At 30.1% G+C, this 69,179-nt stretch overlaps 2 protein-coding genes and 2 pseudogenes across 3 annotated transcripts; 1 reads left to right on the top strand and 3 right to left on the bottom strand.

Annotated features, from left to right (window-relative positions):
* The first annotated feature begins 11,097 nt into the window (after positions 1 to 11,097).
* LOC148554739 (uncharacterized) lies at positions 11,098 to 12,569 on the top strand (annotated as a pseudogene).
* Positions 12,570 to 13,681: 1,112 nt separating this feature from the next.
* Positions 13,682 to 15,639, bottom strand: LOC107645776 (pentatricopeptide repeat-containing protein At1g03560, mitochondrial-like; annotated as a pseudogene).
* Positions 15,640 to 19,926: 4,287 nt separating this feature from the next.
* On the bottom strand, positions 19,927 to 22,094 carry LOC107645778 (transcription factor MYB4-like). Its single transcript, XM_088489723.1, has 3 exons — positions 21,733 to 22,094; positions 21,408 to 21,537; positions 19,927 to 21,118 (listed from the first exon to the last, which is right to left on the bottom strand). Exons 1-3 carry the CDS (start codon positions 21,863 to 21,865, stop codon positions 20,692 to 20,694), a joined length of 690 nt encoding a protein of 229 aa, XP_088345849.1. The 5' UTR covers positions 21,866 to 22,094; the 3' UTR covers positions 19,927 to 20,691.
* Positions 22,095 to 27,429: 5,335 nt separating this feature from the next.
* Positions 27,430 to 31,711, bottom strand: LOC107645781 (uncharacterized protein At5g08430). Of its 2 annotated transcripts, none has more exons than XM_016349887.3 (9): positions 31,507 to 31,711; positions 31,264 to 31,334; positions 30,749 to 30,936; positions 29,355 to 30,204; positions 29,118 to 29,218; positions 28,929 to 28,988; positions 28,662 to 28,712; positions 27,838 to 27,908; positions 27,430 to 27,681 (listed from the first exon to the last, which is right to left on the bottom strand). In XM_016349887.3, the coding sequence occupies exons 1-9, from the start codon at positions 31,620 to 31,622 to the stop codon at positions 27,552 to 27,554; spliced, it is 1,638 nt and encodes a 545-aa protein (XP_016205373.2). In that variant the 5' UTR covers positions 31,623 to 31,711; the 3' UTR covers positions 27,430 to 27,551. The 2 variants fall into 2 exon arrangements, with proteins under 2 accessions (XP_016205373.2, XP_088345848.1); XM_088489722.1 differs by having other exon boundaries at positions 27,430 to 27,664; positions 27,830 to 27,908; positions 31,507 to 31,708.
* Between the last annotated feature and the right edge of the window lie 37,468 nt (positions 31,712 to 69,179).

Below are 69,179 nucleotides of genomic sequence, written 5' to 3'. Positions count from 1 at the left end.
AAAGTTAATTATTTGCACTTTATTTCATTACTTTTATGACATTCTCATTCCTTACTGAGAACGTGCGGTTTGTTCTCACCCCAAAATCTTCCACCCTTTCAGTCACACAAGTTCGAAGACTCAGCTTGAAGCTGCGGACGGTTATTAGTTTTATTTGAGTTAAGTTATGAGTTGAGTTGCTTTCATAGAATTTCCTCGCCTTTGTTATTTAGATTTTATTTTATACAGAGGGATAGGTATTGTCTTCAAGTTTTATATTGAATTCATTTGTATAGCATTTATTATTATTAATAATTGTGTGATTTTAATTACTAAAAATAATTTTCTGGTATTTTCTTATAAACTGAAACGTGATATCGACGTAAAGGCTCAATATTAAATAGATAATAAAGGAAATCAGGTCTGTAACGCCTTATTTTTGGTACGATCATGACGTGCTAAAAGTTAGGATGTTACATAACTCGTTAGTATATAAAAAACGAAATGCATGAATTATATAATTATATAAATTTTAAAAAATATCAAAATCTGTTATAGGGTGTAGATGTTTCAAAATTTATACATAAATCACTATATAGTGTAGAAATGTATGTGAAAATTAATTACTATCATAAATTCCTATAATGTGTAAATATTTATATAAAAATTGAATACCATTATAGACGGTTAGAGGATATAATATTTTATGTGTTTTATTTTATTTTTTTTTGCTCCACTATCTTATTGTATCTCGTTGATTTAATATCTATGTATTATTTTATGATATTTTTATTAAAATAAATAGACTAAAAAAGTTTTAATCAGTTAAATTGAATTAATTAAATTTTCGGAATGATAAGAATTTAATTTGAATTTATGAACCATCATTATATATTATTATATTATTATACTAAATGATAGAGGAGTGCATAATAATATTTTATAATTATTTTTATAATTTAAGTATTTTATATTTTAAAATTAAAATAAATATGTATATAAATTTTTTAATACATTAAAATTTCATTGCACAATAATTAATGTTATAAAATATTTTTTTGGTATGTATTTATATGATTTTTTATTTAAAAGCAAAAGTCTAAACTTGCCTTTTTCTTTTAAATTTTAGAATGATTTTTTTAAATTATATTTTTAAGTTCACTAATATTTTAATCCGTTAATAAACTTGTCATGTTTTTTTATTCCATTATTTTACTACCAAAGTAAATTGAGCCCCACTAGTTTTTTTTAGTCATTCCAAAAATTTAAAAATTTCAACAAAACTAGGCCTAACTTTATCTCACACTAATTAACTACCGTTGGTCTTATGTCCAAAAAAAACTACTATTAATGTAATTAGTAATTACAGAAGTTAACAACAATTTTATGTCACATCATATTAGCAGCAGACTTAAATATAAGAGGAGACTAATACTGCAATATATCACATCTATCTCTCAACTTATACACTTGTCACAAGCTGCTAACAACCACGCTATGTCTACACATATAAAAAGCAGAGCACCTTCTACACCATAAGGTTCATTTTTTTCATTATGGGTTTGTTATTAGTGTTGTCCAATAAAATGGATGCATGACCAATATTTCCACTACTATAAAAGTTACTCAAAACGTGAGTTACGTTTAGCTTTGTTTTTATTTATTTTATTTTTTTTAGAGAAAAAGACAAACGCAGTATGCGTTTTGTTTTTTCAAAATGTTTTAATTTTTTTTTAAATTCCCTTTTAACCCAATTGTAGACTACGTTTTGATGTAGGCATAAAAAAATTTTTTTGAAGTAACAAAATGCATCTTGCATTTTATTTTTTGGTGTCAGCTTTTTCATAAACGCATGTTGCGTTTTATGGGTTGTCAGCCTTTTTTTTTTTTTTGAAAAACTAAAAACGCATGTTGCGTTTTGTTTTTAAAAAAATATTTTAAACAAGGGTCCGGCCTATAAATACGAACCAACACTCTCATTCAGCTTGCCTTACTCCATTTCTACTCATTGTATTCTTCTTTCTTACACATATGTCATAGTGCTGAGTTTTTTTGGCAGTCAAGTGTGTCAAAAAAATCGGATTAGGTGAGATTGCAGTTATGGAAAATATTGCAAATTTGTGAGTATATTATAACGGTGAGGTTATACCAAACACACATGAGGGAGTAACTTTTGTTTGTGAATGTCCGTTGTCATTTGCTATTCCATGTACCATGAATTTTGTAGAGTTGCAAAATGGACTTTGTAATAACATTCAAAGCCACATTTCAAAAATGGTGAGCAATATTTTATACAGGAATCATGTACAAGTATTTGGTGGGCTGATACAGTTTGAAATGATGCCCATCACTGACGATGCCAATATGCAGCAGATGTTATGTATTTATCAACAAACCCGATTTCATGTGCCGATGATAGAGCTGTATGTTGAGTTCGAACAGCAGTCAGAGTTGGGCGCGATCGGAGAGGAGGTCAATGTTGATGAGCTTGGGGATATAGATTGGGAAGAAGATAATAATGACAGTGAAGAGGAATTCGAAGCTAACTATGAAGTCGATGACGAAAACGATGATGGAGACTTGGCAGGCAATCCGGCGGTGCAAAATGAAGCAAATGCGATTGTAAGCCAGCACCCGTTTGGTGTTCCGTCTTTTATGCGAACTCTAGATTTCGAATCCATACATGCCCCGAAATTTTCTGAGTATACGAATACGGGTATGTTATGATTATTAACTCAAGTTTTCTATAGTGCTTATTTTATTTCCCTTGTCTGACTGCTGGTGGTGCACATGTCGTAGGTGAAGACAACGTTGTAAATCTGTCCCCAGTCATGGTTCTGTGCTCCTATCAACCGCTTGCAGTGATCACGACCAAGGTCGAACGCCAGGCCTGGTGGAAGCTGTTGCATCCCGAACTGTCGTCTAACCCGGTCTGTCGGGTGCCATTCTATGCACTCGAATGACACTGAAGACGATTGGGTGGAGCACATAACCCTCTGGGCAGAGAGGACATCCGGAATCACCACTCCCATATATGGCCGCCATATAAACTACACAATAGTTCCGAGCATGCAGAAAATGTGTGCTCGGACGTACCGCTCAACCGACTCCTGAGTATCACACGGCTCGCTGTCTCTGCACCACCGGACCCATGCAATATTAACCTTTTCCAACACGTGATCTTGCGGACCAGGCTCCCGACCAAAACACGCAATGCAGTTCTCCACCAAAAACTGGTGACTGCTGTCTGATCTACCCGTAACGGCTTCCCCATTAATCAGGAGACCAATAATATAGGTCACATCTTCCAGTATCACCGTGACTTCACCGACCGGAAGATAAAATGTGTGAGTTACTGGCCGCCAGCGTTCCACCAAGGCACTCAGTAGTGCAGAATGACTTCTCATTTCGCCTATTTGTGAAATGTGTTGAAACCCAATAAACTCCAGTGCCGCTGCAGCTACCTCGTTAAAGGCATCGAGCGGATCGAATTTTCTAGATAACAAATTTCTGTTAGCCTGCAAAAAAATAATAATTATTAAATTTTAAATAATATCGGTTAATAATAATAATAATAATAATATCAAAACGGCAACTAAACAATATTTATTTATCATTTATTAAATAATAATAAATTATTAAAAAATAATAAATATTTATTTACTATTTATTATCACAACGTAATAACAAATAGTATACAGTTCTATAATAGCTAACAATCATAATAATAAACCTAATAATAATAATAAGGAAAATTCTACCGTGTTGAACCAAAGATCCTTCAACACCCGCGGATGTTACATGTCTTGGCCATAGTTGAAACGCGTGTACAGAGAAAAGTAATGTCGTTCTCAATATAGTGGATGGTGATCTTAAGAAAAGTCACGGTGGGCCCCACCGTTGGCAGGGTCTGTGACAGTTATCCGTGCTTAGCAGAAGATTTATTGACGATAATGAATGTAGTTAACAATAATATAATTGGAGTAATTAATTTTTTTTATTAAATGGGCGGGCCATTAAATAATTACCTAAATGGGCCTTGGATATTGAACATGTAGATGTGTTAGTCTGGGGAAAAAGATCCAATGGTGTGAAGGAAAAAAAAGGATTGGGCATATGGATAAACGTAATGCATGCCTAATTAACTTTTATGTTTGAGTCCAGTGTTAGAAATAGTCTGTTTTCCTGTATGTCATATTTTTTATGTTTTAAAATGTCTAAATCGGTGCAAGGGGTTGTTTTTTGCATTTTAACTTTTATTTTTAACAAAAGATAAAGTAATCTTACAGTTAGTTAGTTGATTGTGTGTTTTAATTAAGAAGGGTTAAAAAAAATGTTAGATATAAACAGTATCCTGAAATTCAAATAGTCGAATGAGTTTTAAAATAATAAATCATCGAAAAAGTTGTTTCCAATATTATACATGATTAAGAAAAATGCAATTTAGTATTTGTGGACATCTATAAACAATAATATTAAAATAATTATTTAATATCTTAATAATATATTAAGGGGAGAATAAAATTATGAATACTTTTTGTAATCATATTATAGCAGTTGGCATTTTCATACATTAGATTAATTATTTGAGATTTATTTGATATATTTTATAACAATATATGTAATTAAACTAAATTGTTTATGTATTTTAAAAATTCATATTATATTGCATAGGGCAAATCATAAGTGACGGAGAATGTGGATGAAGCTGACGGGTTGAGTCCTCTTTTTTTTTTTGGTATAATATTTTCTCAAGCCCATTTAAATGTCCTTTTTTTTTTTTGGTATAATATTTTCCCAAACCTATTTAAAATTTTTAACCAAACTGAGGTCCGAGCGTTAAAAACCAAAAACTTACATTACATTATATTTAATCTACAATTAATTAGTTTACTGTTACTTCTAATTTATTTGATTAGAAACTTCGATTTTCGCACCCCTATTGAATTGTGGGATTTTCTACTGCCTTCGACTGCAAGTCTGCAACACATGCAGAAGCAGTAAATGTTTCAACGGAACACGTGTTTCCACGTGAGACAAACAAGAACAACACCTGCTGAAGAATCTTTCTTTCAGCATAGTAGCATAATAATAATAATAATAATAATAATAATAACAACGAACATTATTACCATTATTATCTTAAAAAATAATAATAAATTATTAAAAAATAATAAATAAATAATTATTTATTATTCATTTCTTTAAAATAATAATAAACATTATACACTCTTCTATAATGACTAATAATAATAATAATTATAATAATAAAACGGTAACTAAACAATATTATTATTATTATTATCTTAAAAATTAATTATAAAATATTAAAAAATATTTATTTATTTTTTATTATTAAAAATTAATTATAAATACTATACAGTATTTTATAATAATAATAATAATAATAATAATAATAATAATAATATTTATTTTTTATTACAAAAACATAACGTTAAACATTATTCTTATTAAACAGTATTATATGATCCAATACTCATAAAATTTAAACAGTATTATATGATCAAGTACTCATAAACATTATTCTTATTAAACATTATTCTCATAAAATTAAAAAAAAAAAACTTACCCATTGAGGATGATCCAAGTACTCAATAATGTGATTTTTATATTTAGTAAAATTTTGAACCATTTTTTATTTAATAACCAAATGGAGTTACGCTTTTTACTCTTCTTCCTCCCACAACCTTCTTCAGACAACAACACTCTTCACTCTTCACTCCAGTAACTCTCTCACATAACACTTACTCTTCAATAACTCTCTCCTCTGCGTTTTGCATTTTAAACACCCCACCAACAGTCTTTTCCAACACGTGACGCGCATGCAGCTAGGAACGGCTGCAAAACGCAACTCACGTTTAACTGTGCAAGGCTGACAAACGTAATCTGCGTTTTGTTTATCCCTATGCTGGTCAACACTACCCCTCTCAGCGTACAGGCACGTTTCGCACCCTGGTTTCGTTACTCAATCCAATTGCAGCCTGCGTTTTGCAGGTCTGCAGATTTTTGTTTTTTTGCCACTGCAAAACGTTACCTACATTTTGCAGGTCTCTGAATAACTCAGATCCACATTAATGAAAACTCACCATGCATTCATATTCTAAGGTATCACCATTATTCTCTCCATAACCAAATTTTTGCCACTTGGCCATATATTAATTATCATCAAGTCACATAAAGAAAAATAATAATAACAATAAAAAAAGTTCAAAACCAATTGATTGATGAATCGTCGCCGAGGCAATAATTAAGGAGGCCACTCAGATAAAGATGTCTAAAACTCTCTTTTTAAAGATGTTTTCATGTTGTATTTTAATTGGTTTCTGTATAATTTATTCGGTGTTTCTCATCACATATTATTAAATTTCTCAAAAGATTTTCTTTTCAAAAACAATAAAAAACATTTAATTTAGACTAAAACAAAAAAGGTAATAGATTACCTATTAGATTTTTTTTAAAAGATTATTTACATGAAAAAATATATCACATTCATCAAAATATATATATATATATAACAAGCTCTTAAAATTTTTATAAATAAAAAAATAATTAATTTTTATTCGTATAATATATAAAACAATTACTATATTATTATTATACTATAGATTAAAATTTACTAATTTAAATTTTTTATTTTTAGTATAAGCATTAGAAATAAATAAATTTTTTATAACAAGATGTAATGTAACAAAATATATATAATATTAATTAATTTTTAAAAAATTCTGAAAATATGATTTTTTTCTAATAAAGTGTTATTAAAAAATTAACATTATAAAAACTAATTTCAACCAATATGATATAATAGGTTATTAAATATATTTAATACAAAACACATTGAATATAAATTTTTATTGAGTTTAAATTTTAAATAATTTTTAATTGAATTTCGAATATTTTTATTTTAAAGAGTTAGAATATTTTAACATAATTTTTTTCGTATCTTTTAATTTGTTGGTTCAATTTCTGAATACTTGATCCACGTGCAATTTCTCTATTATCAGTTCCTTCCAATTTCCAGTATCTACTCTAGAATGTCCTGAGCAGTATTTTTATATAGTAAGAGTTTTCCTCGTTAATTTTCTATTCTACTTTTAAGCACAGTACCAGTTGCTTTCTTATTACAAATGGAACTTTGTTATAATGTTCATATGGCAATTCAAGTCTTGAGATGAAATTTATCTGTAAACTGCAGCAAAACGTCCCAAACATGGTTTATCTTATAAGTTCCATGGTATTATTTTTTCTTAGAAGATAAGTTCTGTGTGTGGGGTTACACCAAGTGGATTTGAATTTAATCATGTTTGTAATTAGACCACTTACATCCAAATCTTTTTCAATTTTTTCACATAAAGTTTTCTGAGTTTTTATCTTTTGCTATTTAACTTTTCTAATGTATTTGTTCATCACCCGATTGTCCAGTATGTAGACACATCCAATGTAAAATTATCATCTATGCAAATACAATATTAAGCTTTTTTATTTTGTTGGTTCTATTACTGACCAATATTCACGTTCATACTTAGTTCAATTTCAATTGCACGTGTATCAAGTATTCAGAAACACAATAAAACATAGCACCAAAAGAGTTAAAATGATGCTAAACCTCTGTTATATGCAGAAGTTGTTGTGTTCTATTTTTTTGTTAAGAAAATTTGCTCATAGTGTTCTGTTTGAATTAAGGAAATATGCTGTTATATGCAGAAGTTGTGTTCTGTTTTCTTTGTTAATGAAATATGTTCATGGTGATCTGTTTTAATTAAGGAAATATGATGTTATATGCAGAAGTTGTTTTGGCTCATGGTGTTATGTTTCCTTTGTTAAGAAAATATGCTCATGGTGTTTTGTTTTAATTTTGATTTTCAGTTTTAAATCTTGATTTGCAAACTTTTACTGATGATGAAGATATTGAGAGTGATCAAGATTAAAGGTTGAAGCTCCTTTTATATCTAATATTGTAATTTTTTTTATTATGGTGTTAAATCTGTAGTGATCTAACAATATTTTTTTTTTTAAATTTCAAGTTATTTTAGCTAATTACATTGTATGAATTTTATGTTTGTATTTTAAATTGTCTATGAATTTTAAATTTTTGTCTTAATTTAAATATGAATAGGTAAAAATTAAAATATTTAATTTTTAGAGGGGCGGGTCGGGGTGGGGCGGGTACCCGCAGGGGCGGGTTCGGGTTCTGTAATTTACTACCCGCGGGTACTAATGGGGCGGGTAGTATACACATAACAGGACGGCGGGGCGGGGTAGGGTAGGGCAAAAACCCGCCCCTACCCGCCCCACTGCCACCCCTATCCATAGTTGTAAAAATCGAACTGGATCGGCTGGTTCGACCGGAAAACTAGTGAACCAGACTAGAACCGAACTCTAGTTCGGTTCGGTTTACTCTTTAGACCGTTTAAGGAATAAAACTGGTGTGAACCGGTAAGAATCGGTCTAACCGAACTGGTCTGCTTGAAAAATTTTTTAAAATGTCTTTACAAGGTCTCGAACCAAGAACCTTGGAGCAAAAACATCCTCTACTTGCCACTTAGCCATTACACTTCTAACTATTATATTTGACAAATATTAATTATATAGTATACATAAATATCTAATTTAATTTAATTTTTGTTTTTTCTATTTTTAAAATTAATTATATTTTAATTATATACCATTATTAATATAAATATAAATTTTACTAAAAATTTATTAATTTACTTGATCTATTTTATTGCTAGTATTGTGATTAAGGTTATTTGTTTTTATGTTAGTGTTAAAATCTACTGATATTATAGTTAGATGATAGGCTTTGTGAATTAATTATTTTTTTATTGTGTCAAAATAAGATACTATTGTAGTATTAAAATTTTATAATTTTTTATATTAGTTATTTTTAGAAGTTGAGACTTGATTCTTCATAAAATGTTAGTGAAGATATGTATTTCAAATTTTAATTTTAAGTTTTTAACTATTTTATATTTTATATTTACGTGAGACCGGTTTTATCGGTTCAACTAGTGATTTATCGGTTGAACCAATAAACCAGTAAACCAGTAGCTTGACCAGTTCGATCACTGGTTCGGTTCTAACAACTATGTTTCAATCTAATTTCAAAAATTTCGATTTACTCAATTTAGTCTCCCAACTTAATAGTTATGACTTACATTGGTTCCTAATATTATTTTTGTCACTGTCTCACAAAATCGTTAACGACATGCTGAGATGGACTAACGACTGTTACTTTATACATTCTAGCGACTGTTTGATGTGACAATTGAAATTTTTTTTTTATCTTTTTTTTTTTCAACTAAACACTTAAAACCCTAATATGAGTCACGGATACCTAAGTTAAAAAATCAAACTAAGTAAATTGAAACTTTAAAAATCAGATTAAAGCTCGAATATAACTTCAAAACAGAACTTTAACTTATGTAGTGATTAATTTAAATGAGAATCAAATAAATCCAAATTCAACATCATTTTTATCAATGTTTTCAAATTTGAAATTTCTATACCAAAAGTAACTAGGATTTTTCTTTAAATTAAAAATTTAATGAAATAGTGACTTTAATTATCTTAACTAATGTCCTAATTAATTACTTTTATGTCTTAAAAAAACTGTATATGAGAAGAAAATAATTAATTTGTCTACTTTAATAAATAGTTATTTTACTAAAATGAAAGAAACTATTTTTTTAGAATTTTTTAGGAACTAATTAATATTATATATATTTTGTTACACTACATTTAGTTATAAAAAATTTATTTATTTCTAATGCTTATATTAAAAATAAAAAGAAATTTTAAATTAGTGAATCTTAATATATAATATAATAATAATATAATAATTATTTTATATATTGTACGAATATAAATTAATTATTTTTTTATTTAAAAAAATTTTAATAGCTTATTTTATATATATATATTGATGAACGTGATATATTTTTTTATGTAAATAATCTTTAAAAAAATCTAATAGTTAATTTATTATCTTTTTTGTTTTAGTCCAAATTAAATGTTTTTTATTGTTTCTGGAAAGAAAATCTTTTGAGAAATTTAATAATATGTGATAAGAAACACCGAATAAATTATACAGAAACCAATTAAAACACAACATGAAAGCATCTTTAAAAAAAGACGTTTTAGGCGTATTTATCTGAGTGACCTCCAATAATTAATCAAAGGGAAAGTATGAGGAGCCAATGGTATTAAATTAAAAATTAAAAATAATATATTTGAATATTATATTATTTATGTATATTAAAATTTTTTATATAATAATGTTAAAATTATTTTTATAAGTAAATAAGTAATATAAATTTTCAGATATCATTTTATTAATCACTGAAAAAATAATAAAATAAAATAAAATATAGCAAGTGTGAATGTGTGAACATATGAGGCGTACATTAGCGGCAATTATTTTCTATCTATAATTCTATATAGTATCTATAGTTCTATACTCTGCACCTGCTTCTTCTTTTTTCAGTTCATGTATTTTCTCTGAATTCTCTCTACCCATTTTCTTGTCATTTCTTTTCTTCAATATTCGATTTTGCTCTTCATTCTCTTTAAAATTTACAAACTTTGCATCATTTGCAATCACTTCAGAAGGTAAAGTTTGTGAATTTGAATTCTGTTTTCCTTCTTTTCTTTTCTGTTTATGGAAAAATTGCCCTTCTTTTAGGTAAGAGTCATGTCTCCTCATTTTCTTTTAATTTGATTTGAGCTTCTGAATTATTTGTCTCTTTAAAATATTTCTACTTTCCTTTTCAGTTCAATTAATTTGTTTTTTACTCTCTGGGTATCATCCCTATTTATTTTTATGATAATTTAAGTTGTGAAATGAAAGATGAAAAATAATTGGGAATTGAGAGGTTGAAGCATTTTTCTTTTCTTCCTGCATTACTGATTTGTGCCAATGAAGCTTCACAGTTTCCATATTAGAAACAAAGGATAAGTTTATTTCATTGTAGATTTTTTATTCTCTTTTTCAAAAAATTATTGAACCTTAGTTGAATCTGGAATAAGAATCTATTTACCTGGAGGAATTGGATTTTGGGAATAAAACCTGGGATATGTAACATATGTTTAAATGTTGTGTCCAAATATGAGTTGTAAGTTGTTAACTGTCAATTTTATTGTTCAAAGTTTGGAATTTTTTCCTTTAAAAAAAAAGTAATAATTGAGAAAAATATTTGTTCTCTTGTTTTTATTTCCTTGCAATTGGAGGTTATTGTTTTCTAAATGGATGGAACTGAGGATGATGATCTAAGGTATCCCTCTAACCTATATGGTGTTAATCACCAGGGTTATGGCTATCTGAGTCATAGGAGACTTCTGGTTCGGACTTCGCAGTATCTTTAGCCAGTTACAAATGATTTTGTGGAACATAATGACAATGCCAATGATAATGAGGAGGAGAAGGAGGATGAAGAAGATGAAGATGAAGAACAGATAATAGAAGAAGATCATGATGATGGTGATGATGTTGATTCCCAAAGGAATGCTGTCCCCAACAATGTTGAGGAAGGTCATGATGAAGACAGGGATGGGGATGAAATTGATGGTAACAATGATGATGACGAGGAGGAGGATGAGGAAGATTATGATGATGCTAAGCCGAAAATATATAGTATGAAGGTTGATGATGATATGGAGTGGCACTCGAAAAAGCGAAAGCTGAAGAGTTTGATTTCAAGTTATGAATTTGCACCCCGGGTACCAGCGCCATCGGCTGCGGCTCCTTCAACCCCTAAACCATCTTCTGGTGGTAGGAACTCCCTTACTGATTGAACCGAGCGCGAGACTTTCATTCTTCTTGATGCTTGGGGTGATAAGTTTCTTCAACATAGGAGGAAGAGTCTTCGGTTTGAGGAATGCAAGAAGTTGCAGAGAAGGTATCAAAAGTTTCCAATATTGAAAGGAAAGATGCTCAGTGTCGAAACCGGTTAGATACCTTGAAGAAGTAGTACACGAAGGAGAAAGCTAAATCAGAGAAAATGGGTAGTGAAACTTGCAAGTGGATTTATTTTCAGAGGATGGATAAGCTGATGTCCTCTCCAGCGCAGCAATCAAGTCTCTCATGCGGTTTGGACTCCGGAGAATATGTGTTTACGAATCCTCGAGTTTATTTGAACCGCGCAAATGGGTTTGATCAGATGAGGGATAGTCCTGGGAATTCTGAATCCTTTGGCGAACAAGGTTCAAATGGACATAAACATAAGAAAAGAAGGTATGCGAGGTACAGCGACGATGATGCATCCTCATTCAGATTGCTTGCTAATTCCATTCAGAAATTCGGTGAGATATATGAGAAGATTGAGAACAGTAGAAGGCAACAGATGGTGGAACTGGAAAAGATGAGGATGGAGTTCCATAAGGATCTTGAAACACAAAAGAGCCAGATCCTAGAGAGAGTTCAGAGTGAAATTTCAAAACTACATCAGAGAGATGATGATGAGGAGGAGAATGATGAGTAGTGTAAGGGTGGCATTTGATGTTCTGTAACATTGTTATGTGACATACTCTGCTACATTAACATTATATTTGAAATATTTTTCCCCTTCCAATTTTTCTTGTGATTTATGATCCAAGCTTTTTGCCATTATTGTTGCAATATCTTTGAAACTGGAACAGGATGGATGGATGTTCTGTTTGCTCAGTAGCTGTCTAATCTATATCAACTACTTATTTGTTCTTATAATTATGCATTATTATGAGTTTGGATCAAAGTACACCTAATTCATGTATTATTACTTTTTTATATAAACTTGTGTCAATTTTATGCAATATTGATGACAATAACTTTTCTTTGTTCTTGTTCACCATAAAAAACTACCCCCTCTACCCTTTTTTTATGTTGAAACTTTCCTCTTCTAGTTAGTCACGTGAAAAGGGAGTCAACTTTGTTAATTTGAATGTTACAAGGTGCACTTACAATTTAGGATTTCAAAATTTGGAGTGCCAAAGAAATTAGTTTTATTCTGTACAATTTTTTTTTTTCAGTGTATTTGATTTCTTGCGCCATTTGCATTTTGGTCCCATATTATAGTGTCATTATAAAAATCTAACAATGATGAAGTTAGTTAAGAGACTGAAGAGCAATATGAAAAAAATGTAAGAAATATGTTTATTGAATAAGATATTAGTCAACATGATTCAAGAATCTGAATTAAATATAGGGATGAGAGGGTCATTCATGAGCTTCTCTCCTTTTTCTCCTCAAACTCACCAAAATTCCGCTAGTTTCTCAACTGATTTTCTCTCACCTTATATACAACTAACTAACTAATGGCATTCTATCATATAACCAATGATTTAGTGCACATATTATCAATGCATTAATGAGAAAATGCAGGTAAAGAATGCTGCCAGCAAAAGCTTTCACCTTCCACGAAACTTAATTATGTATAATACAATAAATATGATGCAGCAAAACCTGCAGCAGTGGTGACAAATAGGTTGCCGATCGCCACAACTATCGATATTCTAATCTTGTAAAGTTACTAACCAAGGTTCTTGTACATGAAGAGATGTAACCAAGACTCATGTTACATGAATTGCCTCGGTTGAACATGAAATATTAGATCCTGAATTTAACCATCTCAACCCAGTCAATTAATAATAGTTTCCGGTATCAACAAACGGTTAAGTTCACTAACAACACAACAATCAGGCATGGCTATACTTCCATACATATACAAGCTTTGACCATTGTCAATTTTGAAAGTGCAATACCTGGCGAAAAATAAAGTAAGTTGTCAATAAGGGTTTGGAACTTCACTCTCTTTTTAACACTACGCATTCGGTCATACCCAATACCAATCTTGCTATGCATTAGCCATATAGCCAAATCTGCATTACCAACCTTACTCAACGCATTGATCATCAATGTTCTAACTTTTCCAGAAATTTCTCTACATCTGTCCACAATTCCATCGGCTAACTTACAGGCTTCCTTCACCCGGCCGGCTTTGCACAACACGTTAATCATGTCTTCATAAGCTGTTTCAAGAACAATCCTCATGGGTGCCAGCTCATCCAAAATCTTACAAGCTCTTGCTACCTTGCCTGAAAGACAGAGTCCGATTGAAAGAGCCCTAAAGCAAGCAACATTTGGTGTTATGCCCTTATCTATCATCATGTCCCATAACTTCAATGCCTCTTCATTCCTGTGCACTTTAAAAAGCTCACTGATAAGTACAGTGTATGTATACACAGTCTGCTCGCAACCTTCCTCCTCCATCCATTTAAACAGTACCAATGCTTCATCAATCCTCCCACATTTACACCATCCATCAATAAGTGCATTATAGCAATAAGAATCCAGGCCCCTTATCAACCATCTCCTAAAACAATTTCTCGGCTTCATCAACTCTCCCAGCCTTCCCAAGCCCATCAATCAAACTCGAGTAAAATACCGCATTCACCACGACACCATTCTCTTTACAAAACTCTAAATAACCCAAAGCTTCCTCCACTCTCCCACCCTTACACAAACCATTAACAATCGCCCCATAAGTAACTTCATCTGGTTTAATCCCCTCCTGTCTCATCCTCTCAAACAACCTTATCGCCCCGTCAACATTCCTAGTCTTCGCATAACCATCGATGAATGCCGTGTACACCGCCTTATTGGCTCCGCAACTATCCCTTCTCATCTCTTCAAACACATTGAGACCCTCAACAACCTTCCCTTGCCTGCAAAGCTCACACACCACGAAACTATAAGCATATGGAGGAACCACCAACCCCTTCTCCTTCATCTCATGGTAAAGCCTCACACAACAATCCACATCCCCTTCGCCATAACACGCCTGCATAACCGTCATGTAACTAACCTGGCCCCACATTACCACCATCATCCCCAGCCTTTATCTCCCTAATCATTTCCAAGGCCTTACTAGTTTTTCTAACCTTACAATACCCTTTAACAACCATATTGTAACAAACCAAATCCGGCCTCACATTAAACTCCCTCATCGCCTCAAAAACCCTAACCGTCGATTCCACCATACCGGCATTAACCAATCCGTTCATCAACGAATTGAAATTATACAAACTTGGCTCAAGGCCATCCTCTTTCATCTTCCGCCCCATCCACAACAGCTCCTCCACCATGCCAACCGCGGCAAAGCTCCTGAGCAAGGAGTTAACGGCAACGGCAATTACTTTAAACTTCCGACACTCTAATATTTCTAGAATGTTCTGGAAAATAGTAGAATCGAACGATGAAAAAAAGGAGAGGGTTTCGATGAGTGAGACATAGGAATGGAGGGAGTGGGAATAGTTAGGTTGAGAGTGATCCTAGTAGAAGAAGTGCGTGGCGAGGTGGGGTTGGTTGGTGAGGGAGCGGACGGTGTGGGAGACGAAGTTGGGGGAGAAAGTGATAAGGAATTTGTTGCAGAAGGAGGTGAGGTTGGATTCCATGGAAGGGGATTCTTCGAGGAGGGAGAGGATTTGGGGGAGCCATGGGAATGGGGAAGCAGGGTCACGGGAGGTTGAAACGATGACGTATGAGAGGTCGTAGAAGGTTTCGACGACTTCGTGGGTAGGGGGAGTGGAGAATCGTGATAATGAGATGGCAGTGTGTGAATGTCGCTTGAAGAGCTTTACAAGTTTTCTGCTGCTGCTTTTCATCTGGGGATTCAAAGAAGAAACGCATGGTTGGCTAGTTAGAGTTGATGTTTCTCAACTCTCAATTGCGTCTGGCGTCTATACTGTATTCTCTCTCTTGTTTAGGGAATTCTATTTTGTTTGGAGCATATCAATATTTTTTGAGTAAAGTACCAATTCTAACCTATTTTCAACCATCCAAGGTTGTTTAATTATTCCATCATAAAATATTTCAAAGTTAATTATTCTAACCAATGAAAAAATGAAAAACTAATTCACTTAATAATTATTAATATATTAACAAAAATATTTGATTCCACTTTCACCAACCATTACTATTACTTTTAATTTTTCATAATAGAATATATTAATTATTAATATATTAACAAAAATACAAAAATAAGACAAGTTTAGATTGTTTGGACTGATTTTTTTATTAAAATTTTAGCATTATCGTTTAAACAAATACAAAGGCCCACACGCTGCTCTTGGCTCATTTTTTTGGTTATGAAAACCTCGTTTGTGTTGTGCATGATTATGGGTTCCTGGGGTGCACTAATGTGTGGGACAACTTTTGCTCAGTTTTAATGTGAAGAACTCGGACCATGCGAGTTCTTTGTATGGAAAAGGTGATGATCAAATCGGAGGGTCCGATTTCAACATTAAAAATATTTTTATTTTCTAAACCACAAATCGGACGTCCGATTTGTGATTGTTTGTTTAAAAAAACAAAACAATACAAAGAAATCGGAGGCACCGATTTGTATAATCCATAGCTACGTAAAACACTTCTCTTCTCACACCATCCTATGATACACGTCTCCCTTTCTCACACGAAAAAGAATTTGCGGCTGCTCTTCATGCTGGATCGGGAGTGGAGCGGATTGGAGGCAAGTTGGAGCTGCTGGGTTATACGGCGCGACCAGAGGACTCTGCGGGTGGGAGGATGAGCTGTGATGATGGATGCTAGATCAATGACGGCGCCAACATTACCGTTAAGGGGAGGGACCAGCCTTTCCATGGGAGCTCTAATGCAAGCAAAGATGACGCTCTATATAGCTCGATTAGGTGCGAATTGACGACCCCCACGATGGCGAATGGTGAGGAAGGGAGGGCGAGCCAGGGAGCGGCTGGTAATGGAGGCCAGCGTTGGTTGACGAAGCCTGCAGTGGGCGCTGTGGGAGACATGTATCGTTGGCAAAGACGAAACTGGCCTATGATAGAGGGGGTCCGGGTTTGTTAAGATGAGGCGAGATCTGAGTGGAGGTGAGGGAGGGGTGAACGACACTGGTGATTTGGCTGTGGCGAGGACACGGCGGGTAAGTGGAGGCTTGGTGGCAGACCGGTCTGGAAGGGGAACTGGTTCAGACCTTGGTTGTTACGGTGATGTTGTTGCAGGGCATAACGGAGTATGGTGTGGTGGTCCGGTCTGGAATGAGGTTGGATTTCCCAAATGAGAAGGAAGGAGAGGAAGCAAGATGCGAAAGTGGCTGCCAGGGAGACACAAAGGGTACGGCAGATGACATCCCAGGTGAAGTTGAGATACAAGACCTAGTGGCAGCGTCGGATCTAGGTAATGACGACGCATGGGAGGCTTCAGATGGCTTGGGGAATGCTTGTTGTGATGATGGTAGCGAAGCTGGAACTGAAACGTAAAAAAAAATGTGCAAATGAAATGCAAGAAAATAGGAAGGCTTGGGAGCTTGCAATAGAGTCTGAAGCAGTGCAATACAATGAGAAAGATGAAATTATGGCGATACTCCAAGCACAGAATGATGCAATAAGGCTAATGCATAGCAAGATTGGTATTGGGTATGACTGGATGCGTAGTGTTAAAAAGAGAGTGAAGTTTCAAACCCTTATTGACAGCTAACTCTATTTTTCGCCAGGTATTGCACTTTTAAAATTGACAAAGGTCAAAACTTGTATATGTATGGAAGTATAGTCATGCCTGGTTGTTGTGTTGTTAGTGAACTTAACCGTTTGTTGATACGGGAAACTATTATTAATTGACTGGGTTGAGATGGTTAAATTTAGGATCTAATATTTCATGTTCAACCGAGGCGATTCATGTAACAATGAGTCTTGGTTACATCTCTTCATGTACAAGAACCTTGGTTAGTGACTTTACAATATTAGAATGTCGACAGTTGTGGTGACCGACAACCTATTTGTCACCATTGCTGCAGGTTTTGCTGCATCATATTTATTTGTATTATATAGAATCAAGTTTCGTGGAAGGTGAAAGCTTTTGCCGGCAGCATTCTTTGTCTACATTTTTCCATTTAAATGCATTGATAACATGTACATTAAATCATTGGTTATGTGATAGAATGTCATTAGTTAGTTAGTTGTATATAAGGTGAGAGAAAATCAGTTGAGAAACTAGCGGAGTTTTGCTGAGTTTTGACTTTTGAGGAGAAAAAGGAGAGAAGCTCTTGAATGAGCCTCTCATCCCTGTATTTAATTTAGGTTCTTGAATTATGTTGACTAATATCTTATTCAATAAACATTTCTACATTTTTTTCATACTGCTCTTTGAACTAACTTCATCATTGTTAGATTCTTATAATGGCACTACAATATGGGACCAAAATGCAAATAGCACAAGTGATGCGTGAGCATCTTCTCTCTTTTTCTTGTGAATTTGTACTTGAATTGCTAAATTTAATCAAAATTTAATACATTTTAGCCACTATGAATACTACTTTGAGTTGTGTGCAATTCTGTTTATTTCAGGTAGTATTTTGGATGAATTTCACGGAGTTTAAGGCAACGCTAGAGAATAGAAAGAATGAAGAATTGATGCTGTCCACTCCACGCTGAACTTGAAATTTTTTCAAGTTCAGCACCAGCACCAACCCTCCAGGGAAATCCAATTCGGCCTCCTCCACGCTGAACTTGGGAATTTTCAAGTTCAACGTGGAGTCCAACGCACAAAAGAAGAATCACACATCATCCACGCTGAACTTGAGAATTTTCAAGTTCAGCGTGGACTCAAGGGATGCACCAAAGGAGACATACTGCCTCATCCATGCTGAACTTGAGAAATGTCAAGTTCAGCGTGGATCCTAATAACCCAAGTGATCCCCAGGCACTCATACAAAGCTGCGCATGAAGCTTAATTAATTTTGATTTAATTTTTATTTTATTTTAAAATAGGAAATGATATTATTTAATTTTAGGAATTATAATTTACATTAATTAGGATTAGATATAAAAGGGAAAAGAATTAGCCCTTTGGCTTTTTTCTCTTCTCTTCTACCTGATTCCGCAATTTACAGTTTACCGGAATCCTAGTTTTCTTTCTGAACCATGAGCAACTAAACCTCCACTGTTAAGGTTAGGAGCTCTGTCTATTGTATAGATTGATACTATTATTTTTCTATTTTAATTTATGTACTGATTTATAATTCAAGAATTGTTTTCGTTCTTTATTTTATGAATCTGGGTGGAACGGAAGTATGACCTTGGTTCTAATTAAGTTCTTGTATAACTTGGAAAATCTCTTCACTTGAACAACAGCTTGAAAATAATTTCTCCTAAGTTTCTGATTATTTGGACTTAACGGGATACGTGACATATAATCCTCTTATATTTGGGTAATTAGGATTTCTGTGACATATAACTAGAATTGAACTTCACCCTCTAATTGAAATTAAGTGACCAAGGAATTGACGGTTGATGAGAGTTAGAAGAGACTAAAGATCTAAGGAATTAAGGTTTAGTCACATATAGTTGCCATGAATTAAATCTTGCATAATTAAAATAGTTATTAAGAAAAGTCAATTCGAAAAATAGATAACTCTAAAGTCTTAACTGTTTCTCCATATATTATTCACCACTTGTTTATTGCTTGCTTTCTAATATTCTGAATTTAATGTTAATGCTTTTGAACCTTCAAACACCATTTTCTGTTTGCCTAACTAAGTAAATCACTTGACTATTGTTGTTTAGTCCATCAATCCTCGTGGAATCGATCATCACTCACCTGAGGTATTACTTGGTACGATTCGGTGCACTTACTAGTTAGTTTGTGAACTTTAAATTCCACACTGAGGAAAGAAATCAAATACACTGAAAAAAATTGTACAGAATAAAACTAATTTCTTTGGCACTCCAAATTTCGAAATCCTAACTTGCAAGTACACCTTGTAGCATTTAAATTAACAAAGTTGACCCCCTTTTCACATGACTAACTAGAAGAGGAAAGGTTCAACATAAAAAAAGGGTAGAGGGGGTAGTTTTTTATGGTGAACAAAAACAAAGAAAAGTTATTGTCATCAACATTGCATAAAATTGACACACAAGTTTATATAAAAGAGTAATAATACATGAATTAGGTGTTCTTTGATCCAAACTCATAATAATGCATAATTATAAGAACAAATAAGTAGTTGATATAGATTAGACAGCTACTGAGCACAACGGAACATCCATCCATCCTGTTCCAGTTTCAAAGATATTGCAACAATAATGACAAAAAGCATGGATCATAAATCACAAAAAAAATTGGAAGGGAAAAAATGTTTCAAATATAATGTTAATGTAGCAGAGTATGTCACATAACAATGTTACAAAACATCAAATGCCACCCTTATACTAGTCATCATTCTCCTCCTCATCATCATCTATCTGATGTGAGTTTTAAAATTTCACTCTGAACTCTCTCTAAGATCTGCCTCTTGTGTTTCAATATCTTTATGGAACTCCATCCTCATCTTTTCCAGTTCCACCGTCTGCTGCCTTCTACTGTTCTCAATCTTCTCATATATCTCGCCGAATTTCTGAATGGAATTAGCAAGCAATCTGAATGAGGATGCATCATGGTCGCTGTAACTTTGGCTAAATAATCACCACAGTTAGTAAGTATTTAGACAAGGCAAAAGTTGTTACAAATTCCTTTCTTTTCATCCATTCATATTTATTTTGCCTCTGCCAATTTGCATTAGCAAAGTGGATATAAATTTTGTACACAAAGACGGCTTAAACCAAGTTTATCATCTAAGAAAAATTTAGGAATAAGACACAAACATATCATGTAGTAATCTATCCTACATTAAATCCACGTGCCCTTTAAGATAGCTGTCCTGATTTGATGAATATATTGTACCAAAATTCCATCTCTTCACTGAGCTGAATGGAACCATCGTTATGATTTCCCATGGTTTCACCTGAAGTATCATCAGAAGAGGATGTTGTTGCACTGCAAAATCCTGGTCCTGCAATAATATTTGGTGATGAACTTGATCTATTCCTTGAGGTTGAGGATAAACCATCATTGAAGCTAGAAGCAGCACTACCACTACCACTACTTGGTGCAATTGCTGGTACTACTCTTGGCATGGTGATGATTTGTGAGGAACACGAGGAATATTTACTACTATTGATGCCATTATTGTGCACTTCACTTTTCTCAATCCTTTTCTTCAAATGAGTGTGCCAAAAGTTCTTTATTTCATTATCTGTACGACCCGGTAATCTTGCTGCAATCGCAGACCACCTGATGATCATGATGAACACCATGGTTAATTAATACTACTAATTATATGACTTTACGAAATTCAATCACATTTGTGATCGAAAACATTTGGTAACAAAAAATATTAGCCAAAAACTGCCAAAACTTACTACTTTTAGCTTTATTTAATACATCTTGTAATACATAAATATTAAATAAGACAAGTTCAGACTGTTTGGGCGGATTGTTTTTTGTCGATATGATACATGTAATACATGTGATATCAACTACCATGCACGTAGATTTGTCATCAAGTTATTAATATTGTTACCTATTTCCAAGAACTGCATGTAGTTTGAGAATGGCCTCTTCCTCTTCCTTGCTGAATTTCCCTCTTTTAATATCTGGCCTCAGGTAATTTATCCAACGAAGCCTACAACTCTTGCCACACCTTAACAAACCTAGTAAGTACACATTATTAGATATTCCTTTAGCATTTGTTCTGTTTCTTTATTAGTATATTATTGTAAATATTATACTAAGCTTGTGAATGATCAATGATATATATATATATATATATATATATATATATATATATATATATATATATATATATATATATATAATAGCAACATAATTTATTTATTTAGACTCACCAGCTTGTTTAGGAAGTGCACGCCAGTTTCCATGGCCATATCTATGAATGAAAGATGTCAATATCTGATCTTCTTCAGCAGTCCAGGGTCCCTTCTTCAAACCCATTCTCTCACAACAAGGAGTTTTTGCCATTTTTCACTGCTTAAATAGAAACTTCAATTCAATTCTCCTTTGTTTCTTTGTTAGCTTAAACTCTTTCAAGGTAGCTTCACCTCTTAGCTATAAATAGTTAAATACTACATAGCTTTGTGTTTCAATGCTAAAGTGCTTGACAGTGATATCATTATTATTCCATTTGTGTTTTTTTTTTTTTTCCAATAACACTAGTTTTCCTTCAAAGCACGCCCAGTTGAAATTGAGCAAAACAAATGGTCATGTGATAACAAATTTATAATAGTGATGGGCCATGTGAATATGAATGTCATAGTTATTTTTATATATAAATATTAAATACAATGACTTTTGAAACGTTTTAATTTAATTTAATACATAGTATATAACACAATACTAATTTGTTGTAGGCTCCAACCTTAGCTTCGAGGTTGCTTCTCTTCGAAACATGGGATTCCTGTAGAGCCTTTAAAGTAATGATTTTAATGGACAAAGAGGTCAAAAGTAGTATGCGCCTTCAATCCTCTTACCACTGTTCTCTGCCGCCCCCTTCCATTATCTTCTTCAACCTTCAAATGGTTTTCGGCTAACCCGTTTACAATAAAATTAAAATCTTCAAGGACTTCAGTGTAATTTAAGCAAAATATGAACGAATGGATAAAGAATTTAATTTTGACGCGTTAGTGTAAAGTATAAAACATGTACATCTAATGCATAATATTATATTAGTAAAAATAATTAATCTTTTACATTAATTACATAAATGAATGATGATAAAAAAATAGATATAATAATATGATAATATAAAATATTTTATATTATGAGTATATTAAAATTAAATTCATAAATAAATAATAAATTTTGTAAAAAAAATTAAAATTTTAAGTAAAATCAGAAGAATAAATTATATAAATAAAACATGAAATCGCAATAATATATAAATAATAAAATCATTCATTTTGTAAAAATTGTATAGAATTGATTCACTTATTTAAAATTATAATATCAAAATATTTTAAATCAAAATTCTTATCACGTCTTTACTATATGTATATATTACTAACAAGGAGTTTACATATGCTTTTGGTTGTCAGTTTTCACCTAACCGAGGCACACTTAGACATTAGACATACAGATACAAAATATTAATAGAGTGTATTTAGTTTGTATTTTTTTATTTTTATTTTTTAATCATTTTTGTTTTCGAAAAATTTGTAAAGAAAAATAATTCAATCATATCTTTTTGTTTTTTTACCTTCTCTTTTAAAATCATTTTTATAAAATCTTAAAAATAAAAATAAAAAATAAAAATCTAAACTAAATCAATCTTTAAGAGGCTAGAATTTTTTTTTTCGAAATAAAAATCTTTAAGTATATTCCGTGTTCTTGGCCAGTGATAATGTTTGCATGTAAATATGAGGATCATTGTATTTTGTCACTTTTTTTTTTTTTTTGACGATAAGAGATGTATATGTTCCATTAATAACCGAACCCGAATTGAGTGTAGGGTATAACATATTTCAATTGGCCACTCTTTAGTATTTTATATTCCACAATATTCTTAATGTTATACATCTTAACTGATATAGGAATGTCAACGGGGTAGGGCGGGGGCAGGGGATGCCTCCCTGTTCCCCATCTCCACCCTCAGAATTACTTCCCATCCCCGTCTCCATTCTCCATCGTGGAGGAATATTGTTCTCTATTCTCATTTTTCACAGGGCCCATTCTCCGCGGGGACTCCATTCCCTATCTCTCTAATAGTTTTGACTAATCATTAATTTCTATAGAAATAGAGTTGAAAGTATCCATCCTATAAAAAAAATAGCAAGATTTTATACAAAAAGTCCAAAGTCCAAACGTCAAGATGATGATGACTTTCAAAATAACGCAGTGGGAGACGTCATGGCGAGGTGGGGGACACGACATCAAAGAGGAGAATGGACAGAATGACAGAATTGTGGAAAGGAACGCCACGAATATAGAAAACGACACGGTAAGGGGTGACAATGTGGGGAGACGGGAGAGTGGCGAGGGGGTGGCTACAGAGAGGTTGGATGGAGTGTGGATGACGTTGGAGATCTATGAACTAAAGAAGGGTTATACAAATAATGATTAGGATTTTGAGTCTATATATATATATATATATATATATATGACATGTGAAATGACTAAAAAATATATATGAGAAATAAACTATTAAAGACATAAGCAAATTTAGAATTTCGGGGATTAGCGGAAACGGGACGGGGATCCCCGCTCCAGTCCGCCCCAGTCCCCGCGCCTGCCTCGGGGAAATTTCGTCCCTCATCCCCATCCCCATCCCCGCAAAAAAAATTTCCCACAGTCGGATCTCCATTCGGAGCAGTCCCCGCAAGGATCTCCGCATCTGACATGATAATTTTCCTCCTTGTTTTCAAATTGTTGCTCAATTTCAAATTCATTGATGGGATCATTCTCAGAGCTTCCTTGACCAAACAAACAATCTGGATTCATTACCTTGAGATTCAATGTGAAAAAGTGATTTGGTCGATTGTACGGTCAAAAAATGGCAAGCATGTAAGTGTGAGTTGTGCATTTGTTAAGCAGTTCAGCTCTTCCTCTTTCTCATCAAGAATTTTCATGGGTTCAACCTTTATATCTTCACCATCATCAGAGTTAACTTGATACGAATCCATCATTGAATCTCTTATTGTAGGACCTTCATGACTTTTCAAAATCTTGCATCATCCCATTAGAATACTCCGTATTTGATCTCTCTTGACTATCCTCAAGTGGTATGTTTAGATCAACCATCAATTATCTAATGTTTATTCTAGCTGCCCCACTTGAGTGAGTATCATAATCCATATCCATAGAAGTTCATCCACACAAGTCGACCAAAAAAACAAATAACTCCAAAAGATGAGCATTTGTCCAATAGTTTTGCCAACCCCTTATTAAACGTATATCCACGTCATCACGTAATCAATACCTAAGTCACACAAAATCTTATTAGAATTGATAATAACATAATAAAATAAATGTTATCTATGAAACATAAAATAATAAAAATAATTAAGTAAACGCTACGAATAATAAACCTTTTGTAAAACAAAATACCATCTACTTCCGTCGGATATCTATAATAAATTTTTTTCACTTTTTTTATGTGTTGTTGACCAATGGCATGAACTATAAAATTCTTCAATGTCGTTAGACATTCCACTTTGTGTGAATGTATACAAAGGTTGACTGAGCAGAATTAAATACAATACATCCATCTTGATCATATACTATTTCATCGTCATAATGAATAGATAACAATAGAATTCTAGATATTTTAGAGAGTAAAAATCAGATGAAAAAATAATAAAATGTGAAAAGAATGAATAAGAGATAACTAATTTTTGTTCTAAACAACTTCGGTGGAATATATAAAGATGGAGGAAGGTTCGTCGAGGTTGGGAGTCGCACGAAGTTGTTAACAGAACTTCAAGTATTTATGTGGAGTTCGCTGAGGAGTTAGGCGAACTTTGTCAAAATGCTGAAGTTCGTCAAAGAGTTTGGCGAACTTGCCTTCAACGTAAAAAAAAAAATTAAATCTCTAAAAATAAAATAAAATTATTTTTTTAAAATTAAATTTTTTTATTTTATTTCAAAAAAAAATCCTAAGAGTTTAATCTTATGATTATTTTATGACTTAAAATTTTTTAATTGGAGACGTGTAAAGGTTTTTAGTAGGGATGACAACGGAATAGGGCGGAGGTGGGGGATACTTTTCCGCTCTCCGTCCCAACTCCTAAATTTGCTCCCCATCTCCATTTTCCGCGAATCTCTATTTCTTGTGGACCCCATTCTCCATCTTCCTATATTGATCATTTATATGAAAGTTCTAATGAAAAATTAAAAAAAATCAGAAAATATTATTACAACATATAAGGACACAATTACACAGTGATACAATTACGCAGTGATGAAAAGAGAAAAGGACGCCACGATCAGAGACAATGAGACGGTGAGGGGGTGACGACACGATGAGCACCAAGTAGGAGTGGCTAGGGGTATAGTTGTAACGCTATGGGAGACTGGGATTTGCGAGTTCTAGCCTTTTGGGTTGACTGATGGGTGAGACGACGCAATGTTAGTGTTATGGAGATTGGAGAGAAGGGAAGACAGTTTTTTTTTTTTTGGTGACTGAAGGGAAGACAGTTTTAAAATTAGGATTAGATTTTTCAATATATATATACGACATGTGAAATGACAAAAAATTTATATTAAAAATAAATTATTAAAAATATTTAAGTAAATTTAATAATTCAGAAGATTAGCGGTAATGGAACGGAGATCTCCACTCGAATTTCCACATCTGCCTCAAAAGAATTTTAGCCTCCATCTTTATTTCCACATAAAAAATTTTCTGTTTTTAGATCCTATTTAAAATAGTTCCCACAAAAATTTCTGCAGTTTCAAAAAAATTTGTCACCCCTAAGTTTTGTCATCCTAAGTTTTAGGCTACCTCTTTGAAGCATAGCATGCCCAATTTCGAACCTATGGGAGAGAAATTTTGCCAGATAAAATAAGAATTTTACGCAAAAGGACTTGTGGCAAAGGGTGCAATAAGAAAAAGTCACAAATGGACTATACGCAAATTTTCTAAACCATGTGGTTGACTCTTAAATCTGAAAAAATCACAATTTTTTTTTCACATTATTTTTTATCCTTACAAATCAAGGATTAATATGTCACAAATTAAAACTCTATTTAAGAATTTGTTGATGTCCAATAAATTATTACATGCACAAAACAAAATTCAAACTCGCAATACTTATTTAAACGAACTAATAAACTAACCACTGAATCAGTCCAAATTAATTTAAAAAGTTGACAATTAAACTGAATTATTCTAATTATAGTCACGTTTGAGAAGGTGTCGGCATGTCAAACTATTGAAAGTGAAATTAAGTGGTTTTACAAAGCGGAAAGGAATAATTATAGAGCACTGCAAGATTTTCCTTACAATAAAATCTCTTTCCGTATCTATTTGTTTTAATTGCAGCACAGGTCAAACCATCATAACCATGCTTGACAAAGTAAGATCCTCTTCTTTACTTTGCTGATTATGCTTCATTGAATATTCATTTATTAAAACCACTGAACTTGGCCGCAATTGAAAAACTCTAAAGCAATCACATTGCTGAATCAGCAAAAAAGATTGCACCTGATTAAAATTGAACCACAAGAACAATTTTGAGAAAACAAAGGTGTGGGAAACTTCTTAGAAGAGAGATTGGGAGGAAGTGGGAAAATGCACATGACGTGTCTCATGGACAATGTTGGCAGACAAAAATCATGAATATGAGAGCACCAACTATATATAAAACTACAATCATGTTAAGTGTACACAAAAAATCAGCCACTATATCAATTATTTGTATAAAATATATATTAAAATATAAAATTTATATTGAAAATACATGTAAACACACACAATAACTGATTTAGTGACTGATTTTTAATGTACACATGGCATTTTTGATAAAGCTATTATATACGACAGTACATAGCCTTAATTCCAAGTGTCACAAAATTGACCAAACATATACTAGCTAGAATTAATTTATTATTATTAAAAAGGCTATAACCTATCGGAGCAGCATTAAGAAATTAACATGTTTCCAAAAGCATGGACCTTCATTCTAAACCATAAAACCACAAGTTACATGTGTTAGTTCTCTTCAGGATCATTGTGTGGCTCTGTAGTAAACTCTGGGGAAACTGAAGGAACTCGCTTTAACAACTCTTCTTGCTTCCATGGTTGTTGAAGTTCTTCCCTTTCATCTAGTAAGGCAAATTTTGTATAGCACAAAAAAACATGGTTAAGGAGAAACTATGATTCTTATACTGAAGCAACAGAAACTTATACAAGGTCTATGCTAACGTGTATGACTATGAGCTACTAAGATTTCATGCATTTATTTTTAATAAAAATATAATAATAGGAACAAGGATATTCTCTTTGTCTTCCCCTCAGGTTTGCACGGTCAATTTGATTTTGCAAATAGGTTAGTCGAGTCGCGATCCACTAGCAAGAACATAAAGTGAAGAAGGGTCAGAAGAATAAGAAAGACATTTACAAGCTGTGATAAATGCAACAAACACCAAAACCAAAATAACCATACGTTACAAGATTTTGGTAAGCAAAGCCAATGTTCAACAGAAATAAAGTAATCTATCGAATTCTCTTAATTAGGAATTGTTTAGAATTAGAAGCAATGTTGGGTGGTCCTGCCTTCATTGTTTTTTATATTTTGGCTAATTTACTGTTTATATCAGAACTAAGATGGTGCTTTTATTGATTGTTACTCCCTAGTCCCTACTCCCTACACAGCTAATTTGACATTTAATACTCTATAACAGACTACCTCGACTAAGGATAGTAGAGAAAGTAAGCAAGAGTCAATGACATGCATAAAATGTCAAAAAAAAAAAAAAAAAAAACATTCAAGGCTACTTCAAAATGGAGCTCAGTTTTCACACATAACATATCAACTCTGTCTCTGTCAGTCTGTGATTACATACTCACCTAATAAAATGTTTTGGGCTCATAAGTCAGGCAGAAGGGAAAAGGAATGTGCTCACATGATCATGATCACGATTATTCTAACAAAGGATCGACTAATGTAATTCGTCCAATGAGGTCTTATAGATATAGATATTTCAAACATTTAAACCTATACTTAGAAAAGGGTAGATATAACGCTTTTCTTTCTGTATTTGCGGGGTGAATAGGTAGATGTTGTTAACTTATAGCTACCACGAGTCAAAAGAAGCATACATGCTTTGTTATATCCTCATGAAGACTTTTTGCCTTTTCTTGAAGCTCCACCTGTAAAAAACCAAAGGGGTAAACGAATTACTTCAATTTTTAAGCTTGTATTAGGTAATTACACTAACTTTAGAGCTACAATCTGACAATTTTAACAGTCAAATTGATACATTAAACAAGTAGAATATGATTTCTTATTAAACTAATACAATTCCTAATTGGGATAGTATTCCTCGAAAAGATAAAAACGCTTCTTCGAATGTCAAAACAACTTACAACAGTTAGTTTCTGCAGCAGGTTGGCTTTCACTTTTAGCCGCAAATCCTCACATTCTTGCTGTAAACAATATAAAACACAAATAACTGTTATACAGCAATAAATGCTTAGAAGCACAACATACATACTGCATACAAAATGTTCATAAATTATTCAAACAAAATAACATGCTCAATGCAGCTGATTGACCTCTGTGAAGTCATTATCAGAAAGCTCGGAGATAGGGATGGCTTTAGACATGAAGGAAACTTGCAAAAGAATTCTCTTAACATCATCCTCCAATACAACACCTATAAAAACAGGAGAAGTAAGCAAAAAGTTAGGAAACATAGGCCAACACTGTAAAACACAAAGCAACTTAACAAAACTAGCAAATAAAAGGGAGAAGTGTAAAATATAGATTATCAAACATGTCTAATTTGATACCTGTAACTCTCACAAGATGGTAAGACCTCGTCTGCATACAATCACTGGAATCCATTTTAACTCTAACCAAGGCTCCAACAACCTTACCCATAAAACTTTCAAGTTGTTTAGATAACTCTAGCACCAATCTTTGTCTTAAGTAAATAAGTCTTATATTACTGGCACTTATGGAAGCAAAACGACTAGCCTTGATAGACAAGTCCTCCTTTTCCAATTGAAGTTTTCCTTTCGAGCTTGACAATCTCCTTTCCCTACATGAAGTCTGAGCACTGAGACCCTTGTCTGGAGGAGTGCTTATGATTTCATAATTGTTTTCTTCACCATCTCTATCACCCGACTTTTCAGCAAAGTGAAGTTCCAATAGAGGATATATTTGATTTTTTGACATAACCTTTTTTCCGAATATAGGAAACAACTTTTCATCAAGGAGGAACTTCCTCTTATCTTGCGAGAGATAGAGATTGTTCTTCTCAATGTATTCACACACAAGAGTCCGTATATCCCACTGTGACAATGGTTCAGTACTAAATTTTCCAATGGACGCAAGGAAGCTAAGGAGAGGTTTCGATCCCCATCCCATAAACTCCAGTGAACTGGACTGCTTCCTTTTGGTTGAGTTGTGTTTATACATAAAAGCTTCATTGCCGTCCGATGACATGGAGTCATTCTGACTTTCTTTATCTACATCAATGACTTTGCTTTGATCTGGAGAATTTTTAACCATTTTGTTGTAGTTGGTTTGTGCAGCAGAGATATCATCACTAGTTAATCCTTCGTTTAGCTTAATAATTTCCCAGTATTCCTTGAATAGACCCTCATATGTATCTCTTCCATCCACGCTTATCTTGTTCTGCAAGGAACAAACAAATTTTATTGGAAACTGCCAACTATAAATATCATCTCAACTTAAATTATAATATGATTCCAATTTACCAATCTGATCATTATCATTTAGCTGTTTCATCTTTCATCCAAAAGAACAAAAATGAAGGTAACAATTTTGGCTCAATAGTCTAGACTCACATATGTCGCAAAGACCTGACCAGCCATTTATTTTATCTCAACTACAAATGTTAAACAGCCTTACTTCTCACACTCTCATATGTTTATATTGCGCATTATCTTGTACACTCAGAAACTGAAACATCCACAAATTAGAGAAAAGATATAGCAATAGTTTCACCAAAATTTTCTGTCTTTGTTAGTTACATAGTAATTGATGTAAGTCACATAGTAATTGAAAACTAGTATATATCCTTTGCCATAATGCTTCCTAATATTATGAAGTTAGTGCAGAAAGGGTGTAGCAGCTAAATTAAATGCAATTATGGATTCGATGTAATCAAGAATTAATTTGGTAAAAAATAAATGGCATTCCATATTATCACACCTACCCCCTGAGAGTCACGGTCCAAATTTTGTTCTATAATTTTGACTAGCGGCGCGCAGTTGCAGCATAATCCTTTATCACCCTTGACAGTGATAAATTCTGAGGAAGCCAAGCACTCTTTGCACAAAGCATTTGGACAACCAAGGCAATAAAACTTTGCGGATTCCTTGCATTCGAAGCAATAATGCCAAGCTGAAAATATAAAATACAAATGCAGCATTTCAGTTATGGCAACCTAATCATGTAGTCATTGAAAGAGCTTAATCTCATGGTAATTGGACATGCAAAAACCTAATGATTTAGTTAGGGTTTGGTGTACTCAATTAGGAAAAGAAGAAACCACAGAGAATAAAATTCAATGTATTTACTATCATGCATTAAACTTGATGGAACCATTAGTGGAAGGCCATCTAGTTTGCAAATCAAAATTTCCCATTTAAAAGAAGACTAATCAGTAATCATATATTTGGCTACCCAGCAAGAACTCTACTACATTATCAAGAAACTCAAATGGCTTACCACAAATCCAAGATTTGTCCTTCTCAGGGGTAACAGGAACACAGTAGGAGTGATAAACCTTCACACAGTTCCTGAAAAGCAAAAGAATCAGAGTCAACCCATACCACACCATACGATACCATAACTGGTGGAGCTTATTACAAGTGAAGACTTAAAAAAGAAAAAAGAAAAAAAAAAGAAAAAAAAAAGAACCTAAGGCAACTGAATCGTTTGAACTCCCTCAAAAAAAAAAAAGGAACAAACCTGCGATCGCATACAATGACTTCTCCACCATCCTTGCATTCAAAGCACCAATCTTCGGATTCTTTTGGTGGACAGAGTTTTCTCTTCTTACCTCCATTTGTGCTGTTATTTGACATTTTCTCAGGTTTCAACTGTGATTCAGTGAAGGTGATGGTACAACTTAGATCTCTGCTATGAGCTTTTAAATACCAATCACAATTTTGTCATTTTTATTTTTTCTTTTGTTGCGTCAACCCCAATAAAATAAGTCATTAATTAGTCTGATATTCTAATAGGCTACTTATGATAAAGAAAAACTGTCAAAAGACAAAAAATAGAAAATAATTATTTAAAAATCTAATTAGATCTTTGACTAGATATGTTTTTGACCAAATATATTTTTAAAATAATATTCTGATAATTTTAATTTTTTATAGAAAAATAATTTAATTATAAAATTAATTTAGTATTTATAATTTTACTAGTATATATCCTTTATTATTCGTGCAATATACAAAAAAACATTTATTTCTATATATTTATGTTTGAAATATAATTTTTTTCTTAAAATTTGTTACGAATATATTTAATAAAATTCTCAGAGAATATGAATCTCAATTTAGATCTACCTTTATAATATAATAATTAAGACAAATTTAGAAACAACTCCTTACATTAAATTTAGAAGTATTTTTATAAGAATTAATCTCCACATATAAGTTTTTTTGCTATACAATTTTTACAAGTCCTGAAATTCACTTACTCCTAAAACGCGCCTCTTATGGCACGTATGTTTCACGCTATTCCTTAACAGATTTTTCCATCAACGCACGCACGTTCTTCTTCTTCTTCATGTTACTGCACGTTTTTCTTCTTCTTCTTCTTCATTATTTTTCTTTTTCGTTATCGTCGTCATCAACACCACTTCCTCCTCCTCCTTTTTCATTGGATTTTCTTCTCTTCCTTTCTTTTTCTCTTTCTCCTCCATCATCAGTTATCTCGTTGTTGAATATAATGAATAATTCAAGTTCAGATTGTCAATTGAAACAGAATGAAATTGATTATTGTTTTTGAATCCAATCATGTGGCTGAGGTTTGGTTCAATTCAGAAGAAAAAAATACAGTATTAGAGGAAATATTTTTCTGTATTTGTAGCAAATTTGGGTGTAACACGAAGATATTTGGGTGTATTTTTATTCTGATAAGTTCTGCATAATTCAAAACTCTTCCTCTTCTTCCTCCTGATCTTCTGCTGCTTTTTTTTTTCTTCATCATCACCATCTTCTTTTTTTTCTTATTCATATTTTCCTTTTTGTTTTACATTCTGAAGTTTCTTCTTGTTTTACTCTCTTAACAAGAATAAAAACAAAAAAATCAAACAAAGAAAAAAAATACATAATGCTGCAAAATTACTTGAAAGATGATGAACTTATATTCATTTAACTAAAAGAAAGAAAGAAATAAGAAAAAGAAGAAGAAGAAAAAAAATGCAGCATTAGAGAAAATATTTTTCTGTACAAAAATGTTATTTGTACACTAAAATCAGCCACTAAAATCAGCCATCAATGTATGTGTATAAATACATTTGTGCTTTAATTTATTTTCAATGTATATTTGTATTCCAGTATGTATTTATATCGGTGGCTGATTTTTGGTGGCTGATTTTAGTGTGTACACATAGCATAACTCATTTCTGTCTTTGCAGCAAATTTAGGTGTAAAACGAAGATATTTGGATGTATTTTTATTCTGATAAGTTCTGCATAATTCAGAACTCTTCCTCTTCCTCCTCCTCATCTTCTGCTGCTTCTTCTTCTTCATCTTCTTATTTCATATTCTCATAATTCTTTTTGGGAGGAAAAAATTAAATAAAGAAGAAAAAAAATACATAATGTTGCAAAATCAAAAGAAGAAGGAAGAGAAACACGACGATGAAGATGAAATCATGCGAAGAAAAAGGAGGAGAAATACAAAGAAGAAGGATATCATCATTCATCATTCATCATTCATCATTAATTCTCTCCTTTCTTCATCCACAAGTTACCACATTTGCTAGTCCTTCTCATTTCTAGGCATATCATCAAGTTTTAAGACATAAGGGGTGAGATCAGAGGCTTAGAAGTATGAAATTTGACTTTGAAAACTCAAAACTCCACTTCGGGATGAAAACAGGGTCACATGTACGCGTCGCCCACGCGCACGCGTGGAATGCATCAAATTACAGCGACGCGTATGCGTCCCTCTACACGCACGCGTGGATGGGATAAAAACCAAGTGACGTCTACACGTCAGCCACGCGTACGTGTGGGTGCCTTTTGTGCCTTAGGCGCAAAACCAGCACAACTCAGGCACAACTCTCTGAAATTTGGCTTGGCCAATTAAATTCGCTTATCGACGCGTATGCGTGGGCCATGCGCACGCGTGGGTAGTGAATTTTTGAAAACGGCGCGTGCACGTCGGCCACGCCTACGCGTGGGGTGCTTTCTGCTAAAAAATTTTCTAAGTTAAAAAACTGCATAATTCACAATTTCAAACCCCAATCTTCCAACGGGCATAACTTCCTCGTTTCAAATCATTTTTCACCCGTTCTTCGAACAGTATAGACATCATGGATCCAATTTCATTTCTAAAAAGTTTGGCACAAAATGGGGATCCAGAGTCCAAGTTATGCTCCGTCAAAGTATTTTCAAAAACCACATTTTCATACAAAACCACAAAGTGCCATTTTTCAAAACAACCAATTCCAACCCTTTGTAAAATCAACCAAAACATACCAAAAATCAACCTCAAGCCTCCTCAACTCATACATCAATATTTTGATCAAAACCATAACCATCAACCCACTATATTGACCAATCTCATCAAATAATCCAATTTAAAACACAATACCATGTTACATATATTTTCCTCATTCCAATTTCCAACAACACCATTTTCAATCAATCATCAATATATACAATTATCACCACCCTCATTCTCAACATGGTTTCACCCACATTTCAACCTCAACCAATTATCAATCATATATCAAAACATGCATATCTCTCATGCATCACACCACCAATTTATCAATATTTATAATCACAGATATGACCATACAATTGAGTTCAATCATTCAACAATATCAACCATTCAAAACCTATCTTAGGGCCTCTAACCTAAGTTTTCACACCACATTACATTTTAGATACAGGAAACCGAGACCATACCTTAGCCGATTTCCCCACTTAACCCGAAGTACTTTCAAATCACTTTTTCACAAGCCCTCAAGGTCTCAACACTTCCAAGAACAGATTTTTATCACACCAAAGCCTTTTTCAAGCTTTCCAAAATCTCAATCAAGTTTCAATATTTACATACACACTACCTAAACCACAATTATCACATCTAAACACAACAACTCAATATCCAACATCATAAATCAACAAATTTCACTAAGGTTGAGAATCTTATCACATCCAAGGATCAAGGAGACAAGATTTCTCTTTTTCTTCAAGCTAGTTGGGTCCTATAACATCAAAGAGCCCAAAATATCAACACTTTTCACCCAAAAATTTGAATTTAAGGCTGAAAAAACTGGACTAGATTCATGACTTATCTCAAGAATAAAGTAGTGGGTTTTGTAGAGCTCATCACGGTGAACGCGTGGCAGCCAACGGTGCGACAATCGGAGCTCCAGATCAAAAGTTATGGTGGTTTGAAGATCAAACAAGGTTGAGCTTTGGAAGAGTGTTCTTCCTCCCCCCATTCTCATTTCCGGCGTGCTTGAGTGTTTAGTGAGGAGAGAGAGTACTGAAATGAGGGTTTTAGGTTTAGTTTGGTTAGGTCAAGGGCCCAATATGAGTCCGGTTGGCCCGGTTTGGCCCGTTCGGTTCAATCTTGGGTCGATTTCTATAAAATTGGTGTCAAAATTCTCGTCTCAATCTTCTCTATCATATTAAGCCATACATATTTTTAGCTTTCTAGAATAAATTCTCATTTATGGTCTAATTAGTCATTAATTAACCGGGTTTTACAAGTCCACTTCTATAATATAATTAAGGAAAATTTAGAAACAACTCCTTATATTAAATTTAAAAGTATTTTTATAATAATTTTAATTTGTCACAACTCAACAATTTATAGCACAATAAAAATACCGCACTGTTAAATTTATTATAGATTCTTAAATTTACTTTTATTGTTAGAATTCTTATTATATGTGTTAATTAAAAGCACAAAATTTTATTTTCAAAAGATTTATCAAAATATATTTAAACCAACTAATGTAAATATGAATTATATAACCTTTACCTATCAAATATGAGTAATTTCTCTTCTCTTGAAATGTTTTTTTATTTTATTCAAAAAAAAATTGTCAAAATTAGAGAGTCTTCAGGTGAGTATAAAATGATATCTTTTCTGAGTAAATTCTACTTTCATGCTTTTTTGTTTTGAATCTAATCTTATTTTCACTGACTCCAACGTTGATCATATCATAAATTCTTTCTTAAAATATCTTTTTTTTAAAACACAGATATATTTGAATTTTTAATTATGCAGTATATAAGGCACCCTTATAAAATATTATAAAAAAGAATTAACTAAGAATTGTACAAAATATATAATTGGTTTATTATTGATATACAAATTATAATTATATCTTCGTCAATTAGAACCTCTTCAATTAGAGCTTTTTGTACTCACGTTTTAAATTATTTTACACTCTATGTAAGGTCCCACATCGATTGGGGAGGGGAATGAAGCATGCCTTATAAGGGTGTGGATGCCTCTCCCTAGCATGACGTGTTTTGACGAGTAAGTGTGGGGGGCTTCGGCTATCATCCCTATCCTCAAAGGCAAAACCATGAGACCTTGTGTGTCAAAGCGGACAATATCGTGCTAGCGGGTGGTCTGGGCTGTTACATTATGGTATCAGAGCTGGAGTCCAGATCGATGTGCCAGCGAGGACGCTTGGCTCCTTAGGAGGGTGGATTGTAAGGTCCCACATCGGTTGGGGAGGGGAACGAAGCATGCCTTATAAGGGTGTGGATACCTCTCTCTAGCATGACACGTTTTGACGAGTGAGTGTGGGGGACTTCAGCTATCATCCCTATCGTCAAAGGCAAAACCGTGAGGCCTTGTGTGCCAAAGCGGACAATATCATGCTAACGGGTGGTCTGGGCTGTTACACTCCACAACTGAAGTACTCTAATTTTAAGTTTTCCAATTTTATGCTTGAATGTTATCTTGCCATTCTTAATAAGATCATACCTACAAGAAAAATAAAAAATATAAAAATATAAAAAAAATTAGATAATACTCCATTTAACAATATATTAAACTAAATATTAATCAGTAACCTAGTAATCATGACAATTGTTATATTATAATTTAATTCTTTGGGTTCTTTTGGTGGGAAGAATTTTCTCTTCTTACGTCCATTTTTACTGTTACTTGGCATTCTCTCAAGTCTCAATTGTGATTCAGTGAATGTGATATTGCAGCTTGAAACTCTGTTATGAACTTTTAAATACCAATCACATTTTTGTCTTTTTTTTCTTTTTTTGCATCAACCCTGTAAATTCCGCAAAATTAGTGAATAATTAGTCAATAAATTAAATTTTAATAAAGGAGATTAGAAATATGAATATTATATTAAATTAGGATAGAGCTCATTAAAACGAGAATTTCGACACTAATTTTAAAGAATCTAGCTCAAGATTGGGCCGAACAGGCCTAACCGATTGAACCAGACCCAGAATGGGCCCAAGCCCAACCCAACGACCCAAAATCACTTAAGAAGGAGCATTCTTCTTCCTTCCATTCAGCATAAACGTTGAAGCAACACCAAGAAAGGGGAAGAACACATGTAAATTCACAAACCCTCACCACAAATTCAAATCTACATAACTTTTGAACTGGAGCTCCGATCGCCGCACCGTTTGCAGTCACGCGACCAGCACGTCGAGCTCTACAAAGTCCATAACTTTATTCTAGAGGTAAGCCATATTTTTCTTTTCAATTTTTTCTTTCCCAATTTCGAATTCAATGTATAATCATGTTGGATTTTGCTTGAATTCGGTGTTTAGGTTCGAATTAACTCGCGAGTATTGCCGGGTTTTGATCCAATTCTCCGTTGGTAAGGTGAGGATAACTCTAACCCTCGTGAGATCTGAATTCAAGTGAGTTATATTGATTTAGTAATGTTCATTGGTATTAGATTGAGTTGTGATGTTAATTGAGGCTTGTTAATGGAATTGGTGGTATCGGAAAGCTGGATGTTGGGCTAAGGTAGCTGAATTTTCTGTTTGGGGTGTAATTTTGAAACCTTGAAATTTATGGAATAGTACTAGTTGAGGCATTCCAGACATTACGAGGAATCGTCCAAGGTATGGTTTAGGTTTCTCGTATTTAATATATAATGTTCTGTGAAAACTTAGACTAGGTGACCATAAGATAGGTTGGAATGCATGAAAATGTTAAATGTTTAGCACCCTTAATGATGTCTATGATGTGAATTGACTGTGTGCTTAATGATTATTGTTTGTAAAGGTAAAAGTATGTTAAATAGTGAGTTGGTGAAATTGGTAGGAAGAAATGAAGATATATATAAAGAGTAAGTGGATGTATTCTTGTGTTGTTGATGCAAAATGATGAGATTAGGTTGAACTTGTACAATAATGAAGTATGATTGAAGGTGGTGTGATATAACCAAATTAGTGTGGTGTTGGTTTGCTTTGGTGTAATGTTGAGATGAATGTGGAGTAGGAGTTTGGTTTTTGTAAAAAGTTGAGGTTTGATGGTTTTGAGAAAAATTAATTTTTGGCCAAACTTTGGCAAGCCATAATTTGGCTTCCAGACCCCAAATCGTTTCAAATTAGTTTTATATGAAAATTGCGTCTGTGAAGTTTACGCCGTTTGAAGAATGGAGGAAAAATGATTTAAAACGGAAAAGTTATACACGTCGGAAGTTGGGATTAAAAAGGTTGGAATTCTGCAGTATTTCAGACTTGGCAAATTTTTTTGGAAAAATGCATGTCCACGCGTACGTGTGACATGAGATTTGCGTACGCGACCACCTTCTCACGACACGACCAACCCTTTCTAGTTGGGATTTACGCGTATGCGAGTAGAGAGCTTGCGTACGTGAGTAAGGAATTTTCACGCCCACGCGTACGCGTGGCCCACGAGTACGCATGGCCCCTGTTTAAGCAAATCTAAGTTTTTTGAGTTTTAAGCCTAATTTCAAATTTCTAAACCCTTACTTTCATTCTGTTAACTCTAGATTTGGTTAGTAAGTTTAACAATAGGATGGAGCTAGGAAAAAGGAGGTAACTTAGAGATGAAGAAAGATAACTAAACTAATGATTGGAGAAGATGGCTTTTGATTTGATAAGATGATGGAGGAGAGATATATGAGGCCGTTAAAAGAGTAATGTAATATTGAGATTAATGAATGAGATAATCATGGATATTAACGAATTGAGGACGATGAGACAAGTTATGAATTTATAATTGTGTATCATAAAATATATGAGGAACGAGTAAATATTTATGATTTATTGAGAAAGTGCAGTATTGTCGCGAGTATGCCGGAGATGCTTATATAAGCTAAAGATTCAACATTATTGAGTTTGGGGTGTTGTCTCCCCCATGTCAGCCTGAAAATTCGGCCCATGGATAACATTGAGTTTAAGGTATTATTTTCCCCATGTTAGCTTCGGGTGTTGTCTCTTCTCCCCATGTCAGCCTGGGATTCGTCCCATGGATATTATTGAGCTTAGGGGCGTTCTCTTCCCCATGTTAGCTTGGGGATTCTCCCCATGGTGTATTTTTGAGCTTGAGAACATGTCGGGATGGCTACATAACTGACAGTTGATATCAACAGCCATAGGACAGGCATGCATCATGTGCATATTATTTGAATTGCTTATTTGTTAACTATTTGGGAATGCCTACGTGATTATAACATGCTATTTGTTGTACTTATTATCTGTATTACTTGTAAGTTACTTGTATTTGCCTTGTTTGCTTATTTGTCTGTGTAAACTAACCGGAGATGGAGGAACGGAGGAAATGGTGGAAAAGACTTAGTATTAAGGTCAGGTTTAAGCTAGGCTTAGATATTCTTAGAAGACCACCCTTTTATGGTTTCTGTTTAATACTAAAAGCTTTATATCTGAGTGTCGGCGTTCTAGGATTGCCTCTGACATTCCCAGGACCTTATATATTATGTGCGTGGCACCTTTACCATGCTGAGAACATCTGGTTCTCACCCCATACTGTGTTATTGTTTTCAGATGCAGGTCATGTGGCCCCTCGCTAGGCGTCTGGACTTCTGAAGCGGAGTGGTTTCTGGGTTTCATTTTGCCATATTGATTATGTTTATATGTACTTAACTTTCTCTCTGAATAACTTGTTTATTTTGTTACTCTTAAAGCAAGGTTAAAGGAGAGATAGGGTTTTACCTATGTATGTGGAATTTTTGGGATATGTATATATGTATGTAAATATTCTCCAGCCAGCCTTGGCTTCGCAGGCTGAGTTAGGAACTAATTATTTTGTATCCTTGACTCTCTATTCTTATTTTCTGTCTATTTATACTTATTATCTTTAGATTTCTTAACAAGCAAGTTATCTCATTTCCTGAGCGTTGCACTTTTGGTTTGCTTTTTTGTTTTACCCGTTTTTCAAGGCTCCTAGTTAAATATCTCTTTCACTATTATTATATATATATATATATATTTTTTCCGATTAGAGGTTGTAATAATTTACTATCTCCGTCTTATGACTTAAACATAAGATTAGGCCCAGTTTGGGTAACTAACTTAATTAAGCTCCTTTTGATAAAATAACTTAAACAATAAATGACCCTGTTAAAAGTAACTTATAAATAAGTTATTTTGTATTTGGATTTTTAACTCTAAAAGTGCTTATTTTAAAGAAATATAATGAAAAGTAGAAGTATTATGAGAGAAGTCATTTTTTTTAACTTTTCTATAAGCTCCAAAATAGCTTTTTAGAAAGTTGCAATTTGGTTTTGAAAATTGCACCCGACATTAATACTACTACTTTTCATAAGTCAAAAGTTAAAAAAAGCTACTTCTAGAGTTTCCCAAACGGGCCCTAAGTGTGGTAGGGTGTTACAAACCCCAATAAAATAAAACATTAAGTCATTAATTAGTCTGATACTCTAATAGGCTACTTATGATAGAGAGAGACAGTCAGAAATAGAAATTAAAAAATAGTTATTTAAAAATCTAATTACATCTTTGATCAGATATATTTTTGACTAAATATATTTTTAAAAAATATTTTAATAATTTTAATTTTTTTATACAAAAATAATTTAATTATAAAATTAATTTAGTATTTATAATTTTGTTAGTATATATCCTTTATTATAATGTGAGTTAATATCCAATTAGTATATGTACTCGTGCAATATATGAAAAATATTTATTTCTTTATATTTATGTTTGAAATATGATTTTTTTTAAAAAATTGTTACAAATATATTTATTTTATTTAACATATTTTTTTATGTAATTATACATATATTTGATAAATTATTTAATAAAATTTTCAAAGGATATGAATTTCAATTTAGGTCCACCTTTATAATATAATTAAGAAAAATTTAGAAACAACTTCTTACATTAAATTTAAAAATATTTTTATAATTATTTCAATTTGTCACAACTCAACAATTTATAGCACAATAAAAATATCGAACTGTTAAATTTATTATAGATTTTTAAATTTTCTTTTATTGTTAGAATTCTTATTATATGTGTTAATTAAAACCACAAAATTTTATTTTAAAAAGATTTATCAAAATATATTTAAACCAACCAATGTAAATATGAATTATATAACCTTTACCTATCAAATATGAATAATTTCTTCTTTCTTGAAATATTTTTTTTATTTTTTTAAAAAAATTTGCCAAAATTAGAGAGTTTTCATGTGAGTATAAAATGATATCCTGAGTAAATTCTATATTCATGTCTAGTTAGTTTGAATCTAATCTTATTTTGACTGGTGCCAACATTGATCATATCATAAACTCTTTCTTAAAATATATTTGTTTTAAAATACAGGTATATTAGGATTTTTAGTTGTGCAGTATATAAGGCACTCTTATAAAATAATATAAAAAAGAATTAACTAAGAATTGTACAAAATATATAATTGGTTTATTATTGATATACAAATTATAATTACATCTTTGTCAAATAGAACCTCTTTAATTAGAGCTTTTTGTGCCCATGCTTTAAATTATTTTATACTCTACAACTGAAGTAATTTAATTTTAAGTTTTCCAATTTTATGCTCGAATGTTATCTTAACATCCTTAATAAGATCATACCTACAAGAAAAATTAAAAATATAAAAAAAATTTTAGATAATACTCTATTTAACAATATATTAAATTAAATGTTACATAGTAACCTAGAAATTATCACAATTATTATATAATAATTTAATTCTTTTGAGTTTTGTCGGTGGGAAGAGTTTTTTCTTCTTACCTCCATTTCTACTGTTATTTGGCATTCTCTCAAATCTCGTAATTCAGTGAATGTGATTGTACAACTTGGACCTCTGCTATGAGCTTTTAAATACCAATAAGGCTTTTGTCTTTTTTTTGTTGCATCAACTCCAATAAAATAAAATATTAAGTCATTAATTCATCTAATATTCTAATAGGCTACTTATGATAGAGAGAGACAGTCATAATCAGAGACAAAAATTATAAAATAGTTATTTAAAAATCTAATTAGATCTTTAATCAGATATATTTTTGACCAAATATATTTTTAAAAAATATTTTAATGATTTTAATTTTTTTTGTGCAAAAATAATTTCATTATAAAATTAATTTAGTATTTGTAAATTTACTACTATATATCCTTTATTATAATACGAGTTAATATCCAATTTGTATATGTTCTCGTGCAATATACAAAAAATATTTATTTTTTTATATTTATGTTTGAAATATGATTTTTTTAAAAAATTGTTACGAATATATTTAATTTATTTAACATATTTTTTGTTTATGTAATTACACATATATTATTTGATAAATTATTTAAATAAAATTCTCAGAGAATATGAATTTCAATTTAGGTTCACCTTTATAATATAATTATGGTAAATTTAGAAACAACTCCGTATATTAAATTTAAAAGTATTTTTATAATTATTTAAATTTGTCGCAATTTTACTGTTTCTAGCACAATAAAAATACCGCATTGTTAAATTTATTATAGATTTTTAGATTTTCTTTTATTATTAGAATTCTTATTATATGTGTTGATTAAAAGCACAAAATTTTATTTTCAAAAGATTTATCAAAATATATTTAAACCAACTAATGTAAATATGAATTATATAATCTTTACCTATCAAATATGAGTAATTTCTTCTTTCTTGGAATATTTTTTTATTTATTTCAAAAAAAAGTGTCAAAATTAGAGAGTCTTTAGGTGAGTATAAAATGATATCTTTTCTGAGTAAATTCTATATTCGTGCCTAGTTGGTTTGAATCTAATCTTATTTTGAGTGACGCCAACATTGATCATATCATAAGCTCTTTCTTAAAATATATTTTTTTAACATAGATATATTTGAATTTTTAGTTGTGCAGTTTATAAGGCACTCTTATAAAATAGTACAAAAAAATTAACTAAGAATTGTAAAAAATATATAATTGGTTTATTATTGATATACAAATTATAATTATATCTTTATCCATTAGAACCTCTTCCATTAGAGTTTTTTATTCCCACGTTTTAAATTGTTTTACACTCCACAATTGAAGTACTCTAATTTTAAGTTTTTCAATTTTATGTTCGAACGTTAAAAAATTAAAAATATATTAAACTAAACGTTAGATCGTGACCTAATAATCATGATAGTTGTTATATAATAATTTAATTCTTTCGGCTTTTTTTGGTGGGCAGAATTTTCTCTTCTTACCTCCATTTCTACTGTTATTTGACATTCTCTCAGGTCATAATTGTGATTCAGTGAATGTGATTGTGCAGCTTGAACATCTGCTACGAGCTTTTGAATACCAAACAGGCTTTTGTCTTTTGTTTTTTCTTTTGTTGCATCAACCCAAATAAAACAAAACATTAAGTTACTAATTAGTCTGATACTCTGATAGACTACTCATAATAGAGAGATAATCAGAGACAGAAATATAAAAAATAGATATTTTAAAATCTAATTAGATCTTTGATCATATATATTTTTGACAAAATATATTTTAAAAAAAATATTCTGATCATTTTAATTTTTTTATACAAAAATAATTTAATTATAAAATTAATTTAGTATTTATAATTTTACTAGTTTACATCCTTTATTATAGTGTGAGTTAATATCCAATTAGTATATTTATGTTTGAAATATGATTTTTAAAAAAAATTGTTACAAATATATTTAATTTATTTAACCTATTTTTTGTTTATGTAATTATACATATATTTTATAAATTATTTAATAAAATTCTCACAGAATATGAATCTCAATTTAGGTCCACCTTTATAATATAATTAAGACAAATTTAGAAAAAACTCCTTATACTAAATTTAAAAATATTTTTACAATTATTTCAATTTGTCTCAATTCAATAATTTCTAGCACAATAAAAATACCGAACTATTAAATTTATTATGGATTTTTAAATTTTCTTTTATTGTTAGAATTCTTATTATATCTTTTAATTAAAAGTACAAAATTTTATTTTCAAAAAATTTATCAAAATATATTTAAACCAACTAATATAAATAAGAATTCTATAACCTTTACCTATTAAATATGAGTAATTTCTTTTCTTTTGGAATATTTTATTATTTGATTATAAAAAATTGCCAAAATTAGAGAGTCTTTGGGTAAGTATAAAATGATATTATTTTGACTGACGCCAAAATTGATCATATCATAAACTCTTTCTTAAAATTTCTTTTTATTTTTAAATATAGAAATAATTAAATTTTTTAGTTGTGCAGTATATAAGGCAATCTTATAAAATAGTATAAAAAGGAATTAACTAAGAATTGTATAAAATATATAATTGGTTTATTATTGATATACCAATTATAATTACATCTTTGTCAATTAGAATCTCTTCGATTAGAATTTTTTGTACCCATGCTTTAAATTATTTTACATTCCACAACTGAAGTACTCTAATTTTAAGTGTTCCAATTTTATGTTCGAAACGTTATCTTGGCACCTTTAATTAGATCATACCTACAAGAAAAATTAAAAAATATAAAAATATAAAAAAATTTAGATAATACACCATTCAACAATATATTAAACTAAATGTTAGACAGTAAACTAATAATCATGACAATTGTTATATAATAATTTAATTCTTTCGGGTTCTTTTGGTGGGCAGAGTTTTCTCTTCTTACCTCTATTTCTACTCTTATTTGGCATTCTTTCAAATCTCAACTGTAATTCAGTGAATATGATTGTGCAGTTTAGACCTTTGCTATGAGCTTTTAAATACGAATAAGGCTTTTGTCTTTTTTTTTTTTCTTTTGTTGGATCAACCCCAATAAAACAAAACATTAAGTCATTAATTAGCCTATACTCTAATAGGCTTCTTATGATAGAGAGAGACAGTTAGAGACAAAAATTAAAAAATAGTTATTTAAAAATCTAATTAGATATTTGATCAGATGTATTTTTGACCAAATATATTTTAAAAAAATATTTTGATAATTTTAATTTTTTATACGAAAATAATTTAATTATAAAATTAATTTAGTATTTATAATTTTACTAGTTTACATCTTTTATTATAATGTGAGTTAATATCCAATTAGTATATGTACTCGTGCATTATACGAAAAATATTTATTTCTTAATATTTATATTTGAAATATGATTTTTAAAAAAATTGTTACAAATATATTTAATTTATTTAACCTATTTTTTTTATGTAATTATACATATATTTGATAAATTATTTAATAAAATTCTCACATAATATGAATCTTAATTTAGGTCCACCTTTATAATATAATTAAGGCAAATTTAGAAACAACTCCTTATACTAAATTTAAAAGTATTTTTACAATTATTTCAATTTGTCGCAACTCAACAATTTCTAACACAATAAAAATATCTCACTGTTAAATTTATTATAGATTTAAATAAAAATATCTCACTGTTAAATTTATTATAGATTTTTAAATTTTCTTTTATTGTTAGAATTCTTATTTTATATGTTAATTAAAAGCGCAAAATTTTATTTTCAAAAGATTTATCAAAATATATTTAAAGCAGCTAATGTAAATATGAATTATATAACCTTCACCTATTAAATATGAGTAATTTTTTCTCTCTTGAAATCTTCTTTTATTTGATTCAAAACCAATTGTTAAAATTAGAGAGTCTTAAGTGGAGTATAAAATGATATTTTTCCTGAGTAAATTCTATATTCATGTCTAGTTGGTTTGATTCTAATATTATTTTGACTGACGCTAACATTGATCATATCATAAAATATTTTTTAAAATATTTTTTTTAAATATAGATATGTTTGAATTTTTAGTTGTGGAGTATATAAGGCACTCTTATAAAATAGTATAAAAAAGAATTAACTAAGAATTATACAAACAATTCAATTAGGTATCTTTTAAAAGTTATACAATATTCAGCCTTTTATTAGAATAATTAAAAAAATAATAAAATAAACACATCTAAAAATTATAAATAGATTTAGTGTCTTTTTAAAATTAACTACACATTCAAAATACAAACTAAATAAAATTAAAATTTAAAATTTAAATTTCAATTTTAAATGTTTGTTTCATATTTAATATATTTAATTATTAATATATTACAATTTAAATACCCTAATCCTTCTTTCTCCCTTTATTTTTTCTCACTCAGCTTTTCGATTCTCTTTTGTTTTCAATTCATTCCGTGTGGTTCGATCTTTTTGCATTAAGGTGTTGCAATTGAAGTTCGTTTTAGCATTAGGTTTTTCTCAAATGATTTTTCTTCAATCCAAGACCGAATGATATAATGGAGTCAAAAGGTGGGAAGAAGAAGTCTAGTAGCAGTAGTAAATCATTATTCTACAAGCTCCTCTCGGTTACAGCATTGAAAACGTTCGTTAAAATAGTGAAATCAAGAATTCAGATCTGCTCTTGACTTAAACTGTGCTGGGAAATTGTTGTTCGTCCGTATCGAAAACGTACCTAAAGTTTGGATGAGTATTTATTCATAAAGTTTTTTTTTTTGCGCATTTTTTGACATTATTGTTTTTTTTATTATTCTGTATATATATAAATTTTTTTACATAAATTTTAGATGTGTTGATAAAATATTTAGAGTGCATTCTTATAATTTTAGATGTATTTATGTTATTTATTATGTTCTTATGTACATATATAAGTTTATACTTAATTTTAGATGTGTTTATGTTGTTCATTATCTTCTTATGTATATATAAATTTTTTTACATTAATTTTGGATGTGTTGATAAAATATTTAGAGTACATTCTTATAATTTTAGATGTGTTTATATTATTTATTATGTTCTTATGTATATATATAAGTTTTTTTTATATGAGTTTTGGATGTGTTGATAAAATATTTAGAGTGCATTCTTATTATTTTGGATGTGTATTTGAGTTTAATTTTTGCTGTGTTTAATATGTAATTTAGAACTATAATGACAATAGATGTGTTAATATATAATTTTAAATGTGTTAATATTATTTATTTAATTTTAGATGTATTTTTTATATGAGTTTTGAATGTTTTGAATAAAAAAGATAATTGAAGTGAGTTTAATTGATTTTAAAAACTTCACTAAATTTTTTAAAATTAGTACACAAAAAGTTCTTAGAAATTTTATGGTTTGGTTTGCAAAAAATCAATGTATTGCAAGTGGTTACAAATTTTACGGAGAAAAGGATTAAAAATAAGAGTGGTCCCTTAAAAATAGGAAATATTATTAATTAAAAAATTAAAATAATAAAATATTATATTTAAAGGCTGAATAAAGGCTAAATTTTTGTTGTACAAGTAGCATTTTTCTTATACAAAATATATAATTAGTTTATTATTGATATACAAATTATAATTACATCTTCGTCAATTAGAACATCTTCAATTAGAATTTTTTGTGCCCACGCTTTAAATTATTTTACACTCCACAAGTGAAGTACTCTAATTTTAAGTGTTCCAATTTTATGTTCGAACTTATCTTGACACCTTTAATTAGATCATACCTACAAGAAAAATTAAAAAATATAAAAATATAAAAAATTTAGATAATACTCCATTCAACAATATATTAAACTAAATGTTACACAGTAACCTAGTAATCATGACAATTGTTATATAATAATTTAATTCTTCCGGATTCTTTTGGTGAGCAGAGTTTTATCTTCTTACCTCTATTTCTACTCTTATTTGGCATTCTTCCAAGTCTCAACTGTGATTCAGTGAATGTGATTGTGCAATTTAAACCTCTGCTATGAGCTTTTAAATACAAATCAAGCTTTTGTCTTTTTTTTTTTTTTTGTTGCATCAATCCCAATAAAATAAAATATTAAGTCATTAATTAGCCTGATACTCTAATAGGCTTCTTATGATAGAGAGAGACAGTTAGAGACAGAAATTAAAAAATAGTTATTTAAAAATCTAATTAGATATTTGATCAGATGTATTTTTGACCAAATATATTTTAATAAAATATTTTGATAATTTTAATTTTTTATACGAAAATAATTTAATTATAAAATTAATTTAGTATTTATAATTTTACTAGTTTACATCCTTTATTATAATGTGAGTTAATATTCAATTAGTATATGTGCTCGAGCATTATACGAAAAAATTTATTTCTTAATATTTATGTTTGAAATATGATTTTTTAAAAAAAATGTTACAAATATATTTAATTTATTTAACCTATTTTTTTTATGTAAATATACATATATTTGATAAATTATTTAATAAAATTCTCACATAATATGAATCTCAATTTAGATCCACCTTTATAATATAATTAAGGCAAATTTAGAAACAACTCCTTATACTAAATTTAAAAGTATTTTTACAATTATTTCAATTTGTCGCAACTAAACAATTTCTAGCACAATAAAAATATCTCAATGTTAAATTTATTATAGATTTTTAAATTTTCTTTTATTGTTAGAATTCTTATTTTATATGTTAATTAAAAGCACAAAATTTTATTTTCAAAAAATTTATCAAAATATATTTAAACCAGCTAATGTAAATATGAATTATATAACCTTTACCTATTAAATATGAATAATTTTTTCTCTTTTGAAATCTTCTTTTATTTGATTCAAAACAAATTTCTAAAATTAGAGTCTTCAGCGGAGTATAAAATGATGTTTTTTTCTGAATAAATTCTATATTCATGCCTAGTTGGTTTAATTCTAATCTTATTTTGACTGACGTCAACATTGATCATATCATAAAATCTTTTTTAAAATATTTTTTTAAATACAGATATATTTGAATTTTTAGTTGTGGAGTATATAAGACACTCTTATAAAATAGTATAAAAAAGAATTAACTAAGAATTGTACAAAATATATAATTGGTTTATTATTGATATACAAATTATAATTACATCTTTGTCAATTAGAATCTCTTCAATTAGAATTTTTTGTGCCCACGCTTTAAATTATTTTACACTCTACAACTAAAGTACTCTAATTTTAATTGTTCCAATTTTATGTTCGAACATTATTTTGACACCTTTAATTAAATCATATCTACAAAAAAAATTAAAAATAAAAAAATATAAAAAAATTTAGATAATACTCCATTAACAATATATTAAACTAAAAGAAGCTTATCACCTATTCCATCGTACGAATCTGGAACTTTTTCGTTCCAACTTATTTAATCATTCAGACTTAATATAAAAAATATTAACAGTCAAGATTGAGGTGGAAAGCATGTTGTGGATGTGCAATTTGAGTGGTTTATAGATGGTCTTCAACTAGTACTTCCCTTATCCAATTCTCCTCTGATAAAATTGACACTTGTAGAAAGATTTTTAAGACTTCTTTATAAGTCCAGCCATAGCTAAATAAATTATGCGAGCCAAAGCTGCGTATCACGTAATCTTTTTTTAAACGGATCTTGAAACTTTTTTAATATTAGTAATAACATATACTGTTTGACTCAAATAAAATATTAATATAAAAGACAGTGAAATCGTGTGAAATTAAAATATACTAATTTAAACATATATATTTTGCTTTATTTAGTTGTTGTATAATCTCTAAAAATAACGTAATATATAACAATTAGAACGAGACTCTGACAATGATGAAATTTGAACTTAAGATTTCATATGTTTTTTCTAAATTTTACATTATAAAAGTATTATTAGTATTTTATTTAAATTCAAATAAAAAATATTTACATATTTGCTTACCTTAGTTTGTGTATAATGTAACAAATAATTTTTATATTTAAATATAAAAAAATAACTTTAAATCATGATATATTTTAGAATTTAATTGATACGTAAAAAAAATTTACATGTGCATTTAATCACAAATACCACATCATAAAAAATAATTACTATTTTCATTGATAGCGTGAATGGTTATCCAAAAAAATGGATGTTGTTACACGAATGTGCAAAATATTTTACACTGTCCGAGCATCAAAAATTAAACTCTATATTTTTTTGGTTTAATTATTTTGTGGATCCTTATATTTTGAATTTTCAATTAAGTCCATATACTGTTTTTCCTTTTCAATTGAGTCATTATACCATATAAGTGCCGTGACAAAAATATTAGAATTAACATAATATTCCGTTAAACAAAACGAATATACCTAATATTTGACTTAAAATTTTGTATAATTTAACAGAATATTCCATTAATTTCAATATTTTTGTTACAGTAGGGACTTAATTATAAAATTAGTATTTTTGCCCATATTGATTTATGTGTATTTTTTAGTGTTTTTATGTAATAGATAATATAATTATCCAATATACTCAATTATAAGCAGATAAATTTATTTTTATTTGTTGGTGTAAATGTTTTTTTAAGATGATATTCTATGGTGTAATTTTAAATTTTTAATTATAATTTTTTTAGTTTATATTTAGAAATAATTAAAGAGAAGAGTTAAGAAAAAATGATTGAGAATAAAAATACAAAAAATATAATATAAAAGTATAAATAAACTTTATTAATCATAATATATTAGAATTATACTAAATAAGTATTTGTTGTTGTGTTAAAACTTAAAACTAAACATACTTAGAGATATTTTAAATAATTTATTTGATTCAGAAGATATAAAATAGAGTAATATTGATAAAAGTGTTATTAAATATGTTTAAGTAAATCTAACGTTATATATTCTGAATATTTATAATTAAAAGTTGTTATTATAGCTATTTTAATTAAATATTAATTATATTTAACTATCATATTTTAATTCAATTGAGATGATAAGTAATTGATTAGTGGTATATTATAAGGGATTTAAATTTTAAAACTATTGATGATAAATGATACTCATAAATAGATACAATTGTTTTAAATATTAGAATTTATATTTTTAAATTATTACTAGGTTGAATTTATTTATTTATTGTCTTAAAAAATTATAAAGTTATTATTTATAAAAAATTATTGATAACTTTTCCAAACAATTAAGCCAGTTATTGAAAGCTAGCAATCCAAGGGGCAGCGAACCTCTTATAACTGCCCATTTATGTCATTTAATGTCTAATTTAGAGGATTTTAGAGTCTTTTAAAAAGTTGCTAAAGGACAAAATTAATATGGATCCTTTTACTTATTGGAACAGCCATGTTCCATAAAAGTACTTGGAACACCTGATAATTTTCCTGAACTAAATGTTACACAGTAACCTAGTAATCATGACAATTGTTATATAATAGTTTAATTCTTTCGAGTTTTTTTGGTGGGCAGATTTTTTTCTTCTTACCTCTATTTCTACTCTTATTTGGCATTCTTTCAAGTTTCAACTATGATTCAGTGAATGTGATTGTGCAATTTAGACTTCTGCTATGAACTTTTAAATATGAATCAGGTTTTTGTTTTTTTTTTAATTCTTTTATTGCATCAACCCCAATAAAACAAAACATTAAGTCATTAATTAGTCTGATACTCTAATAAGCTTCTTATGATAGAGAGAGATAGTTAGAGACAGAAATTAAAAAATAGTTATTTAAAAATTTAATTAGATATTTGATCAGATGTTTTTTTGACCAAATATATTTTAAAAAAATATTTTGATAATTTTAATTTTTTATACAAAAATAATTTAATTATAAAATTAATTTAGTATTTATAATTTTACTAGTTTACTTCCTTTATTATAATGTAAGTTAATATCCAATTAGTATATGTACTCGTGCATTATACGAAAAATATTTGTTTCTTAATATTTATGTTTGAAATATGATTTTTAGAAAAAATTGTTACAAATATATTTAATTTATTTAACCTATTTTTGTTTATGTAATTATACATATATTTTATAAATTATTTAATAAAATTCTCACGGAATATAAATCTCAATTTAGGTCCACCTTTATAATATAATTAAGGCAAATTTAGAAACAACTTCTTATACTAAATTAAAAAGTATTTTTACAATTATTTCAATTTGTCGCAACTCAACAATTTATAGCACAATAAAAATATCTCACTGTTAAATTTATTATAAATTTAAATGAAAATATCTCACTGTTAAATTTATTATAGATTTTTAAATTTTCTTTTATTGTTAGAATTCTTATTTTATATGTTAATTAAAAGCACAAAATTTTATTTTCAATAGATTTATCAAAATATATTTAAACCAGCTAATTGAAATATGAATTATATAACCTTTACCTATCAAATATGAGTAATTTTTTCTCTCTTTATTTGATTCAAAATAAATTGCCAAAATTAGAGAATCTTCAGCAGAGTATAAAATTATTTTTTTTTTGAATAAATTCTATATTCATGTCTAGTTGGTTTGAATCTAAACTTATTTTGACTGACGCCAACATTAATCATATCATAAAAATTTTTAGTTGTAGAGTATATAAGGTACTATTATAAAATAGTATAAAAAAGAATTAACTAAGAATTGTACAAAATATATAATTAGTTTATTATTGATATACAATTTATAATTACATCTTCGTCAATTAGAACATCTTCAATTAGAATTTTTTGTGCCCACGCTTTAAATTATTTTACACTCCACAACTGAAGTACTCTAATTTTATGTTTGAACATTATCTTGACACCTTTAATTAGATCATACCTACAAGAAAAATTAAAAAACTAAAAAAATATAAAAAAATTTAGATAATACTCCATTCAACAATATATTAAACTAAATGTTACACAGTAACCTAGTAATCATGACAATTATTATATAATAATTTAATTCTTCCGGGTTTTTTTGGTGGGCAGAGTTTTCTCTTCTTACCTCTATTTCTACTCTTATTTGGCATTCTTTCAAGTCTCAACTATGATTCAGTGAATGTGATTGTGCAATTTAGACTTCTGCTATGAACTTTTAAATATGAATCAGGTTTTTATTTTTTTTTTTTATTCTTTTGTTACATCAACCCCAATAAAACAAAATATTAAGTCATTAATTAGTGTGATACTCTAATAAGTTTTTTATGATAGAGAGAGGCAGTAAGAGACAGAAATTAAAAAATAGTTATTTAAAAATTTAATTAAATATTTGATCAGATGTATTTTTGACCAAATATATTTTAAAAAAATATTTTGATAATTTTAATTTTTTATACGAAAATAATTTAATTATAAAATTAATTTAGTATTTATAATTTTACTAGTTTACTTCCTTTATTATAATGTGAGTTAATATTCAATTAGTATATGTACTCGTGCATTATATGAAAAATATTTATTTCTTAATATTTATGTTTGAAATATGATTTTTTAAAAAAATTGTTATAAATATATTTAATTTATTTAACCTATTTTTTGTTTATGTAATTATACATATATTTGATAAATTATTTAATAAAATTCTCACAGAATATAAATCTCAATTTAGGTCCACCTTTATAATATAATTAAGGCAAATTTAGAAACAATTCCTTATACTAAATTAAAAAGTATTTTTATAATTATTTCAATTTGTCGCAACTCAACAATTTATAGCACAATAAAAATATATCACTGTTAAATTTATTATAAATTTAAATAAAAATATCTCACTGTTAAATTTATTATAGATTTTTAAATTTTCTTTTATTGTTAGAATTCTTATTTTATATGTTAATTAAAAGCACAAAATTTTATTTTCAATAGATTTATCAAAATATATTTAAACCAGCTAATTGAAATATGAATTATATAACCTTTACCTATCAAATATAAGTAATTTTTTCTTTCTTTATTTGATTCAAAACAAATTGCCAAAATTAGAGAGTCTTCAGCAGAGTATAAAATTATATTTTTTTTTGAGTAAATTCTATATTTATGTCTAGTTGGTTTGAATCTAATCTTATTTTGACTGACGCCAACATTGATCATATCATAAATTTTTTTTTTAAATATTTTTTTTAAATATAGATATATTTGAATTTTTAGTTGTAGAGTATATAAGGCACTATTATAAAATAGTATAAAAAAGAATTAACTAAGAATTGTACAAAATATATAATTGGTTTATTATTGATATACAAATTATAATTACATCTTCGTCAATTAGAACCTCTTCAATTAGAATTTTTTGTACCCATACTTTAAATTATTTTACACTCCACAACTGAAGTACTCTAATTTTAAGTGTTCCAATTTTATATTCGAACATTATCTTGACACCTTTAATTAGATCATACCTACAAAAAAAATTAAAAAACTAAAAAAATATAAAAAAAATTTAGATAATTCTCCATTCAACAATATATTAAACTAAATGTTACACAGTAACCTAGTAATCATGACAACTGTTATATAATAATTTAATTCTTCCGGGTTCTTTTGGTGGACAGAATTTTCTCTTCTTACCTCTATTTCTACTCTTATTTGACATTCTTTCAAGTCTCAACTGTGATTCAGTGAATGTGATGGTGCAGTTTAGACCTCTGCTATGAGTTTTTAAATACGAATCATGTTTTTGTCTTTTTTTTTTTTTGCATCAACCCCAAAAAAACAAAACATTAAGTCATTAATTATCCTGATACTCTAATAAGCTTCTTATGATAGAGAGAGACAGTTAGATACAGAAATTAAAAAATAGTTATTTAAAAATTTAATTAGATATTTGATCAGATGTATTTTTGACCAAATATATTTTAAAAAAATATTTTGATAATTTTAATTTTTTATACAAAAATAATTTAATTATAAAATTAATTTAGTATTTATAATTTTTCTAGTTTACGTCCTTTATTATAATGTAAGTTAATATCCAATTAGTATATGTACTCGTGCATTATACGAAAAATATTTATTTCTTAATATTTATGTTTGAAATATGATTTTTAAAAAAAATTGTTACAATAATATTTAATTTATTTAACCTATTTTTTGTTTATGTAATTATACATATATTTGATAAATTATTTAATAAAATTTTCGCAGAATATAAATCTCAATTTTGATCCACCTTTATAATATAATTAAGGCAAATTTAGAAACAACTCCTTATACTAAATTTAAAAGTATTTTTACAATTATTTCAATTCGTCGCAACTCAACAATTTCTAGCACAATAAAAATATCTCACTGTTAAATTTATTATAGATTTTTAAATTTTCTTTTATTGTTAGAATTCTTATTTTATATGTTAATTAAAAGTACAAAATTTTATTTTCAATAGATTTATCAAAATATATTTAAACCAACTAATGTAAATATGAATTATATAACCTTTACCTATCAAATATGAGTAATTTTTTCTCTCTTTATTTGATTTAAAACAAATTGCCAAAATTAGAGAGTCTTCAGCGGAGTATAAAATGATATTTTTTTTTTGAGTAAATTCTATATTCATGCCTATTTGGTTTGAATCTAATCTTATTTTGACTGACGCCAACATTGATCATATCATAAAATCTTTTTAAAATATTTTTTTTAAATACAGATATATTTGAATTTTTAGTTGTAGAGTATATAAGGCACTCTTATAAAATAGTATAAAAAAGAATTAACAAAGAATTGTACAAAATATATAATTGGTTTATTATTAATATACAAATTATAATTACATCTTCGTCAATTAGAATCTCTTCAATTAGAATTTTTTGTGCCCATGCTTTAAATTATTTTACACTCCACAACTGAAGTACTCTAATTTTAAGTATTCCAATTTTATATTCGAACATTATCTTGACACCTTTAATTAGATCAAACCTACAAGAAAAATTAGAAAACTACAAAAATATAAAAAAATTTAGATAATACTCCATTCAACAATATATTAAACTAAATGTTACACAGTAACCTAGTAATCATGACAATTGTTATATAATAATTTAATTCTTCCGGGTTCTTTTGGTGGACAGAGTTTTCTCTTCTTACCTCTATTTCTACTCTTATTTGGCATTCTTTCAAGTCTCAACTGTGATTCAGTGAATGTGATTATGCAGTTTAGACCTCTGCTATGAGCTTTTAAATACGAATCAGGTTTTTGTCTTTTTTTTTTTCTTTTGTTGCATCAATCCCAATAAAACAAAACATTAAGTCATTAATTAGCCTGATACTCTAATAAGCTTCTTATGATAGAGAGAGACAGTTAGATACAGAAATTAAAAAATAGTTATTTAAAAATTTAATTAGATATTTGATCAGATGTATTTTTGGCCAAATATATTTTAAAAAAATATTTTGATATATTTTTTATACGAAAATAATTTAATTATAAAATTAATTTAGTATTTATATTTTTACTAGTTTACATCTTTTATTACAATGTAAGTTAATATCCAATTAGTATATGTACTCGTGCATTATACGAAAAATATTTATTTCTTAATATTTATGTTTGAAATATGATTTTTAAAAAAAATTGTTACAAATATATTTAATTTATTTAACCTATTTTTTGTTTATGTAATTATACATATATTTGATAAATTATTTAATAAAATTCTCACAGAATATAAATCTCAATTTAGGTCCACCTTTATAATATAATTAAGGCAAATTTAGAAACAACTCCTTATACTAAATTTAAAAGTATTTTTACAATTATTTCAATTTGTCACAACTCAACAATTTCTAGCACAATAAAAATATCTCACTGTTAAATTTATTATAGATTTTTAAATTTTCTTTTATTATCAGAATTCTTATTTTATATGTTAATTAAAAGCACAAAATTTTATTTTCAATAGATTTATCAAAATATATTTAAACCAGCTAATGTAAATATGAATTATATAACATTTACCTATCAAATATGAGTAATTTTTTCTCTCTTTATTTGATTCAAAACAAATTACCAAAATTAGAAAGTCTTCAGCGGGGTATAAAATGATATTTTTTTTGAGTAAATTCTATATTCATGCCTAGTTGGTTTGAATATAATCTTATTTTGACTGACACCAACATTGATCATATCATAAAATCTTTTTGAAAATATTTTTTTTAAATACAGATATATTTGAATTTTTAGTTATGGAGTATATAAGGCACTCTTATAAAATAATATAAAAAAGAATTAACTAAGAATTGTACAAAATATATAATTGGTTTATTATTGATATACAAATTATAATTACATTTTTGTCAATTAGAACCTCTTCAATGCCAATGAGTAATAGCTCAAATGGCATAATCTCCCCATACTCAACTGTGATTCAGTGAATGTGATTGTGCAGCTTAGACCTCTGCTATGAGCCTTTAAAAACTAATTAGGCTTTTGTCTTTCTTTTCTTTTGTTGCGTCAACCCTAATAAAATAAAATAATTAGTCATTAATCATTCTGATATTCTGATGGGCTACTTACTATAGAGAGAGATTGTCAAACACACAGAAATTAAAAAATAGTTATTTAAAAATTTAATTAGATATTTGATCTGATATATTTTTTTCCAAATATATTTTTAAAAAAATGTTCTAATAATCTTAATATTTTTATACGAAAATAATTTAATTATAAAATTAATTTAGTATTTATATTTTTACTAATATATATCCTTTATTATAATGTGAGTTAATATTCAATTAATATATGTACTTGTGCAATATACAAAAAAATATTTTTTTCTTTATATTTATGTTTTAAATATGATTTTTTTAAAAATATTGCTACAAATATATTTAATTTATTTCACCTATTTTTTGTTTATGTAATTATACATATATTTGATAAATTATTTAATAAAATTCTCAAAGAATATGAATCTCAATTTAGGTCCATCTTTATAATATAATTAAGGCAAATTTAGAAACAACACCTTACACTAAATTTAAAAGTATTTTTACAATTATTTTAATTTGTCGCAACTCAACAATTTCTAGCACAATAAAAATATCGCACTGTTAAATTTATTATAGATTTTTTAATTTTCTTTTATTGTTAGAATTCTTATTATATCTGTTAATTAAAAGTATAAAATTTTATTTTCAAAAGATTTATCAAAATATATTTAAACCAACTAATGTAAATATGAATTATATAACACTTAACTATCAAATTCTTTTGAAATATTTTCTTATTTGATTAAAAAAATTGCCAAAATTAGAGAATCTTTAGGTGAGTATAAAATAATATATTTCGTGAGTAAATTCTATATTCATGCCTAGTTGGTTTGAATCTAATCTTATTTTGACTGACGTTAACATTGATTATATCATAAACTCTTCTTTAAAATATCTTTTTCTTTAAATAAAGATATATTTGAATTTTTAGTTATGCAGTATATAAGGCACCCTTATAAAATATTATAAAAAAGAATTAACTAAGAATTGTACAAAATATATAATTAGTTTATTATTGATATATAAATTATAATTACATCTTCGTCAACTAAAACCTCTTCAATTAGAGCTTTTTGTGCTCTTGCTTTAAATTAATTTACACTCCACAACTCAAGTGTTCTAATTTTATGCTCGAACATTATCTTGAAATTCTTAATAAGATCATATCTACGAGAAAAAAAAATGAAAATATAAAAAAAAATTAGATAATACTCTATTTAACAATATATTAAACTAAATGTTAGACCGTAACCTAGTAATCATGACGATTGTTATATAATAAATTAATTCTTTGGGTTCTTTTGGTGGACATAATTTTCTCTTCTTTAGGGTGAGCATGGGTAGCGGGTACCCGATTACCGTCCGAACCTGAACCGAACTAATTAAATTGGTTCTAAAATCAACAGGTAATCGGGTCCAACCCGAACCAAACCGATGATTTTTGTTAGGGATTGGTTCGAGTATCAGTTTTGGGGGGCGGAACCCGAACCAACCCGCGAATCCAATCATATATTAATTAAATAAAAAAATACAAAAATATATATGGCTTTTCCATTAGACAATAATTATTCATTATTAATATGTTTGGATTTTAATGAGTTTAGTTTTTAATGTATTTGATGTTTAACATGTTTGGATTATTTCTATTGATGTTACATATTTATTGTACTTGTTGAATTTTTAAGATAAAAATTTGTTTTTTTTTATTTTTTTTATGAATTTCAAAGTAATCGAGTACCCAATTACCCGAACCGAACCAATCCGTTCTTAATCGATTTGGTTTGGTTCGGGTACATGTACAAAAAAATACAAATCCGAACCAAATCGAACCAATTACATTTTGATCGGTTTGGTTCTAATTTTACCATAAACCGGAACTAAACCGACCTGTGCTCACCTCTACTCTTCTTACCTCCATTTTTACTGTTATTTGGCATTCTCTTAAGTCTCAACGGTGATTCAGTGAATGTGATTGTGCAGCTTGAAACTCTGCTATGAACTTTAAAATACCAATCACACTTTTTTTTCTTTTGTTTCTTTTCCAAAGATAATAGGTTATATTTCATTAATTATTAAAAAATGAAATACAAAGATGTCCAAAAGCAGAACAGCATAATAAAAGGTGGGGATTTCCCAAAAACACTACACTGAAGGTATTCATCAAACGGTGCGTGGTCGAAAAACGAAGAAAAATCTTAAAGAAGAAATAATGATAAATCAAATTGAATGCAACTAAGAGCTTGTCTCATGGAGATGACGACCTAAACTGGGAGTTCTTTGGATTTCACGGAGCAACTTGACAGAGCTTGCTAGAATGGCAGACGGCATAGAAGTAGAACCTTCAAAAATCAACTGGTTGCGAGCTTCCCAGCAGTTCCAGCAAATGATGGCAAGCAATTGAGGATTACGGTCAGCATTCTTCAACGGGTTAAGTATCTCTGTTGATGCAGTCCACCATGTCCAAAAGTCGTTAGAACTCTGAGGGGGAAGACAATCACGAAGATAACTCTGAGACCATACGTCTTTAATTTTAGAGCAATCAATCAAACAATGAGTGACTGTTTCTGTTGTTTCATGACAGCAAGGGCATATTGGTGATATAGATGGGATGCGGTGATGAATCTGAGCAAGCACCAGAAGTCGGCCATGGAGAGCTTTCCAGATAAATAGCTTAATTTTGTGAGGCAAGTTCAACTTCCATAGATCAATCCACGGCTTTTTCTGCTGCATATAATTAGGGCAAAGCTCCAGAGGCGGATGGTAAAATAAATAGCCAATTCTGTAACCTGAAGCTGTATCATATTACTTGGATTTGTTCAAATCCCATTGTAATTTGTCCCTACTCTGCTGAATTTTAACTGATAAAATCCTGTTTGCAATGTCTTGGGGAAATAATTCTTGAATGAGATTCTGATTCCAATTTCTATCTTCAGTAATTAGATCTTTAACTCTCGGAACCAACTCAGAAATAGCCTGTCTATTTGACATGTCAGAAATCATTAAAGGATACGGAGGAGGCAGCCAAGGATCCTCAAAGGTTCGGATATTCTCACCAGTACCCACAGCCCAATTAAGACCTTTTTCAACAATCTTTCGGCCTTCCAGTATGCTCCTCCATCTCTAAGAAGGTAAGACTCCAATTTCTGCCGTTATAGCATTACCATTGCTAAAGTATTTACCTCTTAAGATTTTGGATAATAAGGAAGTAGGCTGTGTTACAAGTCGCCAAAACTGTTTGCCTAAAAGCGCCAGATTTTGGATTCTGAGATCTTTAAATCCAAGGCCTCTTTCTTTTCGTGGGCGAGTCATAGTGTCCCAGCTAATCCAAGCCATCCTCCTTTCAGAACCTTTTTGTCCCCACCAGAACTGAGAAAGTAGAGAGTGAACTTTTGAAATTAAACCATCAGGCAACTTGAAGCAAGACAATGTATAAATAGGAATAGCTTCTCCCACTGCCTTAAGCAAAAGTGTCTACCACCTGACGAAAGAAGATTGCGCTTCCACCCTTGGATTCTTTTTCGAACCTTTTCTTTGATCATACTAAAAGAAGCCTTTTTTTATTTAGAGACTGTAGAAGGCAAACCAAGGTATTTATCCTGAGCCCCAATATGATTAATATTCATAAAGTTAACCAGTAGTGTGCGAGTAGTGGACGTAGTGTTGTGGCTAAAGAATACAACAGATTTATTAAGATTTACCCTCTGGCCACTGATGCTTTCATAAGAATTCAATAAATGCAGGATATTTGAACATGCTTCAGGATTAGCCTTACAGAATAAAATGGAATCATCAGCAAACAGGAGGTGGTTGACCTTGGGACATCGCCTATGTATCTGAAGACCCTGAATTAGTCTGTTTTGTTCTGCCTTGTGTAGCAAGAAGGGGAGACCTTCTACACAAAAAAGAAAAAGATAGAGGGATAGAAGATCTCCTTGTCGAATACCTCTATTTGGTTTGAAGAAACCATAAGGTTGTCCTTCCACAATAACAAAATAAGAAACAGTTGTCACTAATTCTCGAATCCACATGATCCATCGGGAATCAAAACCAAACTTCTCCAATATAAACCAAAGAAAGTGCCATTCCACCCTATCATATGCCTTACTCATATCTAATTTTAGCGCCATTTCATTTTTGAGACCCCTTTTTTTGTTCTTCAAGTAATGCATACACTCGTGAGCAATTAGGATATTATCATAGATTAATCTGCCTTTAATAAAAGCACTCTGCGTAGGGCTAATTAGTCTATTCATTATACCCTGAAGCCTATGTACAAATACTTTGGAGATAATCTTGTAAAAGACTGAAGATAGGCTTATTGGTCTTACCTGAGTCATATCTTTAGCATAAAAAATCTTGGGAATAAGACAGATTTGAGTGTGGTTAAAACCCTTCAAGATTCTGCCCCCAGAGAAGAAGCTCTTAACTGCTCGAAACACATCACCACTAAGTATGTTCCAGAAGCTTTGAAAAAATTTTGCTGTCATACCATCATCTCCTGGAGCACTTTGAGGATGAATGCTAAATGTTGCGCGTTTCACTTCCTCCATAGTCACTGGTCTTTGAAGCCTACGGTTCATGTGAGCTGTAACCTTAGGTTCAAAATCAATAAACAGAGGTTCAGGGTTCTCATGACAAGTGGAGGAAAAGATGTCCTTGAAATAAGATTCAGCCACAGAAGCAATACCAGCATTTGAAGTAGCCACTTCACCATCACTGCCAGTTAGTTGCCAAAGTCTATTCCTTCGGGTTCGATTTCTAAATTTCTGATGGAAGAAAGCTGTATTCTGATCACCAGATTTGAGCCATTTGACTCTAGACTTATCTTTTCAATAAGATTCCTCATTTTGCAATGCTTTTTCAAGTTTGTCCTCTATTTCTGAAATGATTTCGCCTCCATGAATTCCTGCTAAATAAAGTTCCTCTAATTCCGACTGTAGTAAATCAATCTCCACCTTCGAATTAGATCTGTGTTCTTGCTGCCATCTGACAATCTTATGCCGACAACGCTTTATTTTTTGAGCTAGGATATACATGGCTGAACCATCAATCTGTTCATGCCAAACCTCTCTAACAATCTGCCTTATTTCATCATTGGAACACTATCTTTCTTAGAATTTGAATCGGCATTTAGATCTCTCAGTTCTCGGATTAGAGTCTAGGAGAAGAGGGGCATGATCCGAGCCTGATTCTGACAGTCTAAGAACCGTTGCATTGGGATAGAGTTGCTGCCAATCAACTCCTACCAGGAATCGGTCCAGTCTTTCCTGTATCAACTCATCACCCCTCCGTCTATTTGACCAAGTGAATGGTCTTCTGACCATACCAATATCAATCAGGGAATTATCATCAATAAAACTATTAAAGGTTTCAATAGAAGAAGGAGATTTAGCACCCCCATCTTCTTTCTCCAATTGATTAGAAATGACATTAAAATCCCCCCGTTAACACAACCTTACCATCGAACTGTTGGGTGACTGAAGTTAATTCAGCAAATTGAGCCATTCTATGTTGATCATTTGAACTGAGATAAACACCTAGAACACCATAGGGATCATTAGAACCAGCTGTCAGAACTGATGCCGCAATGAAAAATCTACCATGCTGTAAAATCTGAACAGTGCAACCATCCTTCCATGCCATTGCCAAACCCCCTGATAATCCATCCGGATCTACAATAAACCATTCCTTGAAACCACAAGATCTTAGTTTTCCTTCAACTTGTGGAGATTGATTTTTTGTTTCACATATAAAACCAACCTCGGGGGAGTAGGATTTGCAAATCCCTTTAAGATTGTGAATTGTCAGGGGTCTCCCCAAACCCCGACAATTCCACGAGAGCAGTTTCATATTTCTTTGGGTGCCACTTGAAGGCTGGCACCCTCCACCGTCATAGCAATTATATGAGGGTTCTGAGTCTCTGATTTGTTGCTCATGGTGTAGAGAAAATCAGAATTGCTATTCAATAATTCCAAAGAGACATAAGATATATGAAATGGGTGAATTAGAAAACAGAATGAATTAAAAGAGGAATGAATTGGGAGAGAAAACGAAAATTAGGGAGCTAAGTGGAAAAGAAATTAAGAAAAGAAAGTAGAAGAAGATGGAAAAGAGTTTGACGAAGAAAAGACAAAGAAAGGTGTAACTATGGAGGCGGCGCAGTGAAACCCTAGCAGAGCGTTGACAAACCCTATTTTGACGGTTTATCTTGTATTGATTTTTGGGGATTTTATCACCTTTTACCCATATTTATTCAAGAAATAGCATGGTTTTGTATATTCTCCTTTAATTGTGCTTGAATGTGAAAACATGCTTTTTAGGACTCAAAATAGCTAAATTTAATTCACCTTGATTCTATTAGATGCCTTGATATGTTTGTTAAGTGATTTAAGGTTTAGGAGGCAAAGATTGGATCAAGGGAATGAAGAAAGAAAGCATGAAAAGTTGGAGAACTCATGAAGAAATGGAAGAACCGGAAAGCTGTCAAGCCGACCTCTTCGCACTTAATCGGCCATAACTTGAGCTACAGAGGTCCAAATGATGCGGTTCCAGTTGGGTTGGAAAGCTAACATCCGGGGTTTCGAAACGATATAAGATTTGCTATGGTTGAACCGCGCATGGTGACGCGTACGTGCATAGTACGTGCACGTGCCGTTGCTGCCACCTGGTTCACTTAAAACAAAACGTGGCCAGCGAATTCTAAAGCCTTGTGGGCCCAATCCAACTCATTTCTGATGCTATTTAAGCCAAGGATTGAAGGGAGACTTTTCATACTTTTCATACTTTAGAAGTTAGTTACCATTAGTTAAGTTTTAGCTTAGTTTAGTAGTGAGAATTAGTTTCTAGAGAGAGAAGCTCTCACTTCTCTCTAGAATTAGGATTAGGTTTCGTTCAATAATCTTAGATCTAGATTTTAATTCATGCTTTCATCTCCTTCTACCTCTCAATTCTTTGTTGTTACATTCATTCTTCTTCCATTCTTTTGTTGTAATTTCCTTTATGTTGTTCTTATGTTTTGTTGTAGATCTACTATTGTTCATTCCATTTTCTTTCAATTCAATAAGAGGTAATTCATGTAGATCTTGTTTCCTTTAATTGTTGTTGTTAATTCTTTACATTTGATTGTAGTTAGAATTAATTCTTGTTGTTGATTTACTATGTTTTTCTTTTGTGCCTTCCAAGTGTTTGATGAAATGCTTGGTTGGATTTTAGAGTAGAGTTTTATGTTCTTGGCTTGGAAAGGTAACTTAGGAACTCTTGAGTTACTAATGTCCAAGTAATTGATGATTGGGATTCATTGACTCTAGTTCTCACTAATTGAATTAGTGGATAGTTAGGACTTATGGACTAGGATTGATATAGCTCATTTGACTTTCCTTTACTACTCGTTAGAGGATGATTTAATGAGATTAATCCTTGCCAATTCTCATATTGTGGTTAGTGATTAGGATAGAGATCTTTGACCACCAACCCTTGCCAAGACCTTTTTAGCCATTAGTTTACTTTCTTACCATTTATCTTTCATGCTTCATATCAAAACCCCAAATATAACTCACAACCGATAACAAGACACTTCATTACAATTCCTAGGGAGAACGACCCGAGGTCCAATACTTCGGTTTATAAATTTTAGGGGTTTGTACTAGTGACAAACAACTTTTTGTATGAAAGGATTAGTGATTGGTTTAGAAACTATACTTGCAACGAGAATTCATTTGTGAAATTCTATACCATCAAAAATCCGTTCATCAAGCGTCGGGCGCTAGATGAGGAGTACATACTCCCACTAATTTTACTCTTTTTTTTTTTGCGTCAACCCCAATAAAACAAAACATTAAGTCATTAATTAGTCTGATACTCTGATAGACTACTTATGATAGAAGAGATAGTCACAGATAGAAATTGAAAAATAGTTATTTAAAAATCTAATTAGAAATTTGATCAGATATACTTTTGACCAAATATATTTTTAAAAAAATATTCTAATAATTTTAATTTTTTATACGAAAATAATTTAATTATAAAGTTAATTTAGTATTTATAATTTTACTAGTATATATTCTTTATTATGATGTGAGTTAATATTCAATTAGTATATGCACTAGTCCAATATACGAAAAATATTTATTTCTTTATATTTATGTTTGAAATATGATTTTAAAAAAAAATTGTTACAAATATATTTAATTTATTTAACCTATTTTTGTTTATGTAATTATATATATTTGATAAATTATTTAATAAAATTCTCGAAGAATATGAATCTCAATTTAGGTCCACCTTTATAATATAATTAAGGCAAATTTAGAAACAACTCCTTATATTAAATTTGAAAGTATTTTAACAATTACTTTAATTTGTCGCAACTCAACAATTTCTGGCACAACAAAAATACCGCACTTTAAATTTGTTATAGAATTTTAAATTTTTTTTATTGTTAGAGTTCTTATTATATCTTTAATTAAAAGCACAAAATTTTATTTTCAAAAGATTTATCAAAATATATTTAAACCAACTAATGTGAATATGAATTATATAACATTTACCTAATTACCTATCAAATATGAGTAATTTTTTCTCTCTTGGAATATTCTTTTATTTGATTAAAAAAAGTTACCAAAATTAGAGAGTCTTCAGCTGAGTATAAAATGATATCTTTTCTGAGTAAATTCTATATTCATGTCTAGTTGGTTTGAATCTAATCTTATTTTGACTGACGCCAACATTAATTATATCATAAACTCTTTCTTAAAATATCTTTTTTTTTTAAATACAGATATATTTGAATAGTTAGTTGTGTAGTATATAAGGCACTCTTATAAAATAGTATAAAAAAATTAACTAAGAATTGTACAAAATATATAATTAGTTTATTATTGATATACAAATTATAATTAAATCTTCGTCAATTAGAACTTCTTCAATTAGAGCTTCTTGTGCCCACACTTTAAATTATTTTACACTCCACAACTGAAGTACTCTAATTTTAAGTTTTTCAATTTTATGTTTGAACGTTATCTTGACACTCTTAGTAAGATCGTACCTAAAAGAAAAATTAAAAAATATAAAAAAATTCAGATAATACTCAATTTAATAATATATTAAACTAAATTTTAGACCGTAACCTAGTAATCATGACAATTGTCATATAATAATTTAATTCTTTTGGGTTCTTTTGGTGGGCAGAGTTTTCTCTTACCCCCATTTCTACTATTATTTGGCATTCTCTCAAGTCTCAACTGTGATTCAGTAAATGTGATTTTGCAGCTTAGATCTCTGTTATGAGCCTTTAAATACCAATCAGGATTTTGTCTTTTTTTTGTTGCATCAACCCTAATAAAACAAAATATTAAGTCATTAATTAGTCTGATACTCTAATAGGTTACTTATCATAGAAAGAGACAGTCAGAGACAGAAATTGAAAAATAATTATTTAAAAATATAATTAGATATTTGATCAGATATATTTTTTACCAAATATATTTTTAAAAAAATTATTCTGATAATTTTAATTTTTTTATATGAAAATAAATTTAATTATAAAATTAATTTAGCATTTATAATTTTACTAGCATATATCTTTTATTATAATGCGAGTTAATATTCAATTAGTATATGTACTCGTGCAATATGTAAACTCCGAGTAATTAGTAGATAAATAATCAATAAATTAATTATTAATCAAAGTAATTAGAAAAGGAGATTTAATGTATTAAGTAATTTTCGTTGAGGTTGATAATACAGGTGTTAAGCGAATAAGCAGAAGAGCAACATTGCTAATACAGGTTGCTTGGGATCAGGGCTAGATTGAGGAACACATTTGTAAACTTGAATCGGATATGCGAACGGACTACTCATACCTCTTTTCAGGTAACTAAGTCTGAATTTTGAGGACAGAATTATTTGTTAGGTGGGTAGAATGTAAACCCCGTTAGATTAGCGACTAATTAATTAATAAATTAATTTTTGATTAAAAAATTAGAAATATAAGTTTTATAGTAAAATAGGATAGAGCTACTAAAAATAAGAATTTTGACACTAACTTCAAAGGATTTAGTCCAAGATTGGGACGAACGAGTCGAACCGAATCCAAACTGGGCCCATGGGCCCAACTTACAACCAAATTAAATGAGTTGAAGCTTATTCTCTTCCCTGGAAGCATGCAAACACGGTGGAAACAATGGAAAAGGGGGGAAGAATGAAGGTGACACCCTAAACTCTCACCACAAATTCAAATCCACTTAATTTTTTATCCGGAGCTCTGATCGCTGCACTGTTTGCGGTCACGCGACTAGCGCGTTGAGCTCTACGAAGTCCATAACTTTATTCTAGAGGCAAGCCACGTTTTTCTTTTCAATTTTCTCTTCTCCAATTTCAAATTCAATGTGTAATCATGTTAGATTTTGCTTGAATTCGGTGTTTAGGTTCGAATTAACTCGTGGGTATTGCCGGGTCTTGATTCAATTCTCCGTTGGTAAGGTGAGGATAACTCTAACCCTTGTGAGATCTAAATTCAAGTGAGAGTTATATTGATTTAGTAATGTTCATTGGTATTAAATTGAGTTGTGATGTTAATGGAGGCTTGTTGATGGAATTGGTGGTATCGAAAAGCTGGATATTAAGCTGAGGTAGCTGAGTTTTTTGTTTGGGATGTAATTTTGGAACCTAGAAATTTGTGGAACGGTGCTAGTTGAGGCGTTTCAGACATTACGAAGAATCGGACAAGGTATGGTTTAGGTTTCTCGTATTTAATATATAATATTTTGTGAAAGCTTAGGTTAGAGAACCATAGGATAAGCTGGAATGATTATGTGTATTGAATATTTAGGAATTATGATATTGATTGATAATGGGGATTAAACATGTGTTGGTGATTATGGTTATGGTGGGGATATAATGCCTCTTTGGTATTTGATATTGTTGATAAAGTAAGAAGTTTAAAGTGTGAATTGGATAAAAGTGGAAGTATAATGGTTTGTGATATGATGAGTGGTTAAGTGGTGTTGTATAGGATTGCTATGAAGTGTGTTTGTGCTGGATATATGTATAAGTTATGGGGTTGAATGTAGTTATAATGAAATTGAGTATTTTTGAGTTTGGGGTACTGTCTTCCCCATGTCAACCGAAAATTTTTCTCGTGGATAACATTGAGTTTGGGGTATTATTTTTCCCATGTCAGCTTGAGGTATTATTTTTCTCATGTCAGTTTGGGGGTGTTGTCTCTTCTCCCCATTTTAGTTTGGGACTCTTTCCATGGATGTTATTAAACTTGGGGTATTCTCTTCCCAATGTCAGCTTGGGGATTCTCCCCTATGGTGTATTTTTTAGCTTGAGGACATGTCGGTATGACTACGTAACCGACAGTTGATATCAATAGTCATAGGATATGCATGCATCATGTGCATATTATTTGAATTGCTTGCTCATGAATTATTTGGGACTGCCTACGTGATTATAATTTGCTATTTGTTATACTTGTTATCTGTATTACTTGTAATTTACCTGTGTTTGCATTGTTTGCTTATCTGTCTGTGCAAACTCATCGGAGATGGAGGAACGGAGGAAAGACAAAGAGATTTAGGGTTCTAGATAGGTTTAGTCAGATTTAAGGAAATGGTTAAGTTTAGAAAGCCTTAGAGAACCACCCTTATTCATGGTTTCTGTTTTAGTTATATAAGTTTTATAATCTGAGTGTCGCCGTTCTAAGATTGCCTTTGGCATTCT

The sequence above is a fragment of the Arachis ipaensis genome, chromosome B6, assembly GCF_059453495.1.
Source record: "Arachis ipaensis isolate K30076 ecotype BB chromosome B6, ASM5945349v1, whole genome shotgun sequence".
NCBI classification, from domain to species: Eukaryota; Viridiplantae; Streptophyta; class Magnoliopsida; order Fabales; family Fabaceae; genus Arachis; species Arachis ipaensis.
The sequence above is the reverse complement of the archived record's forward strand: the minus strand, read 5'-3'. Positions and strand labels throughout refer to the sequence as shown.

Coding starts and splice junctions, on each gene's coding strand:
- LOC107645781 (XM_016349887.3), bottom strand. CDS start 31,622: ATGTCAAATAACAGCACAAATGGAGGTAAGAAGAGAAAACTCTGTCCA. Junction 28,989..29,117: donor CTGATAATGACTTCACAGAG/GTCAATCAGCTG, acceptor TATTGTTTACAG/CAAGAATGTGAGGATTTGCG. Junction 27,682..27,837: donor CTGAGGGGAAGACAAAGAGA/ATATCCTTGTTC, acceptor TTTGTGCTATAC/AAAATTTGCCTTACTAGATG.
- LOC107645778 (XM_088489723.1), bottom strand. CDS start 21,865: ATGGCAAAAACTCCTTGTTGTGAGAGAATGGGTTTGAAGAAGGGACCC. Junction 21,538..21,732: donor TGCACTTCCTAAACAAGCTG/GTGAGTCTAAAT, acceptor TGTACTTACTAG/GTTTGTTAAGGTGTGGCAAG. Junction 21,119..21,407: donor CATGCAGTTCTTGGAAATAG/GTAACAATATTA, acceptor CATGATCATCAG/GTGGTCTGCGATTGCAGCAA.